Source organism: Pseudonaja textilis, chromosome Z, assembly GCF_049901715.1.
Source record: "Pseudonaja textilis isolate UNSWEBS1 chromosome Z, rPseTex1.2, whole genome shotgun sequence".
NCBI lineage: Eukaryota > Metazoa > Chordata > Lepidosauria > Squamata > Elapidae > Pseudonaja > Pseudonaja textilis.
The window spans coordinates 116,457,988-116,530,076 of NC_142008.1; the positions used below are offsets into that span (position 1 = coordinate 116,457,988).

Below are 72,089 nucleotides of genomic sequence, written 5' to 3' on the forward strand. Positions count from 1 at the left end.
CAGGAAAAAAACTAAGGCACCTAATTTAGAATAGGATGTACACTTACATATTTATTTAACAAAGTTCATATGTGTTTGTGTCACAGGCTGTTTTTTCTGCATTTGATGGAAGACATATCTTTAGCAAAAACAGTGTTATTTAGTCCCATTGTCCAGTTGAGAAAGTTTTTGATAGAACATCCATAACTGTGAGCTCCAACCACTACCACCATACATCATGATATATCATTGCAGAAAATGTGGATGTAGTCTTTCTCAAAACATTGACTTTTGCCCATTTCCTTGGAGTTACAAAATATTTGCTGGTTTTGCATTTGATATAGCAATAATGTGAGTAAATTGTTCATATAGCAAAGATATCTTCTACCTTTGAATGTGGTATTGGTATACTATATTGGTGGAAGAAGTACATTTAGTAAAAGCAGAATTATTTAGTCCCATTATCCAATGACAAACCGAGGAAGTTTTTGATAGAGCATTCATCATTGTAAGTTCCAGTTGTTATAGTACATTGTGATATATCTTTTGTACAACAACAGGGTGCAGTTCTGTTAAAACGTTGCCTTTTGTCTTTTTCACTGGAGTTATAAAGCATTCTTCAATTTCTGCAAAGATTGTGTATATTATATTGGTGGTAGAGGTGTATTTAGCTAAATAAGTATGTACAGTTGTCCATGGAAACTCTGTGGAAGTTTTTGATGGAAACTACATAGGAAGAAATATATTTAGCAAAAGCTAAATATTTAGTCCAATTTAGTCCAATTGTCCAGTGACAGACTAAGGAAGTTTATGATAGGGCTTTCATCATTGTGAGTACCAATTGTTATTGTACACCGTGATATATCATTGGACAAGAATGGAATGTAGTCCTGATCAAAATGTTAACTTTTGCCTGTTGTGGAAGCACAAGGTGTTTGCTAGTTCTGCCTTTAATGTGGTAATAATGTGAGCAACCTCTTCTTATAGCAAAGGTATCTTCTGCCTTTGAATGTGGTGATTGGGTACTATATTGTGGGAGAAGTATGTTTAGCAAAAATAGCATTATTTAGTCTGATTGTCCAGTGATCAACTGAGAAAGTTTTTGATAGACCATCCATCACTGTGAGATACCCCAGTTATAGTACACTGTGATACATTATTGGACAAAATCTGTATCTCTACTCAACACTTTGCCTATTGTGTTGGAGTCACAAAATATTTGCTGGTTTTGCATTTAATATAGCAATAATGTGAATATACTCTTCATACAGCAAAGGTATCTTCTGGCTTTTTAAAAAAGTTTTATTGATTTTAACAACAAACAAAACCACATAAAACATAAAAACATCATCCTCCTTCATAGATTTACACACAGTGAATTGGTTGGTTTACCACTTTCTTTTGTGCATCCGTTTCCTAGACGCCATTATAGTTATATTACATAACTCATATTATCAATCAACAATTGTATAACCTAGTATCATTGCTAAGAAATCATTTAACTATAATTTTGTTAATTTATACTTTAACGTGATAACTATAATTTACTTAATTTATTTTACAACTAATCATAAAATCATACCAAATCTATCTTAGTAAAGTTTTATAAAAATAATATCAAAGAAAAAAGAAAATATATATTCATTATATCCCAAGTCTAAATATTCTATTATTATGTTTTATTATCTAACCATTGATAGAAAAGATCCCAAATTTCATAAAATTGTTTATCCTCTTGTTCTCTAATTTCAAATGTCAATCTACTCATTTCAGCACAATCCAATACTTTCTGAATAGTTTCTTCCTCTGATGGAATTTTCTCACTCTTCCAATTTTTAGCAAATACAATCCTAGCCGCTGTTAGGGTTTCTTTTGGCTTTGAATGTGTACTATATTGGTGGAAGAAGTACTTATAGCAAAAGTAGCATTATTTTCTCCCATTGTCCAGGCACAGACTAATAAAGTTTTTGATAGAGCATCTGCCATTGTGAGCCCCAGTTCCAGTCATACATTTTGATATATTATTGGACAAGAATGTGGTACAGTCCTGCTCAAAATATTGATTTTTGTCCATTGTATTGGAGTCAGAAGATATTCTTCATTTTCTGCACAAATACTGTGTATTACATTGATGTAAGAAGTATATTTAGCTTACAACGTCTATTTGCCATATGTACAGTTGTCCATTGGGAATTTGTTGAAGTTTTTGATACAGCAACCAACACTGTGAGCCATAACTAGAGCTATAGTACACTATGATATACTGTTAGACAAAATCTGTATGTAGTTCTCTTTAAAACTTTGACTTTTCCACTTTGCTTTCACATCTCAAGGTATTTGCTGGTTTTGCATTTGGTGCCAAAATAATGTGAATAAATCCTTCATGTAGCAAACATCCCCTGGGACACTAAAGGTAGAACGTGCAGCCTCAATTTTCAGTTGGTTTATTTTCAGATATTGCTAAAATATAAGTGTTGCCCATAGTACACTATGATCTATCATTGAACAAGAATGAGACATAGTTCTGCTCAAAATGTTGACTTTTGCTCATTGCGTTGGAGTCAGAAGGAATTCTTCCATTTCCACAAAGACTGTATATATTACATTGATGGAAGAAGCATATTTAGCTAAAACAGCATCCTTTTGTTCAGTTGTTCATTGAGAGAATGTGGAAGTTTTTGATACATCACTGTGAGCTGTACGTACTGTAATACTGTAGCACTGTACTTTAGATATATCACAGTAATATATCACTGGACAAAATCTGATTGTGGTTGTACTCAAAACTTGACCTTTCCCCATTAGTTTAGAGTTATAAAATATTTACTGTTTTTGCATTTATGTTGTAATAATGTGATTAAACTCTTCATACAGCAAACTTTTCTGGGGCTAGTAGTGGAATGTGCATCCTGAAAATGTGGATGGCCTAACACAATCAGAGAGATCAGATTCTGCTCAAATATAAATATTGTCGAAAACAAATGGACCTTGACAGAGAGTTACCCTGGACAAGATTCTCAAAATGAACATAAATAATCTTATTCCACCATTGTGTTCTTTCATTCAAGGTTGTTTTTATTGACAGCGATTGTATAATAGAATTACAGCTGCTCTACTATTTAATCAGAAAATTAGGTGGCAACTCATACATCATACATCAATAAACTCATACATCAGCCTCATTTTTAGGAATGATCTTAAAAAAAACCCAATTATATTTTGGGATGGTACAAAATTAATCACTTGGCCTGCTGGGCTTTACTTGGTATGGAGACATTACTAAATAATAATGTTTGTTGCACTTCTTTGTACTCTCTTCAACATCTTTTTTTGTATATTGGGACCAGAACTGGATGCTGTATTCCAAGTGTTTTCTCATATCAAGGCAATATTTATCCATACTAATACTTCATGTAATCTTGATACGTACATGCTGTAGTCCCAAAGGAATTGTCATCAGGGGCAGAGGCCAATGATGAGGTGGCTGCATGTAGTTTTTGTTTTTGTTTTGGTAACAAGAGAAAGCTTAACCCCATTTTACAGGTGGTATAAAAGCTTGGCCAGGCCCATCATTGTAGGAGAGGGCCCAATGGGATTTTGACACTTCCTTCTCTTTCAATAGACTGTGGATAAATTCCTAAGCCCTCAAAATAATAACTTGGAATCACTTAGGTGAGATGGCGAGTGTAGAAATTTAATCAATCAATCATCTTACTCCAAGGTAAACTCACTTTAAGGTAACAATTCCAACTCAAAAATGTATCACATTATGTTTATTTGGCTGGGTGTACAGACTGGTCCAGTTGAGAATGATTCTGGGCTCTGTAAATGCATTTTAAAAAAATCATACAGAAAAAAAAGTCAGTAATTTACGTACTGTAGAGTCATGGAATATTCATCAATATGACTCTAATTTCAGAACTTCAATCATTAGAGAGAATGCAGATTGATTCAATAACCAAGATGTGAAAGGGCATCAATTTATTAGCAGGTTATTGGATATCCTACATCTTCTCCCCTCCCCTCCCCAATTTTCTTTCTAGAATCTCTTGATATCATCTTATTAGAATTTTAGGAAACAACCAAGGACTTTGGTTTCCTCTCCAATCCCTAGAACTTTTGTTTGTTATTTTCCTTCCCAAAACAATCTTTCTGAGATACTTTCTTTAACAGGATGAAGAAACTTAATTAAGTTGGTTATCCTGGTCAGGAAACCTGTAACACTCCCCACCCCTCAACTTTAGTACTTTTAAGATCTGGCTGGCTGTTGAAGTCTGGGATTTGAAGTCCATGCATCTTAAAGTGGGGTGAATAGGTACACTGATCTAGATTAATCAGTAGCATCTGATCTGAATGCCTCTTGGTTGAAGTAGTTGAGTGGAACAGGAAACTTAAGGACACCAATGCATTTAAGGAGACACAGATCAATTCAGTAGCCATTTCTTTCTTTTAAAAAAGGGCATATCTGTGGATTTGCATCCATGATTTTTCAAGGCATAATCACAATCAAAACCTCCTTCATTATTATATTTTATGGATATTTTGACCTTCCTCTAAAGAACCATGTGAGCAGCAAATATGGTTGTCTCCTGCCAACTTTTTTTCTCAACAGCCCTGCCAGGGAGTCAGATTGACCCATACAAATTTCAATTTAGCATGCCACTCAATGCTCCTTTGATGCTCTGAATGATCAAATGAATTTGAAGTACTATCTGTCTGTCTGCTTGTTCCCCTCTCTAATGTCTGTCTGTCTACCTGACTGTTTATAATTCGGGGATGTCAAACTGGTGGCCCGTGCACGTGTAATGCACAGGCCATGCCCACCCCATCTCTCTCTCTCTCTCTCTCTCTCTCTCTCTCACACACACACACACACAATCATCATTTCTACCTCTCTCTCTCTATCTATCTCTATCTGTCTCTATCTCTATCTATCTCTCATCTATCTAATCTATCTAATCTATCTCTGTCAATCACCTATCTTCATCATTACTGAAAGTATTTGCATCAAGACACATTTCTTGTGTGTCCAATCGCACTTGGCCAATAAAGAATTCTATTCTATTCTTACCCTCTTCCCCATCTCATTTATGTCTGTCTGTCTGTCTATCTATCTATCTATCTATCTATCTATCTATCTATCTATCTATCTATCTATCTATCACCTACCTATCTATCTACCTACCTATCATCCATCCCTCCATCCCTCCATCTATCTACCAGTATCTATCTATCTATCTATCTATCTATCTATCTATCTATCTATCTATCTATCTATCTATCTATCATCTACCTATCTATCTACCTACCTATCATCCATCCCTCCATCCCTCCATCTATCTACCTACCAGTATCTATCTATCTATCTATCTATCTATCTATCTATCTATCTATCTATCTACCTACCTATCTATCCCCCTTCTCTCTCCTATTATTTTCTATCTAATAGCTAACTCACAAAAGATAAGCCAATGGCAACTATAGGTTTTAGGAGGCTATGAGAAAGTTAAGCAGAATTTTTAAAATTCTACACAAAACATGAAGTTGTGCAATCAAAGGTTAATTGTGTGTATTTGTGTATTCCTGACTTTACAATTGTCTTTTCTGTAGCCCTGTGCAGAAGTCTAATATGTATCCAATGACTGTCAATCCCTTGCCTACCACTGTGATATATTCCTTCACAAAAACCCTTATATAATGCAGTAGTTCTGGGACAACAAAACTTCTCCAAGGGGAATAAAATGGTTCCTAAAGATTGAAAATATCTGAAAATATTGAAAATATTTTGGTTCCCTGAAAGTGTGTGAGTAGAAGAACCTGCTAGTAAAATTTTGTAAAGATAGACTGCGCTTCTCAGAAAAGAATCAGTGTTCCTCAAATCAATGTTCAATACTCCAATATTTTCACCTAAACTTTTTATGGGATTTCCAAATTCAAAGACAGTGACATTTTAAACCCCAAATACTGGACATTGGAATAATTGAAAAAAATAAAAAATAAAAAGAGAGGAAATGTTTCTTACCAGATAAGGCAGTACCAAACAACAGTAGAACAACTCAAGTTGAACTGGCAAAAAAAAAAAAAAAGACAAAATATTGGAACTCAACAAACAAAACGCAGAGATTATGGAATAAACTGTCAAAGTCTCTCCCATATTTACTGGAATATTAAAGGGTTGTTATAATGGAACAGCCAAAACAGCTGTCAAAATTACAATAATTTGATCACGCACTATTTACAAAATCAGCCTTCCTTGAAAGCACATTTATATTTTGATAGTTTTTAGGTTTTGGAAAAAGAAAAGCTTGAATTGAATGTACTTTACCACCATCTGTTAACTGTTCTTCAGAATAGATATAACAACAATAATAATATGTCGTATTAAGAAGGTTAGCAATCTTCTGCAGCTAAATTCCAGGGAATATTCTGGATGTAGGGACTCCTGCTTGAGCAGGGGGTAAGGCTAGAAGATATCCAAGGTTCTTTCCAACTCTGTTATTCTATTAATCTGAATGTAAGTGCAAAATGTAGCTATATTTTGAGTGTTCTTTCAACTCTCTGTGGCTTTGCAACTTAGGGTATATTTAGAAGGGATAAATGAAGTCAGTCAGTGCCTATTTTAATTCCTCTTTCAGTTTCCCCTTTGTCATCCAGACAATCAACCTCAAAAGTGAAGTTCAGTTGCTCGAAGGATGGATCACATTGCAGATCTGTGGCTGACAAACAACAATCAAGCTGCTGCACTTGCACACACTCAAGACTGAAAGAGATAGTTGGCTGGCCTGGGCAATAGTGAAAAGAATTACTCTACCCATACAAGCTACCCTACTGCAAATCTTGATCATCTGACCAATTCTTCAATGCAGCAGCCACCGCTGTGGACATTCCAGCTGGTCCATCATAATGCACATCTCATCAAAACCTAACAGATAATAGTGTTCCAGTATCTCAGGGACTGCTACAAAGAAGAAGAAGTCAACTTATTCTCCAAAGCACCTGAAGGCAGGAGGAGAAGCAATGGATGGAAACTAATCAAGGAGAGAAGCAACTTGGAACTAAGGAGAAATTAGGACAACTTGCCTCCAGAAGTTGTGAATGCTCCAACTCTGGAAGTTTTAAAGAAGAGCCATTTGTCTGAAATGGTATAGCATTTCCTTCCTAAGCAAAGGTTGGACTAGAAGACCTCCTAGGTCCCTTCCAACTTTGTTATTCAGATGAAGAAGATTGGATGTGGATCCAGGTCAGTCCATTTTGGCTCCAATAATTGGAGCTATTGTTTCCCGACCTACTTTAAGCCCTTTTGGTTTCAGGAGATCTCATACCAATGTGGCTTTTGGAGGAAAGACCTGTTAACTGCGATATTAACTATGAATCAGGAATCCATGGAGTTTTTCCCAAAGGATCTGCCACTGTGGTTGCTATATGCCCTGTGATACATTCTTTGACAAAATCTACAGCATTCAAAATTACCTTTCCATAAAAAATGTGGAAAGGCAGCTCCTTGGGCTTTGAGACGTAGTAGCAAATATATAAATGTTTTCTCATTTTTCAGATGGGATTGTCCAAAAGAAAATGAAATAAAGATTTCCTCCAAAGGAACACTTGTACTCTCCATTAGTAACAGAACAATGTTCTTTAGAACATTTGTGCTGAATCTGACTGTGCTTCCAATGAATTTTCTCCTTAATTCTCACCAAAAAAAAAATGCTGTTTTTCCCCCCTCTTTTCTTACTGGTTGAATAAGCATGTGTGACAGAAATTTTAAAGTAGCAATAGGAGATACACATTAGTAGTTTTGCAACCATTATTTTCTCTTCAGAAAACTGAAACCTCTTTCCATCTGAGTTCAACAATTGATGTCTTTATGGATGTATAGGTGGACAACAGGAACTTTGGTGACTGAGGTAGGTATACATTTAATAAATAATTAAAATTTCCTGAGAAACAACATAGATTTGTTACTTCTGGATTTTTTTAAAAAAATCTTTAGCCTACAACTTTAGTATTTCCTGCCTTTTAATGTTTACTGTATCTGTTTTTATTTAAACTAGATAAAGTTGACCAGGTGCTACATCTATTGAGGCAGTATTTAACTCAGCCTTACTAATTCAATATATTTCCTTCCAAGGTCTGTATTTGGTTTAGTTTACTTTATAGTCGTTGCACTTCATACAATGAAATTAAATGACGTCTTCAATGCACATCATACATAAAAAATACAAAAAAAGTAAAATAAAAACACACATCATATTCTATACAATTGAATTGAAAACCCCTGATATTGCATTAATATTGCACTATACAGTAGAATTCAATGCAGTTACTATTCTGGGATAGAAGCTGTTTTTCAGCCTATTTGTCCTTGTTTTTTATTGTCCTATACCGTCTTCCAGATGGTAATAGTTCAAAAATAGGGTTCCCAGGATGAGATGGCTCTTTAAAGATGTTTTGAGCTTTCTTAAGGCAGTGCGAGCTATAAAAGGAGGGGAGAGGGTATTTAGGACTGAAATCCAGGAACTGCTCTGTATTTAGCAAGCCTGAGAAAATTTCTTGAAGACCACTTCCATGTTTTCAGAAGCAGATTTTGAATACTTTAAATGGGTTTAAAAGTGGACGTGGATGTAAATTAAATGCAGCAGGCAAACATTAATCTATTTGACATACTATTAAAAAGCAGTAAATTATGGCATTTAGAGTGTGATTCCTATTAATTTTGGCAATTTAGGTTGTGTGTTAATTGTATTATAGAAACCATCGGGGTGGCTTGATGTAATGGTATGTTAGAAGACAGAAGAAAAATCTGTAAATTAGACAACAATCATGCAAGAGATATCTGTCCAAAGCACCTGAAGGCAGGAAAAGAATCAATGGATGGAAATCAGTCAAGGAGGGGACCACGTTAGAAATAAGGAGAAATTTCCTGGCAGTTAGAACAATTCATCAGTGGAACAACTTGCCTCCAGAATTTGTGGGTGCTCCAACAGTGGAGGTTTTGAAGAGATTGGACAACATTCGTTTGGGATGGTAAAGTGGTTCCTGCTTGAGCTAACTTGGACTAGAAGATCTCCAAGGTCCCTTCCAACTTTTTATTCTGTTATTAAGTACTACAGTGGGAAAGGGGGTGTGAGAATCATCTTAGAAAGGGACCCTCCCCTGTTTTGTGTTAAGTATAAATAAAGGAGGACAGAAGTTGTAAATGCACCCCCTACAGACCTCTTAGGAAGCGGGTGACATCAATAGTAGACAATCTAAGGTTAAAGTTTTGGGGGTTTGGGGAAGAAACCACAGAGTCAGGTAGAGTATTCCAGACATTGACCACTCTGTTGCTGAAGTTGTATTTCCTGCAATCAAGTTTGGTGCGGTTAACCTTGAGTTTGTATCTATTGTGTGCTCTTGTATTGTTATGATTAAAGCTGAAGTATTCATTTGCAGGTAGGAAATTGCAATGTATGATTTTATATACTATATTTAGATCTAACCGGAGGTGGCGTAGTTCTAAGTTTTCTAGGTCTAGAGTTTCAAGTCTGGTGGCATAAGGTATTCTGCAATGAGTAGAGGAGTGGAGAACTCTTCCTGTGAAATATTTCTGGACTTTTTCAATTGTGTTAATATCAGACCTTACAATGAATTGGTAGTACTCATAGTTTCTGCTTTTTATCTGAATCAGAATCAAAATCGAGTTGGAAGGGACCGTGGAGGCCTTCTAGTCCAACCCCCTGCTCAAGCAGGAGATCTTACACCATTTCAGACAAGTGATCGTCCAGTCTCCTTCAAAACCTCCACTGATGGAATGCCCTCAATTTCTGCTGGCAAGCTGTTCCATTGGTTAATTGTCCTCGCTATTAGGAAGGCTCTCCTTAATAATTAAGATCAAGGGGGGTACTAATACCACTCTATAAAGCCTTGGTAAGAGCACATCTAGAGTACTGCATCCATTTTTGTTCATCACATTATAAAAAAGATGTTGAGACTCTAGAAAAAGTGCAGAGAAGAGCAACCAGGATGATTAGAGGACTGGAGACTAAAGCATATAATGAATGGTTGCAGAAACTGGGCTTGGTCAGTCTAGTAAAGAGAAGGACCAGGGGAAACATGATAGAGGTTTCCAATATTTGAGAAGCTGCCACAGAGAGGAAGAGGACAAGCTATTTTCTAAAGCGCCTGTAGGCCAGACAAGGAATAATGGATGGAAACTGAACAAGGAGAGATTTAACCTGGAAATAAGGAGAAAACTTTCTGACAGTGAGAACCATCAACCAATGGAACAGCTTGCCCTCGGAAATTGTGGGAGCGCCATCACTTGAGACTTTCAAGGAGAGATTGAACTGCTATTTGTCAGAAATGGTGTAGGGTCTCCCACTTGGGCGGGGGGGTTGGACTAGATGACCTACAAAGTCCCTTCCAACTCTGATTATCTGTTATCTTTCAAGGTTGAGTTGGTTCAGCAACTTGTTGCAGGAGGCCAGGGGGTTTTCCAGTTTGGTGTTTCATTGTGGCACAAATTGAGCAACTTTTTACATAGTCCTCGACATCAGATTTCATTTTTGGCCACCAGAATTGTCTTCTCAGTAAATGTAGGGTTTTTAGGAATCTGAAGTGGCCTCCCAGCCAGGAGTCTTGGCTATGCTTTAGTACCAGTAGTCTTAGGGTTGTAGGTACATAAAGCTTAGCCCCTTTCCAAGCTAGAACATCATTCATTGTCAACTCAGTTTGATGATTCAGGAACCAAGGATCGGTCAATAGGGCCATTTTCAATTCTGTAGTCAGCTTATCTTCCAGGTGTTTGGGGTTGCAGTTGGCTTGGGCTTGAGTGGTCACTCGGCCTGCCGATTGAGCTTCTGAAATTAAGGCTTGTACTATTTCCTCTCAGTGGCTGTCAAACTGAGGTTACAAAAGGTTGGTGAGCAATGGAAGGAGGCTAATATCTGTATTTTTTCACCCAGGTATAAAGCTAACAAAAATTTGTGATTATCAGAAACAGGATATCTCAGTGGAGATTCTCAGTCAACCAGGTCATGGTTGTACCAAAGGTGCTTTTCTTTTCTTTTTAAAAAGGCAGCTGGGCTTCCTTTGTTTTTTTCTCGAAGACCTTTCACTTTTCATCCAAAGAGCTTCTTCAGTTCTACAACCATGACCCAGATGATTGAGAATCTCCATAGATGCTGAATTACACGTAGTCCTCAATTTACAACAGTTTATTTATTGACCATTCAAAGTTACAACAGGACTGAAAAAAGTGACTTCATGACTATTTTTCATTGGCTTACGACCATTCCCTGTGATCATGTGATCAAAATTAGGCTGTTTGGTGCCACGTGATCCCCTTTTGCAACCTTTTGACAAGCAAAGTCAACAAGGAAGTCAGATTCACTTAATGATGGAGTTACTAACTGAATCAAAGCGATGATTCACTCAACGACCATGGCAAGAAAAAGTCACAACATGGGGCAAAACTTACCTAACAAATGCCTCCCTTAGCAACATAAATTTTGGGCTAAATTGTGTTCTTAAATTGAGGACTACCTCTAGTAAGTCTGAAATAGATACTGCCTCAACAGATGTAGCACCTCGTCAACCTCCCAAAACAGTCCAATTGCCTTTTGAGAAAAAATAGCATCTTTGGCACAATCAAAAAAGGACATTCATTGTTCTTTCAAACTTCAAAACTGAAAGAATTTTGCTTCATGTGAAGGCTTCAGCCCTGTGGATTAGACACAGTGAAAGCAACAAACTTGGTCATTTGATTCCTTAGATTTCTAATGGTTTTTGTATAGGGCAGTTTCACTGTGAAGACCCAGTTGCACAGTAAATAATGCCTTGACAAAAACCCTTCCTCTTTAAATACTGTAGTAATGTTGGGGTGAACATCCTGAATAGAATAGAGTAACAGAGTTGGAAGGGACCTTGAAGGTCTTCTAGTCCAACCCCCTGCACTCTTCTTGGTGTTATGCCAGGAGCAGTAGCAAGTAATAACCCCAAACCTTGCATATTTTTTTTGCAAGCTTCCTTGGGAGCTGGGATGTGGGATACCAATCACCATTTTCGTTCCAATATTTTCAAAAGATAATCAAAAAATGCAATGGTATTTATGTTCAACAGCCCCTTCACCTTTTCCTGCAGGCCTTCACTATACTGTAGAACTCCATAAAAGTCTTAGAAAATTTGCCAGATTCAGAAGAGAACAAGGTAGGAAATCACCTTGGTTTATCTTGTATCTTCAGAAAGAGCATGCTTAATATCTCCTTTTTCTTCCTTAATACTTATATGTTCTTTTTCTTTCTTGATCATCCCAAAGGTGTTTTTTTTTCCCCCAAAAGGCAACTGGGCTTTGTTTTTCCTTGAAGACATTTTGCTTCCTCTCCGAAAAAGCTTCTTCAGTTCTCACAGCCAGAACTGAAGAAGCTTCTTGGATGAGAAGTGAAATGTCTTCAAGGAAAAACGAAGAAAGTCCAACTGCCTTTTGAAAAAAATAAAAAACACTTTTGGGACAACCATGACTTGGATGACTGACAGTGTCCACAGACCTCTTTGATCTTCACAACATGAGAGATGAAAAAAGCTTTAGATTTAATCCTTTAGGTCAGCTGGTAGAAAATGAATGGGGAGATTTTGAAAAGGAAATCTTGATTTCAATCCCCACTTAGAAAGTGGTTGCATGGTTGTAAATACAGTGGCATGATCATTCCTTGATATCAAGGAAGAAATTTGGCTTGCTGCAGATTACATTCTGAAAAAAAGACTTATTTTTGAAGATAATGGTGCCTAGTACCTCTGCAGTATCTAGCCCTTGCTGTCTAGTGTTTCAGTTACTGGACAACTGACTTGACAGTTTCTTTTGTGTGCGAAGGACCTCCATAGTCTAGCCCTAAATTCCAGCTTTAATGTCACTGTGTTTGTTTGTTTTACAATGTTGGTTGATTTTACAATGTTGGTTGAGGAAGTCGTTGGATGAAGAAACCAGCAACCAGAATGGACATCACCTGGGTTTAAGATGAAAGCTTCCTTGCTTCCTTGCTTCCTTGCTTCCTTCCTTCCTTCCTTCCTTCCTTCCTTCCTTCCTTCCTTCCTTCCTTCCTTCCTTCCTTCCTTCCTTCCTTCCTTCTTTATTTTCTCTCTTCCCCTCTCCTCCTCCCATTTTCTCACTCTCCCATTCTCTCACCCTCTCTCTCTTCCTCCCACATCCTCTCCTCCCACCCCTCCACTCCCTCTCCCTCCCTCCCTCCCACCCTACGCCATCTCCCCCTCCCATCCTTTCATTTTCTCTCTCCCTCTCTCCCTCCCCCTCTCCTCTTCTTCCCCTCCCATTCTCTCCCCTCCCCCATTTTTCTCTCTCTCTCTTTCTTTCTCTCTCTGTCTTCCTCTCTCTTTCATTCCCCTCCTCTCTCTCCTAGTGAATTTCTAACATTTCCTTGGCACTGTTAATATATTCATGATATATAAATACAATTTAATCCGGGCTCCATCAAGAGAGAAAGAACCATGGCTTTGCACCTCTAGAACCTAAAAGTTTGTGGATTTTTTTTTAAAGCAGATAAAAATTGATTTGTATATGACAAGAAAATATGGAATACTGGCCTGCCCGAGGCCCCATTTAGACCCATATTTTTTTTAGCTGGGGGAGGGCTTAAGAAGCAAAATTAGTTTTGCAAGTGACTACATCATCTATTATTCCCTTAAAATGCTTGAAATCTCTTCACCAAATTGGTCACACCCCCTTTTAAAGTGTGACCCTCAGTATGTCACACAAAACACTTCGAACTTATAGGTATTGTTAGTTGGACAGTATTTCTTATTTTTACCACTGCATTGAAGTGTATTTTAACATCATGCTGAGAAGCTCCAAAAGAAAAATGTCAATCTTACTTTTCTATAGAGACTTTGTGCAGTGAAGGTAGAAGGGCTTCCTTTATCGAGTTAGGTTGAAAATGGTTGCTGTTTGCATTGTTATTTTTGTCTCTGATTCTAAGTGGTCTTGACTCTCGGGAATCTGGCAGCATCGCAGAGGGTAAGTTAATTGATTGATTGGTGAATTGATCAGACAGGAGCTTACTTTATGGATCATATCACTGTGCTATCCTGTCACACACTGATTTATGCCCTGACAAGAACTGACCCAGGTTTCTGTTTCTGGAATCAAGATCTGCAGTTAGGACTGGAAGATGTCACAATAGATTTGAAGGCAGTCTTTATCGCAATCAGAATAGAGCTGGGAGGGACCTTGGAGGTCTTCTAGTCCAACCCCTCCTCAAAGAAAAGATCCTATACCATTTCAGATAGCTGTCCAGTCTTTTCTTAAAAACTTCCAGCAATGAAGCGCCCACAACTTCTGAAGGCTTTGATTAATTGTCTTCACTGTACAGAGGTTTCTCCTTAATTCCAGGTTGCTTCTCTTCCTGATTAGTTTCCATCCATTGTTTCTTCTCTTGTTTTTTGGTGCTTTGGAAAATAAGTTGACCCCCTGTTCTTTGAGGCAGTCCCACAAATACTGGAATATTGCTATCATGTCACCCCAGTTCTTATTTTCTCTAGACTGGCCATACCTAATTCTTGCAACTGTTCTTCATATGTTTTTGTCATCAGGCCCTTAATCGTCTTAGTTGATCTTCTTTGCACTTTTTCAAAAGTCTCAACATCTTTTTTGTAATGTGGTGACCAAAATTAAATGCAGTATTCTAGGTGTAGAATTATAAGGATTTATAAAGCAGTCCTCAGTCTTCATGTGATTTGATTCTATGCCTCTGTTTATACAACAAAAGATTGTATTAGCTTTTTTGGCTGCTGCCATACATTGTTGGCTCATGTGATCTTCCACTAGGATGGTCAGGGAAATTGGATGGGGATTTCCAATTATTTATTGTCTTTCTTGTTCAATTTCTAAGAGGAGCCCAAAACAAAAATGCATTAAAAAATAATTACTGTTTTTTTTCAGCCACATGCACAAATACAAATGTTTTGGGACAATAACCTTAAGAGAGATTCTCAGTCATCCAGGCCATGGTTGTCCCAAAGGTGCATTTCAAAAGACAATTGGGCTTTCTTTATTTTTGCTAGAAGATGTTTCACTTTTCATCCAAGAAACTTTTTCATTTCTGCTTAGGAAGAACTGAAGAACTGGAAGAAGCTACTTGGATGAGAAGCGAAATGTCTCCAAGCCAAAACAAAATCCAGTTGTCTTTTGAAAAAGGACCTTTGGAATCACCTTGAAAATGCATGGGGGTCCTTTAACAGCTTCCTGATTCAGCTGAAGGAGTAAATGAACACGTGAGAATCCGACTGTATCCTTTTAAAACTTATTTTAATGGCTTCTTGTCCTTAGTCTGGGTTCCTTGTGAATCATACAATGGTAATGACATAGCTGATAATAATGTATATGCATTCACTGTCCCATTGTTAAGAGGAGACTACAATTCCCAGCGTTCAGGTTGATTCTGAAATGGACTCTTTCTCAAAAAGACAGGATGAATCTTAATGATTTCTTGTGTTGTGATTTATTGATAATTGTAGCTTTGTTGTAGTATATTGTTGTTTGATCTTTGTTGTACACCACCTCTGAATTGCTTTTCAGGTGACAGCATAAAATAGACAAATAAATCCATATAACTGAATAACAGAGCTGGAAAGGATCTTGGAGATCTTCTAGTCCAACCTCCTGCTCAAGAAGGAAACCCTACACCACTTCAGACAAATGGTTGTCCAATCTCTTCTTAAAAACTTCCAGTGTTGGAGTGTTTACAACTTCTAGAGGCAAGCTGTTCCACTGATTAATTGTTCTAATTGTCAGGAAATTTCTCCTTGGTTCTAGGTTGCTTCTCTCAATTAATTTCCACCCATTGCTTCTTGTCTTGCCCTCAAGTGCTTTGGAGAATAGCTTGACTCCCTCTTCTTTGGGACAGCCCCTGAGATATTTAAACACTACTAGACATACCCAAATTCAGCAACTGTTCTTTATATGCTTTGGCCTCCAGTCCCCTAGGTTCACCCTTAATCTCCAAAGCACCTGACATAAAACACTTCCAACCATCTCAACATTTATAATCATAATATTGGATTGTTAAAGTGTTTTGCATATTTTTAATGCCCATGTTTTTAAATATGTTATTTTTGGAACGGATTATTCCAAAAGACTTGCCAAAAATGCTGTGATGCTTCAGATATTGTATGAATGTTTTTTCTTTCAGCTAGTACTCTTTCTGACTCAACAAAGATTTTGTATGGATGTTAATCACCATGCTACTACCCCATCCACAGTGATACATCCTAGTACAAATTTCTTGAATTAATGCTGAATAACTCAGTAGAGTTAAAAGGGAGTAAAAAAAGAGAGAGAGAAAAAAGCAGGGCTTATACTACCTGAGACTTCTCAGGGAACAATTAAATGAAAAACTTCTGGTGACCTTCTACTGCTGCACCATAGAGAGTATCTTAACTTACTGCACCTCTGTATGGTTTGCCAATTGCACAGAGGCAGATAGGAAAGCACTCCAGAAGGTTAATGTCATTGCCCAGAGGATCATTGGCTGCCCTCTCCCCTCTTTGGAAGAGCTTTATAGCTCTGACTGCCTTAAGAAAGTTCAAAACATTCTCATAAAAAACATCTCATCCTGGGAACCCTTTTTTTTGAACTATTACTATCTGGCAGATGGTACAGGATAATAAAAACAAGGACAAATAGGCTGAAAAATAACTTCTATTCCAGGGCAGTAGCTATATTAAAATTCTTCTGTATAGTGCAATATTAATGCAGTATCAGAGGTTTTCAATTCAATTGTATAGAATGTGAAGGGTGTGTGTTTTTGTTTATTTTTTATAGTTTTCTTATGTAAGATGTACACTAAAGATGGCATTTAATTTCTTTATATGAGGTGCAATGATAATAATGTAATCTAACTAACTAGAGAGGGAAACATAATCCTGAGATTTCCAATTATTTTGAGCATAAACAAGCATTAGATTGAGATTATAGTAACTGGCTTTAGATCCTATTGATATTCAACGAAATGTAGGAATGTGTAGCATCCTGCAATTTTGTCTTTCAGTACCTAATCAATAGATACCACAATGAAAGCATATTAAAGTTATAAAGAGGAAGATGTCTTTGAGACAAGTTGGTTTAAAAGCAGAGCCAAAGATCTAAAGATTAGCTAGAAAGCAAGAAATCCAAGGATTTCCTGCTTTCTAGCTAATTTAAATCTCCTGGCACAGTAGAACAGCTGATGGTCGGAGCAAAAAGGAAAAATAGCAACCTAGCAGGCAAGTTTGCTAGGTAAGGAGTGAGTGGGTGGGGAGGGTTCCTGCAGGCCATGTCGGCGGCGCAGCCTTGTGTTCCTGTGCAGCCTGGATTAATTGCTTTGGGAGGGGGTGTTCTGGGGGTGACATTTTTCTGCGGACCACCAAAATTTTCTCACAGAGCACCAGTGGGCCGCAGCCTACTGGTTGGCAACCATTGCTCTAATAGATATAGAATATATATTTTATCTATCGATTATTACAGATAATAATAATTATGATGGTGTTTTCTACATACAGTTGCCCTTCAAATCTACCTATGATCTGTGCAATATAAAACACAACTACAAACCTAGTTTGGGATTGCCTGCATTATCAGTTTGATGTTTATTGGTTTGCACTGATGGTTCCAGACCTACTTAAGGTATTGCTGATCCTAAATCTGTATTTCACAACTTTGGGAAGAAGTATTATATAATTGAAATGGTGGAAAGTCTTTTTGTAACTCTGATTTTAGACTGAATCCCAACATCTTTTCATAAAAATTAGTTTTTTCCCAACTTTGGCAAGTTTAAGATTTTAAAATGCTGATTAGGGATTTCTGGGAGTTGTCCACACTCCTTGAAGTCATCAAGGTTGATTAACACTGTACTAAATGGTTTGGGAATTCTCTAAATATCTTTTCTTCTGCCTTCTTTTTCTGTTTCTGATATATATTCTCTTTCTTACTCTAGTTTGGAGGGACTCTCTAATGACCCATTTAGTTGTGGCAATAACTTTTCTGTAATAATGTAATTATAGGGATGTGATGGCTCAGTGGCTAATATGCTGAACTTGTCATTTAGAAAGGTCAGCAGTTCGGTGATTTGAAACCCTAGTGCCACATAATGGAGCAAGCTCCTGTTCCTTGTCCCAGCTTCTGTCAACATAGCAGTTCGAAAATGTAAAAATGCAAGGAGAGAAATAGGGACCACTTCGGTGGGAAGGTTCCATGCACCTTCACCATTTAGTCATGCTGGCCACATGACCAAGGAGATATCTTCGGACAGCGCTGGCTCTTCAGCTTTGTAACAGAGACAAGCACTGCCCCCTAGAGCCAGAAATGACTAGCATGTATGTGCAAGAGGAATCTTTACCTTTAATGATGTAATGTGCACATGTGCCCCTGTTTATGCATGTTTTATACAGTACATTCTTTCCCTTAAGATGCTTTATCATACAATTTTGGGAAAAAAGAAAGGGCCTTGGATATGCTATGGACATGGGAAGGAGTATAGTTCTTGACCTACAATCACACAATTGAGCCCAAATTTTCTGTTGTTGACTGAGACTTTTCTTGGCACAGTTATTAAGTGAATAACCGTGGTTAAGTTAGTAACCTGGTTGTTAAGTGACTCTGGTTTCCCCAGTGACTTTGCTTATATGAAAGTCACAAAAGGTGATCACATTATTCAGGACATTCATTTCATTTAATGATCCCATAATTCCTTGCAGGGTGGAGTCTGGGCAACTGAATGGAGCTAGCAGAGTGTTTACTGGCTGGATGTCCTTCCTGTCACCAATGCAGAGTTTTGTTCAGCAGATATATTTTCAGTTTGCCCAAAGAGAGAAATATCTGTGTAGGATTAAACTCACAGCCTTCTGATTGTGAGGCGAGAGCTCTACCTCTAGGCCACTGCACCACTCCACATTATGTCCCTGTTTATTCATCATTTATTTATACTTTCTTGTTACAGATTTCAAGATGCTTTATCCAATGATACAACTTTGTTAAAAAAAGAAAACTTGGACATGCTGCGGACATAGGAAAGAGTATATAAATAGATTAAATAAGCAAAGGGATAAAGCAAGTAAGAGGATGCAATTGATGAGTCTAGGACAACTCTCCACAATCAACTCTATGCAGCCAATTCTTAGTGGCCAAACTGCCATAGTCAACTCATTGCACTCAACTCCCAGTGGCCAACTGTCTGTGGCCAACTCTCCATGGCCAACTCACCATGGCCAGCTTGCCACAGCCAACTCATTGCTGTCAACAGCCTGCAGCCACCTCACTGTGGCCAACTCACCACAGCTAACTCTCCATGACCAACTCATGGTGGGACAACTCACCACAGGACAAAAGCTATACTAATATCAAAGAAATGGTGGATAAGAATCATTAAAGAAAAGATGCAAAAGGAAGGACAACATGAAATGTGAATGAGAATTTTTTTAAAAAATAAATCATATTAAATAATTAAATTGAATTGTTGAATTGTTCTATGGCAACCTGTCCCATGGTGAGTTGGCCACAGTAAGTTCTCCCATTCTGGCATTTGATAGTCCTTGGGCATAGAAGAAAGTTGGTGTTAATTGATTTTCCCTCCAACTCAATTTTCTGGCATCTGATAGAATCTTTTTGCATGGAAGAAAGTTGGTGTTCATTGATTCCCTCTCTCCACCCCCAACTCAATTTTCTGGTCAGTTTTTGCTGCAGGTTTTTTTTTTGGGGGGGGGGGACTTGTTACTTGGGTCGTCATTTCTTTGTTGTAATTACCCTCTCATTTACTATCCTTTGGAAACTAATTTGAAAACTGTTTGAGGGAAGTGGAGTAGAAATATTTAATAACGAATGAGAACTCAGTGGAGACAGAATTTTGTAGATGGCTGATTCTGTGTGGTTTCAGTATAGATGCTCCATAGCTTTCTTTCACAGTGATCTGTGCCTGACACAGAAATATACTGCACTATCTGCGATTGTCAAAGTTCTCAACTCGAGATAGAATTCATTTTTGGCAGTGTCTCTGCTGATAACAATTTGATTGTTGAAACATGAATTGTAGTAGGCTTCCCCTCCTCCATTAATGCTCTTAATGCCTCCCAGCCATTCAAGACCTTTTCCTTGACATTTTCGGCACCAGCCCCAGTACCAACCGCCGACTTCCACTCCAGAAACAGCACAGTCAAGTTTGACAGATTGTCCCAGACTCTGAGTTTTAAAAAGGGACTGGGACAGCTGCACATTGGGAAAAACACCTGGTAAAATAAAAGAAAGGTTAGACACAAATTGTTTGATTTGACTCCTGGGATAAGAAACATTTAGCAAATTCCTACAGATCTTCCTAGGTTCTAAGTAATTGGGGGAAGCAGAAATGGCTAGATCTGGTCCAGTTGCAAGTTCTTCTAACAATTTCCAATGCTCAACAATTTACAATTTTAGGATAAATCTTCTAATGGTGAGAGCAACCAACCAACAGAACAACTTTTCTTCAGAAGTTGTGGGTGCTCCATCACTGGAGGCTTTCAAAAACAGGCTGGACAATCATTTATCTGGACTCATATAGGGACTCTCACTCAATCAAGGGGTTGACCCAGAAGACCTCCAAGGTCCCTTCCAATTCTATTATTCTATGTTCTGTGTGCTACTTCCTATACCACCTCTAAGTTGTGGGACATAGTTTCCATCTTCAGAAATTGTGTGTCTAAGTAAGCCTTTTGAATCAGAATCTTCATGAATGTAACTTTGGTTCTGACTGTTATTCTATCTATATTGCTAATTGACCATCCTGGACCCCTCTCACTCAAATCAAAGGTTCAAATCAAAGTAATAAATATATAAGATAGTTGGTCTTTGCTTCCATGCCATAATTAGCTTCACTCATTCTGACCTGGAAAGATGATCAATAAAAGCAGGAATTCTGCTAAGATGTTCAACTCTGTTCTTACTGGTACATTCATCTTTCTCTCCCTTTTTTCTTTTGCTTTTTTGCAGAATTGATGGGGCGCCCATGAAGGTTGTTCCTTAAGAGGAAATGCTTCTTCTTGGTGATTTACATAAAGAACACGCTATTTAAGGGAGAAAAGAAGTCAAGAAGAATCTCCACAAAATGTGTTTTTTCTTTGAAGACTTTCTGAGCTGAAGAAAGTTCTTGGATGAGAAGAAAAATATCTTCACAGAAAAACCAGAAAGTCCACTTGCTTCCTGAAAAAAGCACCATTGGGATATACTTTACATACTTGTATTTGCTGTGCTATATTTTGTACTGCATCCATAGGAATCATTCTTGCTTAACATTGGGTATATTTCTGTTCTGAAAACATGCTGTTAATTTTATTATTATTTCATATTCTCTAAGTTTTCAATTCCTGGCCCAATAGCTTTGTTAATATTTCACTTTTCCAATGTTGTTCTAAAATTATCCTTGCTTTTTTTTTTGTTAATATGTTAATTTTGCCATGTAGCAAGAGTTTTGCTTTCATTTCTAATCTGATTTCTAAAATTGAAGCATTCTAAATAAAAAAATAATATTTCACTTTTCCAACATTACGCTAAAATTATCCTTGCCTGTATAAACATTCATCTTAGTAAATTGTGGAATTTTTTTTTTGTTAATATGTTTTGGAATTTTGCCTAATAGCAAGTGTTTTGCTTCCATTTCTAATCTGATTTCTAAAATTCAAACATTCTAAATTAAAAATAAATAAATTTAAATTTCACTTTTTCAACATTACACTAAAATTATCCTTGCCTCTGTAAATATTCATCTTAGTAAATTGTTTGTGTGTGAGAGAGAGTTCATTAATGTTTTGGAATTTTGACTAGTAAGAAGAATTTTGTTTTCATTTCTAATCTGATTTCTAAATTTCTGAATTCTAAAAAATAGAGTAGTGCTATACATTTCTTTCCAATGATTTTGAACACTTTTTTTCACATCTACTACATACAAGAAATCCTTGACTTATGATTACAATTGAGCCCAACATTTCCATTGTTAAGCAAGTCAGTTGTTAAATGAATTTTGCCCCAGGTTACACACCCTTCTTGCCTTGGTTGTTCAGTGAATCCCTGCAGTTGTTAAGTGAATAATACAGTTGTGAAGTGAATCTGGCTTCCCCAATGACTTTGCTTGTCAAAAGGCCGCAAAAGGGTATCACTTGACCTCAGGACACACTACAACTGTCATAAGTACATGCCAGTTTCTAAGCATCTGAATTTGGGTCACATGACCATGGGGATGCTGCAATGGTTGTAAGTATGAAAAATAGTCATGAGTCAGTTTTTTTAGTGCCTTTGTAACTTAAAATGGTCATTAAAATGAATGGTTGTAAATTGAGGATTATCTGTGTAGTAAAGCATTCTTTCTGCTTCAAGGCCTTTCCAACATTTATTACTGCTAAAAGATGTTTGCAATGAGAAAAGAAAGACATATATCTTATGCATAAAAAATTAATGCTGCTACTTATCAGTAGCTGGTTTCAGATTACACATGTATCTTATATATCAAAGGAATACTTACAATTTATGTATAGAAACAGTTGATGAGAACTACAGAATAGCAGGAGGGAAGGGACCTTGGAGGTCTTCTAGTCCACCCCGCTGCTCAAGCAGAAAAACCTACATACTTTGTACTGTTTTCTACCATAATAAATTTGTAATTTTGAGGCATTGGTAAGACAAGGGTAAAACGAGAATCAAGGAGTGAAAGTTTTATAAAGATTATCCAAAACTAAACATAAGGAAGAATTCCCTGACTGTAAGAACTATCAAGCTGCTTAACAGCTTGTCTCCTGGAGTTATGGATGGTCCATTCCTAGAGATTTCCAAATAAAAGTTAGATCATCCTGTATCTATGATGGTGTGAAGATTCCTATCCTGAAGCAGAAGATTCTCCAAAGCATCTAAAAGCAGGAGAAAAAGCAGTGGATGGAAACTAATCAAGGCGAAAATGAAGCTAGAATGAAGGAAAAATTCCCTGATAGACAAAACAATTAATCCCTTGATCTACTTGACTCCAGAAGTTGTGAGTGCTCTTATAGTGGAGGTTTTTAAGAAGAGATTTGTCTGAAATGATATAGTGTTTCGTATATCATGCAGGGGGTGGGGGTGGGTGGGTGGGTGGGTGGATTAGAAGATCTCCAAAATTCCTTCCAACTGTTATTCTTTCCAACTCTGTTAGAATCTGGATTCCAGTTCCATTTTGGAATCCCCATCCTTTGAAGATAAGGCAGAATTCTGTTTTACAAAGTGATCTTTAACACCAGACCTTTGCCTTCAACATGTGAAAAGCTGAAGAGGAGTATGTGGGATTGGGACAGCAGGGTTATTGGGCTTCCCAATTCCTCCACAGTTTGAGTTCCTATATATTAATCTAACACACTGGGATATTCACTAGAAAACAACTCAGATGTCTGTTAGCATGAAACAAACCTAACAACTTGGTCAATCTGATTCTGTGCCCTATGACTTAGAAAGTTCATCCATCCATCCATCCATCCATCCATCCATCCATCCATCCATCCATCCATCCATCCATCTCAACCCACCAACCAATCAACCAACCAAACAATCACAGAGACTCCAGTAAGTCCAAATTCCTGCTGTTTAGTAAAAAGGAAAATAACCAAGAAGAGGTCTAAGGTGGAAGGAAATAAGGCCTATCCAGAATCTGAGTATGATAGGCCTGGATGAGACAAGAATATGAGAAGGTAAGATAGACTTTAGTTAGCTATCTGGACACTTCTCCTTCTGATAAAATTTGCCTGACAATACAACAACTTGCTTTGGGTGATGGTGGCCTCTTTTCTACTGGAGAGTTTTTAAAGAAAGAGTGGATGGCTTTCTTTTGAGAAGGTTATAGCCAAATCCCACACTAGTCAGGGAGTTGCACTAGACCAGACCTGTCAAATTTGCATCCCATGGACTGGATGCATCACACACTTAGTGAAGGGGGGGGAGGGAAGTCATGCTATATCACATGATGACACTGTGACAACACGAATTTAACACCTCTGTACTAGAGGCTGTTTAAAAATATTTATTTTTATCAATATATTTCTGGCTTCTGTAAAAATCATTATTTTAGAAATTAACATATGAGTGTGATAGGACTACAGGGTAGTCTATCAACTTTTGGCCCAATGGCTTGGCCCCAGTTCTTGAAGCTGGATAGGGACATATTCTCCTAGAGATTTGCACAGTTCCTTTCCTTTGTCCAAGAATTATTGATTTCTCATAGTTTCTTCCTGTTCCTTTTGTCAAGGAATATAGTATGACCATCATAATTCCTTTTGTGGCAACTCCTTTCTTTTCACCTCAGCCTTTGATCTTCTCTTTCTACTTCTTCCTCTACTTCTTGCCTTGCCACTTGAGCTACTGCTTCTTGTAGTGTTCTCTGGACTATGTGACTGATCTCTCCTTGTGCTATCCTTGCTTCTGGTTCTACTTCGTACCCTGAAACTTTGCCTAAAGCTCTCTATCTTGTGTTTTATTCTGGAAACCACCTTTGGCTTCCCATGGCTGTACTTCCAAAGATTCAATCCATGCCGCAGGTGCAATTTCCTCTCCAAGATTCTACCAAGGATGGACATTTTTTCATCAGGTTCCGTGCTGATGAGGAAGTGAGGGTGGCGAACTTGTTCCTTGGGCCTTGTGGACTGACCTCTTTCTGACATGGGCTGTCTTCTCTTTTGAATTAATCCAGGCATTTTGGTGCTCTTGTGTTCTATTAATGGTCTGCTATCAGTAAAAGGTTCCTTTCTAAATAAATCTGTTCCCCTGTCCTGAGTCTTCTCTTCTACGTTCTCAGTGGTTGAGTGCTTTCCACTATCAGGTTCCTCCATGCCTAGTTCTGTGACAGTTTGTTCACCTTCTCTTCTGTAGTCCAGCACTGATGTCTGCTCAACAGCGAGTGAAGGTTGCACTGCTTCTTGGAAGAATATACCTTTGGGGGATGAAGGAAATTGTTCAGAAGGTCCTGAGGGCCATTCACTTCCTGCTGTAGTCAGCTTCTGCAGGCTTGTATTGCTAGCAAACACTCTTTCCTCCTGAAATAGGGCTCCTTGATCTCCTGTACTGGAAGGAGTGGTTTCTTGTTCTGGAAGAGAAGCATTCCTCAAGGATGATCCAGAGATAGCATCTTCTGATGTAAGGGAAGAGAACCGTACTTCTGACTTCTTTGCTGAAGTTGATTGAAGGGATGACCTGTCCTCTGTGAGCAGAGAAGAGGAATCTGTTTCTGTCTCCTTAACCATATCCCAAATTAAATCTGGCCTCTGTTCCTGCTTTCTAACTGATGGTAATGAGAACATAGAACTCTCTCTGGATGAAGGCAAATGGCATAGACAAGGACAATTGCCTATCCTACAAAATCTGTTGGGTACCCAGTTAGAACTAGAGTCTTTGGATAACTGAGATTGCTTCAGTCCAACAGGATAGTATCTGTCATCTTCCTTTCTCTGGGAAGTGCTTTGAAGTTGTTTCAGAAGGTCCTTCTTTAGGGACAAGTTGGAAGAGCAAGGAAGAGCTTCTCTCTCTCTGTCTAACCAATTATTTCTTTGACTTGGATATTTCTCCATAGATAAACTCTCTGATGAGCTACTAACATTATATTTGCATTTCCGATAGCCGGAAACTGGAGTAGAGAAAAATGGACCTCTAGGATCTCGTGTTCTACCAAGAAGGTCTGAAGCCCATCTTTGTTCATCCTTCAGATATAAATCTGATTCAGTTCTCTCCAGTGGTGACTTCTGTAGTTTGCTCACTTCAGGTGCTTCTCTCCTAGCCATTTTCCTGTGAATGGTTCTGTCATGCTGGATTTTTCTATCAAAACAAAATGATGGCTCTTCAGTATCAAGCCAAGAAGCTCGAATCTCCATTGGTGTTTGGTGGAGTTCATAAAATGGCTCTGAGTCATACATGTCAGGTACCCCTAAGCTAGAGCTGGATTTCAATAGGTCTTCATCATATGTTGAGAACAGTTCCTTCATCTCCTCTCCTGTTTCTTCAGTTTGAGGAATAAATGCCACCAGTGTGTCTTGCACCAGTTTTGGAAGTCTCCATCTGTGCTTCACTGTGAGATCTCTGATGTGGCTTTCCAGCTGCTTTTTTATGTCTGGGTGAAGAAAGTGTAGCTGCTGAGGGTCAACTCTGACTTCCTTCACTATCCATGATTTTTTGGCAGCAACACTCAGTGCTGTTTTCAAGGTCAGGTCTCCTGCAGACTGTGGCCTCTTCTGTGACTCTGAGGGAGCAAACGACCATAGTGATTTCTGAATAATGGCTGGCAAGCCCCATGCATGTTGAATTTTCTTGTGCAGAATGTGGAATTCCAGAAGATTCTGAGCACCATCATCTAGAAAGTCCACCTTTCTACTCTTGAAATAGACCATGGATGAGGTGACGGGTACCTGTGACTTTGTCTTTTTCTTTCTGAGCTGATCTTTCTTCATGGGACTTCTGTCTGTAATCCAGGTTTGGGGCAATGAAATCTGGCGAGATTTGTAGACATGAGACTGAGCTGGCAAACTGAGTGTGCCAGGATGCAGAAATGCTCTCAATGTTGTTTGAGCATGTTTTTGAAGCCCCCATCTATGTACTGCAATTAAATTCCTCAGATGAGCTTCTAAGTATTGTTTTGTTTCTGAGCTAAGGAATGACAGATTCTGGCCAATCATATGAAATTCTCTGTCCCAGGGAAGCTTACGGGCTGTCATTGTCCCTGGTATGGCTAATGGATGCTTTATGGAGTCATGTAGATACGGAGCAAAAATATCTAGGGATTTCAACACCATGGAGGGCAGACCCCATGCATGTTGAATTTTTTTATGCTGGATATGGAATTCCAGGTAATTCCTGGCCCCATCAGAGAGAAAAGAAAGCCTACCCTCCATAGGTGCTAAGAAACGCCTTCCACCAGGACCAACATTAGATTCCCTCTGCTTTCTTGGCTGGAAATCTTTACTCTTCCATCCTTTCCTTCTCTTATCTTTTTTGATTTCTTGCCACAAGTCATCACCTTCTTCTTCAGTTTGGGAAACATCTGTATACCCCAAGCGAGATTTGCACTTCCAGCAGAGTGATGGTTGTTCATGAATGCTTCCATGTTGGGAAGGAGGTCTGGAAGGCACAAGCGATCCCAGGAGCTGCTGAATGGTTTTTGGCATGCCCCACCTGTGCTCTGCAATCCTCCTCTTCAGGTGAACTTCCAGAATGTCTTTGGTCCTTTTGCTGAGGAAGGAGAGGTCTGGGACAATCACCTCCACTTCTTTCCTATCCCATCCATGAGTCTTGATTATGCGCTTCCTAATGCTCTGGGGAATTTCAGGGGAAAATGGGGCAAAAGCATGCAAGGACCTCAACACCATGGAGGGCAAGCTCCATGCCCGTTGAATCTTCTTCTGCTGGATGTGGAATTCCAGATAATTCCTGGCCTCCTCTGAAAGAAAAGGAAGCCTTAGTTCTGAGATCAACGAGAATTGCCTGCTAGCTCTCCCAGAAGATGTAGATCTTTTCTGGTTTCTTGCCTGGGAATATTGCTCTGTCCTTCTCTTCCTTCTCCTGACTTTCTTTGACTCTTCCAGAAAGCCTTCATCTTCTTCTTCAGTTTGGGAGACATCTGTAGACTCAAGGAGGGATTTGCACTCCCAGCAGAGTAATGGTTGCTCATGAATGCTTTCATGTTTGGAAGGAGGTCTGGAAGGTACAAGCGATCCCAGGAGTTTCTGAATGGTTTTCGGCATGCCCCACCTATGCTCTGCAATCCTCCTCTTCAGGTGATCTTCCAGAATGTCTTTAGTCCTTTTGCTGAGGAAGGAGAGGCCTGGAACAATCACCTCCACTTCTTTCCTATCCCATTCATGAGTCTTGACTATGCGCTTCCTAATGCTCTGGGGAATTTCAGGGGAAAATGGGGCAAAAGCATGCAAGGACCTCAACACCATGGAGGGCAAGCTCCACGCCCGTTGAATCTTCTTCTGCTGGATATGGAATTCCAGATAATTCCTGGCCTCCTCTGAAAGAAAAGGAAGCCTTAGTTCTGAGATCAACGAGAATTGCCTGCTAGCTCTCCCAGAAGATGTAGATCTTTTCTGGTTTCTTGCCTGGGAATATTGCTCTGTCCTTCTCTTCCTTCTCCTGACTTTCTTTGACTCTTCCAGAAAGCCTTCATCTTCTTCTTCAGTTTGGGAGACATCTGTAGACTCAAGGAGGGATTTGCACTCCCAGCAGAGTAATGGTTGCTCATGAATGCTTTCATGTTTGGAAGGAGGTCTGGAAGGCACAAGCGAGCCCAGGAGTTTCTGAATGGTTTTCGGCATGCCCCACCTATGCTCTGCAATCCTCCTCTTCAGGTGGTCTTCCAGAATGTCTTTAGTCCTTTTGCTGAGGAAGGAGAGGCCTGGAACAATCACCTCCACTTCTTTCCTACCCCATTCATGAGTCTTGACTATGCGCTTCCTAATGCTCTGGGGAATTTCAGGGGGAAATGGGGCAAAAGCATGCAAGGACCTCAACACCATGGAGGGCAAGCTCCACGCCCGTTGAATCTTCTTCTGCTGGATATGGAATTCCAGATAATTCCTGGCCTCCTCTGAAAGAAAGGGAAGCTTTAGCTCTGAGAACAATAATTGTTGGTTGTTAGCTCTCCCAGAAGTTGTAGATCTTCTCTGGTTCTTTGGTTGCAAATATTCCTTTTTCCTCTTCTTCCTTCTCCTAGCTTTCTCTGAACCTTCCAGCCAGTCTTCATCTTCCTCTTCCTTCTCAGTTTGGGAATCATCAGTAGTCTGAAGGAGCAAATTGCATTGGTGACAGAATGGAGCTTCTTGATAAAAGTCCTTGGATTGGAAATGGGGTTGGGGAGCTGACAATGTCCCCAGGGCCTGTTGAAGTAGTTTGGGAACAGACCATTTATGCTCTGCAATCTTCTTCTTCATATGAGCTTCCAGAACCTGTTTGGTCTCCCTACTAAGGAAGAATGTAGTGGGAATAAGCACCTTTATTTCTCCAGTAACCCACTGGTTAGCCCTGAACTTCCTCTTTCCTGGACTTTGGATCTTGATTGGAAATGCAAAGAAAGCATTCAAGGATCGGAGCACCACAGAAGGCACACCCCAATCATGCTGGATTTTCTTCTGCTGAATGTGGAATTCCAAGATATTCCAACTGTCCTCTGTAAGAAACAGCAACTTTGACCAAGCTGCAATTTGCCCTTGAGGGCTAATAGTGTTGGATATTTTTGAGTCTCCTTTCTTAGAGGTGGCTTGCCATTGTGATCTCTCTCTCTCATGGTGGGAAAAGATTTTATGTGGTTGGACAGATCTGCTATGCTGCTTGGGAGGCTGGTGCATTCCATCTTGAGGTTCAAGTCGAGGAGTAGCGATAACTCTTAGTGAACCCCAAATTTGTTTGGGGAGTCCCCATTTGTGCTGCACAGTCCAATTCTTCAAGTGGTTTTCCAGGCGATCATTGATTTCTGTACTCAAAAAATGTAGATCCGAATGAGGGATTGTTGCCTGTACCATAGCAAGTGACCTATGAGTTGCTGCTTTCCCTTGGCTCTTAATGGAGAGGCGCCCTCCTGATTGTGTAGTTGTGCTATGCAGCTCTGGTGGATGGGGAGCAAAAGCATTGAGAGATTTCTTGACCATTAAAGGCAGGCCCCAATCATGTTGGATCCTCTTGTGTTTGATATGGAATTCTAGAACATCCAAAACTTCCTTTGTATAGAATGTTGCAACCCAGTTCTCTTGGTGAAACTTAAGAGTAACTTTTCCACTTGGAGTTGAAGTTTGGCTCATTTTTCGTGGAGAGGGAGACTTGGGATATCCTCTTTCTGTCAGTGGTAGTTGTCTGCCATCATACTCCTCTGTCTGGCTCCTCCGTTTTTGGGCTTTTTTAATTGTAGGCAGAGGCCGATGTCTAGTATCTGAAATGTCCTTAATTCTTGCTGGGTAGACTTGATCATGGGTACCCAATGGGATTTGGTCTATAAGATCTTCAGGCTGGTGAAAATATGTAGGGGGCAATAAGGTCTTCATTGATTCCTGAACTTGCTTGGGAAGGCCCCATTTGTGTCTAGTGATTTGTCTTTTTGTATGTGCTTCTAAGTGTTCCTTTGTGACTGGATCCAGGAACAACAGCTTTGGAGTTATTGTGAGTCTCCCTTCAGTTTGTGGACTTGAAGAGGCTGGGATGGCCAATCTGGCTGAAGCCCTTTGTGGTTCTGGAGGCAAAGGAGCAAAAGCATGAAGGGACCTTTGAAGGATAGAGGGCAGCCCCCATTCATGCTGGAACTTTTTATGTTGGATGTGCCTCTCCAAAAGAGCTGTGCTTTCGTCTGCAAGAAAGGAGGTCTTCTTGGGTTGACCATCTACAAAACATGCCTCTGGCAATCTAGTGATATGTTGTGCTTTTTTGAACTTTGGTCCACTGACAAGAAAGTTTCTGAACTCCCTTAGTTCTCCTGGAGGGGTGGGATGAAAGCCATGCAGAAATTTCTGCAATCTTTTTGGTAGCCTCCATTGGCTGTGGATGACCATCTTTTTAATGCTAGATCCTAAGTTCTGCTGAACACGCTCAGAGACAAATGGCAGATCCTGCACCGAAATTCTAATATCCTGCCTTATTCTCTGAGGTGGGTGGAGATCGATGGATAAGTATGTTGTAAAGGTTTGTAGAGAGCTTTGGATGATGGAAGGCAAACCCCAGAAATGATGAAGTCTCTTCTTCTGGATGTGATATTCCAACATTTCTCTTGCCTCTTTCTGAACAAAAGGAGTCTTCAGCTCTTGGGTTGCAATGCTTGCCTTTCGAGTTCGTGCTGGGAAAGGTCTAACTGGGACCACTACAGATAAGGATTCCATATATTCTTTGCTGATGCCCCTCAAGAATGTCAAATGTTTATGTCTTAAATTCTGTTCCAACGTATTTATATCACTTGGTGGCAGAAAAAGTAAGGACAGAACTCTATCGGTGGGGGATTTCTGCCCAGCCTCAATCAGTTTAGGAAGGTGCATTTGTGGCATAGTACTGAATTCTTTCTGGGACTGTTTCACCAGTCTAGGGAGTGTTTCTAGCTCAATCTGAAGGTATTTTCTTCTGAAGTGTTCCTTGAGAAGATCCAATTTCTTTGGAGCACAATGCATAGACTCAATCAATTTGCAACAAGCCCTTTGACTTCCTCCAGCACTGAACCTTGCTTCTGTTAATTTAGCTTTCTTGTCACTTTGGAGAAGCTGAGCTTTTCCCAAAGGAGCGGAAGGGTGGAAATATTTCAGTGACTGAAGGATTCTCTTTGGTAAGCCCCAACGCTGCTGTAGTTTCAATTTCTGTAGGTGAAACTCTAAGTAGTTGCAAGTTGGCCAAGGGAGAAATGAAAGCTTTTGTGGCAAAGCATGGACATTTATTGTGGTCATGTGGGTAGTAGAACTTGGGGGAAAACCTTGCATGAAGACCCTGAGGGAGCTCTGGATGAGTGCTGGGAAGCCCCATACATGATGCAATCTTTTCTTCCTGATATGCAATTCAATAAACTCTTGTTGTTGTTGTTGGAGAAACACTATCTGTGTCTCCGAGAACATCTCATCAGGAATCTCCTTTCTCTGGGCGGGTGAAACATAGGATCTAGGAATCATTGCATCAACAGCTTCCACATATCTTTTGCCCAGACCCCAGAGGGAACTAAAATAGCAAAGCTGTATTATCATCTCCAATCTTTTTGCCTCCTGCTTTGGCATGAAGGGTAGGAAGCTCCGTCGGGGCTGCAAAGTCTTAGCACTATGGGAGATTAATTTGGGGAGTGGTTGCCTTGTTACCAATACATTCAGTTTCCAAGAACCCATAACAATGTCTGGGAAAACTTCCAACTGTATCTCCACATATTTCTTCAATAGGTGAAGGTCAATCTTCTCCAGATTGTTGGATCCTTTTAAGGAAAGCTTGTGAGGAACATGTGGTGGAATTGCTATCATCCTCTGTTTGCAGCACATAGTACATAGAATAGTCTTAGTTTGGAATAGAGGGATGGTCTTATAGGTGGATATTGTTCTTCTTGACTGGTGCACCAGCATTTTTGGCCTTGGGGCACAAATTTTTACTTCTGGTTGTAGCTTCTTCAGAGATCCAAGAACCCTTTGTGGCAAACCCCACTGATGATACAGTTTTGTCTTCTGCACATGAAGTTCAAGATTTTTGCAAATGTCATGGGGAAGGAACAATAGCTCCTGAGCCAGGTTATGAATACTGATTTTTGTCTTTGTTAAAGATGATAGTGAAGGTGGCTGATAGATGAAGCTCTTGAGTGATTTTTCGATAAGGACTGGAAAACCCCATTCATGTTGGATTCTCTTCCTTTTAATGTGGAGCTCTAAGGTTTCCATGCTGAATCCTGAAGGGAGCACCCATTGAATTTTAGTGAATTGGAACACAGACCTTTTCTGACTTCTTAAGGGGTGGGACAAAGGTTTGGACATCAATTGTTCAAGTGCCTTCACATAATGGGTGGACAGCTCCCACAAGGAAGCAAAATGATTACGTTGTACAGTCATTTCAATCCTATCCATGGCTTTTCTGCAAGCAAAAGGCAACAAGGTTCTGCGCGGAAGCAATGGCTGGGGACAAGAAATGATCTTAGGGAGAGGGGTCTTCAAAGAGAAAACCATGTGCCTACAGGAAGTTCTCACCATTACAGGAAGAGCCTCCAAATACAATTCCAAATGTTTCTTAGCCAAGTGGAGCTGCAGTTTGAGCTGAACCTCAAAATGGATTCTGGCATGACACTGTGGAGGTGCAGCAATCTCGATTTTGGAGAGTCTGCTGCCTTGTCCTTGCCAAGGGATGATGGGTTTCAGATAACTATAACTTGAGTAGAACAACTTCATAGACTCCAGAACTCTTTTAGGTAGCAACCATCGCTGACACAGTACCCTTTTCTGCACATTTCTTTCCAGTTCTCGTTTGATGGTATTGCTGAGAAAGGAGACCTCTGATGGGAAAATGATCACCTCTCTGTGTGATTTCTTCTGGGGTTGAGCAGAAGGAGTAGCTGGAAGAAGGTACTTGATAGATCTCCAAATAAGACCTGGAAGACCCCAAATGTGATGAAGAGTCTTCTTTCTCACGTGCCATTCCAATGCTTCTCGGGCTTTGGGGCCAACAAATGGAGTGTCCTTTTCAGTGAAACTAAATCCAGCAGATTTTCTGGGTGGGTGGTGAATGAAAGCTGATGGCCTGATATTCTGAATCAGAAGAGTGAGCGACTTACTGAATATAGTGGGCATTTTCCACTTGTAGGCCAGGTCTTTGTGTATAATGTTTAACTTGATATGACTAAGAGCTTCTTGGTCCACAAAAAGAAGCTGCTGAGATCTTGGCTGTAGAGAACATGTTTGAGGTGGAATGATTTGAGGGAGCTTATGCACTACCCTTTGGTTAGTCCCTCTCCAAGTTATGGGAACCACAGGACTCAGATGGCTCTCAAGGATTTTCTTGGCCAATTTTCTCTGCAGTACTTGGCTTTCTGATTGTTGAACTGATTGATGTTTTTCTAGAGAAAGAACTGGTTTCCTACAGTAACTGATTGTTGTGGAAGGTATCCTCATCTTAAACTCCCTTGCAAAGGACTTTCCATCTCCTTTGGGCTTCCTGGTCAGCATGGAAGCAGATGGAAAAAACATCTTCAGGGATTCAAATACTCGTTTGGGTAAGCCCCACTGCCTCTCTATGATTTTGCTCCTGAGATGAGTCTCTAGCTTCTGCTTTACCTCAGAGGTGGTGAAAAGGAGTTGGGTAAAGCCAATGAATATTTGAACTTCATATTGATCATAGGTTTTGGTCCTACAATGAACCTGTGATTGTGGAGCAGGTAGAAGGAACTCTCTCAGGGACCTCAACACCAGGCGAGGCAATCCCCACTGGTGCTGAAGTCTCTTTTTCAGAACGTGGGCCTCCAAATTCTTTCTATCATTGGATATCATGAAGGCAGGTGTTGTAAGGCCAAATTCAATCAAGGAATGTACCACAGTGAAGGAAATTGGTTGAGAAGGAGGATTAGGGACAAACTTGCTCAGGGATTTCATATAAAGTGTTGGAAGCCCCCACAGGAAGTAAATGCATTTACTCTTAACATTCATCTCTACAGTATCTGCTTTCTTCCGGAGGCTTAACCCCAGCTTGTTCCTCAGTTGATGCTGAGTCTGACCAACTGGAATTATTTTAGGCAAAAGCCAATTTCTTGCCCTTGCTTTACTTATTTTCTGAGAAAGTTGCACGATTGAATGGAAAGTCTCCAGCCTCATCTCCAGGGACTTCTTTGTAATGTGCACTTGTAGTTTTTCTTGGACAGCTGGTGTGGTTTTGGAGTCCAAGACCTCCAGTGTGGCTGATTGCTTTGTGATGGGTTTTCCTATCCTTCTTGCACTTTTAATTTGACCTATGTCCTTGCATTTATATTGCCAGCCTGCTGAAGAAAACTTCTCTGGCCTTGGCGGAGAGTAAGGTTTCATGCGCTGGAGGGCATCCTGTATCCTCTGGGTTAGCTGCCAACGTTTTTGTTGAACCATTTTTTTTAAGTGCCTCTCTAGCTCTTTCCTGATACCTGTGGCTACAAAGGAAAGGATCTGTGGCCTTGGGGCCACAGTAACTTTTCTCTTGTGCTTCTGAGTAGGAGAGTATGGCGCAGAAGGTATGAACTTTTTGAGGGACTTCAAAAGAGCTAAAGGCAATCCTATGAGATGTTGCATTCTTTTTGTCACCATGTGAGATTCTAAGCTTGCCAACTTGGTTTTATCTATAAAAGAAATGGACATGCCTCTGAATCCAGCTGAGTCTGTCTTGCTGGTCTCAGCCAGCCCTGGCATTGATGGGGTCTTTCTACCTGACTTTTTCTTGTGTTGTCTCTCTGTGATAGCCTTTCCTGGTGAAATCTGTGGTGAATCTTTATAGCTTTCATGATGTACTTTGGAATAGTACTTCTTCACTTTCTTAGTTGATACATGTACCTTCAAGCTGCTAGATGAGATCTCAGAGAGGCTGAAAGAGGAATTCGACCAAGTGCCAGAAGTGCTATGTGTGAATGAAGTTGACCTGAAGGTGTCTTCCTTCAGAATATCCTTGTCAATAGAAAGGTTGCTCTCTTCCTTCCAGGCATAAGGAACATGATGCGGAGTGGAAGTTGCTCTACCTTCATTATCCTTTGGCAACAATTGTGAGCTTAATAAAACAGGTGCCTTCTGTTCAGGAAGAGAATGATTAAATAAAGGTGCAGGTTCACTGGCACTCCGCAGAACAGAATCAGGGCCTCTAATGAGAAAGCCACAAGGTGGGGCAGGGTATTTTGTGCAAGACACAGGAGGCTCCTGGCTCCTTGAATCTTTCTGCCTCTCCTGCTTTGTCCCCCAGCTGTAGATCAACACCAGGGCTTCCTGAGCAGCATGCTCACATACTTTACAGTCTGCATCATCACACAACAGTTGACGGACAGAACTTCCACCAATGTCTGGATGAATGCCTTCTTGGGGTTGGGCAAATACTTGCTGTTTGATACCTGCAAGAAGAAAGAAGAACCGATAAACCAGAATTGATTCTCATGTCATTCGAACACATCAGTTGCTATTTCTTTACTGATTTTTAATGAAAACCTTACCGGCTAGAGAGATCTGTATGTGTTGTAGGATTCCCCAGCAAAACCAGACATCAATAGCCACCCAGAATTGATTGACAAAGAAAAAAACAACAAAGAGCAAAAACAACAACAAAGAGCAACAAAGATGATTAGAGGACTGGAGGCTAAAATGTTTGAAGAACGGTTACAAGAATTGGATATAAAGACTTCAGAGAGTAAGTAGAACTGCAGAAAAAACAATTACTGCCTTCCATTGAGGACCTGTATACTGTACGAGTCAAAAAGAGGGCTATGAAAATATTTACAGACCCTCACATCCCGGACATAAATTGTTTCAACTACTACCCTCAAAACAATGCTATAGGGCACTGCACACCAGAACACCTAGACACAAGAACAATTTCCCCCCCAAATGCCATCACTCTGCTAAACTAATTATTCCCTCAACACAGTCAAACTATTTACTAAGTCTGCATTACTACTATGTTTCTCCAACAATATGGCCTCCCCCAATAGGAAGTCCCAGCATGTTTTATATGCATGAAATGAAATTAAGCCCCTCCCCCAAATTAAGGCCTATATTAAAACATGTGAAAGGGGGGGATTGGCGGGGGGGGGGCTTGCCATTAGGAAGTACTTTTGTTGAACACCCAGATATGGTGCTGCCTGCATTGACCTCAGCGTTGGTGGGGCACTTTGTATCGGGAGACCTTCTGCCACCATTGCTTTCCCTTCTCCCCATGCTGCTGAGGCATTTAGAGCAATGCTGCAGCATTTGGCACAGCCACGCAGCATTCAGCGCAGCCACGTGGGGCCAGCCAGGGCTCCTCCCTGCAACTGAAGCCCGGTGAGACACTCAGCTTCAGGCGCTCCTGTCGCCACCTTCCTGGGCAGCATTCAAAGGCAAAGCCCATTCTTTTAAAAATGATGCCCTACTACCATTACGACAAAGCCTCCTTTGCCCGAGAGGGCAGCCCAACCCCACGTGGGGAGGCGAAACTCCTAGGGCTGCAACACAGGATTGGTCCACTCGGGGAGAAGTGCCCAGCTGCCATCCCTGCCTGGCACCGGGCAGAGCATGAAGAGCTTCGCCTGGGACACCCAGCACAGCTGACAGGCGGGCCTTCCTGCCCAGCAGTGGAGCTCTGGCCAAGGCAGCAAACACCTCCCCACCAGGCCATCTGCTCATCCCGCCAAGGCTGCGCCAGAGCTGGGCAGGCTGGGCAGAGCCAGGAAAGTGAGCCGCGGGTGCGCGCCCGCCTGCCAAGCAAAAGAGCCGGGCCGACCTGAGCTTGGCTTCCCCAAGTCCCTCCAGCCCAACCCCGAAGGGGCCACCAGGAGAGGCCGCCCGAGGCAGTGATAGCGCCCACCCATCTGTGGACAGGTAGGCAAGGCTACAGCCCGCACCATGTCTTCCTCTGTGCTGAGCCCCACCGAGTGAGCGCCTCTACCTGATGCCTGTGCCGCTGCAGCGTTTGGAGCTGCCGGTGCATTTGGAGGTGCATGTGGACAGGGACAGGCTGGGTGAGGGGTGAAAAGGACGGGCGGCTTCAGACTTTCTCCACTGGACTTGCCGGCCAGGGAAGCAGCACTATCGTCGCCTGGCTTCCCTGTCCGCAGATGGGTGGGTGCTTCACTGCTCAGGCAGCCTCTCCTGTTGGCCCCTTCGGGGTCAGGCCAGAGGGACTTGGGAAGCCAAGCTCGGGTCGGCCTGGCTCTTTTGCTTGGCAGGCGGGCGCGCACCTGTGGCTCACTTTCCCCGCTCTGCCCAGCCTGCCCGGCTCCGGTGCGGCCCTGGTGGGATGAGTGGAGGGCCTGGTGGGGAGGCACTCACTGCCTTGGCCAGAGCTCTGTCACCCAGCAAGAGGGCCTGCCTGCACTGGTTGCCCCAGGCGAAGCTCTTTGTGCTCTGCCTGGCGCCAGGCAGGGATGGCAGCTGGGCATTTCTCTCGGGGTGGGCTGATCCTGCACTGTGACCCCAGGAGATTCACCTCCCCACATGGGTTTAGGCTGCCCTCTCAGGCAGGGGAGGCTTTGTTGTACTGGTAGTAGGGCATCATTTTTAAAAGAATGGGCTTTGCCTTTGAACGATGCCTGGGAAGATGGCGACAGGAGCGCCTGAAGCCAAGTGTCTCCACTGGTTGCAGGGAGGAGCCCTGGCTGACCCCGTGTGGCTGCGCCAAATTCTGCATGGCTGCGCCAAATGCCGCAGTGTTACTCTAAACGCTTTGGCAGCACAGGGAGAAGGGAAAGCAATGATGGCGGAAGGTCTCCTGATAGGAAGTGCTCCACCAACGTCGAGGTCAACATCCAAGCCGTCACCACCCTCCCACGCACCTGAGGATGCAAGAGGGAGAATTAAGTCACCCCCGAAAAGACAGCCTAGTCATTTTTCGAGGCTCAAAAAAAATAAATAAGACCGGACTTAATATATGAGAAACACGGTATTACTATTAATCTCATCTTCTACCACTTATGACTGTATGACTAACTTTGTTGCTTGTATCCTTATTTGACTGCTTATTTGTATCCAATGACTATCATTAAGTGTTGTACCTTATGATTCTTAATGAATGTATCTTTTCTTTTATGTACACTGAGAGCATATACACCAAAGATAAATTCCTTGTGTGTCTAATCACCCTTGGCCAATGAAGAATTGATTGATTGATTGACTGCATGTCTAATGAAAAGAAGGGGCAAGGATGACATGATAGCAGTGTAAATCAAGCACGACTTGTACACATACACATACACACATACAGATATCTATGTGAGATGTATCTATCTTACCTGATATCTATCTCACTTTCACTAGCTCTGTGGGTATCAACCAAATGGTTTCTATGCCTGAATTCCAGCAACCGTTCTTTATATGTTTTAGCCTCCAGTCCTTTAAAACAAAGGTGATTGGGAGACCGGAGGCTAAAACATATAAAGAACAGTTGCTGAAATTGGGTATAACTAGTTTAGTGAAAAGAAGGACTTGGAGTGACAGAATAGCACTCTTCCAATATTTAAGGGGTTGCCACAAAGAAGTGGGGGTCAACCTATTCTCCAAAGCATCAGAAGGCAGGACAAGAAGTTAAGGATGGAAATTAATCAAGGAGAGAACCAACCTAGAACTAAGGAGAAATTTCCTGATACTAAGAACAATTAATCAGTAGAATTGCTTGCCTCTAAATGTTGTGGGTGCTCCAACACTGGAGGCTTTAAAGAAGAGATTTGTCTGAATTCTTGCTCAAGCAGGAAACATCATCAGTGTATTGATGATGTAACCTATTTGGATAATGAAATGTCTTCAAGAAAACAACCAAGATCAGAAAGAATCACTGATTCCTCGTTTGTTTCTTTGTTTTTTATTCAATCGGTGTAGCTGCTCTATTCATACAATTAAACAATCAACAAGAAAACCAATGAATACAAAGGTTAATAGCAACAATAAAAATAGCCACTTTAAAGCCTAATTAAAACCAAAACATAGTAAGCAGGAAATACAGCTCAGGCATCAATCAACATAAATTTAAAGTTAAAGGTTCCCCTTGCACATATGCGCTAGTCATTTCTGGCTCTAGGGGGTGGTGCTCATCTCCATTACAAAGCCAAAGAGCTGTCCAAAGACATCTTCATGGTCATGCGGCCAGCATGACTGAATGGCAAAGGCAAATGGAATGCTGTTATCTTCCCACCAAAGTGGTCTCTGTTTTTCTACTTGCATTTTTACATGCTTTCGAACTGCTAGGTCGGCGGAAGCTGAGACAAGTAACGGGAGCTCACTCCATTACATGGCGCTAGGGATTTGAACCAGCAAACTGTCGACCTTTCTGTTTGACAAGCTCAGCATCTTAGCCACTGAATCACCAAGTCAAACCCTTGCCAGATACCGAGTCACATTGAGAGAGATGTCTTAAAACCTTTCAGAAGGAAGTCTGAATTCTGTGGAGGTGATATTTTAAGGAACTGATACTGCAGGCAGAAAAAGCTTTTCTTCTAGAAATAGCAATAATATTTAAACTTATATATTGCCTCATAGTGCTTTGCAGTTCTCTCTGGGTGGTTTACAATTTCAATATATTGCCCCCAACAATCTGGGTCCTGATTTTATGGATCTTGGAAGGATGGAAGACTGAGTCAACGATAAAGATCAAACTTGAACAAGACCGAGAACCTCTTCTATCCATTCCTTAAGAGTGCCAATCTCTGAAAAGAGATATTAAAGGCCAAAGAGGGAAAGAAGGATCTGCTCAAATAATCAAGAAAAATTGCTACCTTTTCTCCATTGTGTATTCTTCTGCTGCCTCTCTGCCATTTTGTAGTACATCGGCTATGGAGGGCAAAGTAGACAGATGTGAAATTGTCAGTGACATAAAACTAATGAGCTACAAGGTGAGATGGCCTTCTATTATACATGGTGACAGTGTGAGGTGAGTCTTATCCTGATGTGTTTATATTCTGTTACCTGAGGCAAGCATGTAAGTCAATGTCTTTGCTCCATAACTTTGTGATGCCAATTTGGTCCCTCATCTCCACCTTACCATCCTGCAGCTCCTGATGCACCATCCAAGTACAGCCAAAACCAGCTCTACTGGACAAATGATTCTAACATCTTCAATCATGGTCTTTATCTCCTTTTGTTCCAAGCATTACTTTTAGCAGATGCACATTGTGGGATCTTCTTATCTTCATGCTAGACTTGTTTATCAAGAACTGTTCAGGTCCTTGCCTCATCCTTAGCATCACCAACTCATTCCTTCCATTTGTCCCAGGTTCCTAAGACTTGCACAATCATAGGAAAAGTGATCATACTATGATGACCCAGAAGAAACTACACACCCTTGGAAAGGTTGTGCTAATGCTTCTCTTATCACCATCCTCTTTTAACGATTCCATCATCCCTTGTGGGGTGGAGTCTGGGCAACTGAATGGAGCTGAGTGTTTACTGGCCAGATGCCCTTCCTGTTGACAATATGGAGTTTTATTCAGCAGATAATATTCTCAATGTGCCCAGAGAGAGAAATATCTGAATCGAACTCACAGCCTCCTGATTGTGAGGTGAGAGTTCCACCTCTAGGCCACCGCACCACCACTAATGCTTCTCTTATCTCTGATACAAATATGTAAGTCCTATTATTTGTGTTATAATGTCATCATACTTGGATTCCTATAATCACACATTTGAATAGGAATCCAGAATCATTACATAAAGTCAACAGTGTAAATCCCCCTCCTCCAAGTCTGCTTTCTTGTGACAATCTCAACAGTTACTCAAAATTACAGACAAACAGCTTTGTTTCCACCTCTATCTCTACTCTACTCCAGAACAGAGGTGGTATTCAGCAGGTTCTGACCGTTCTGGAAAACCGGTAGCGGAAATTTTGAGTAGTTTGGAAAACCAGCAAATACCACCTCTGGCTGGATATTTTACAGTATCCTTCCCCTGCCATGCCCACCAAGCCACACTCATGGAACTGGTAGTAAAAAAAAAATTGAATCCCAAAACTGCTCCAGAAGTTATGGGTCCTCCAACACTGGAGGTTTTAAAGAAGAGATTGGACAACTATTTGAAATGGAATAAGGTTTCCCGCTTGAGCAGGAGGTTGGACTAGAAGACCTCCAAGGTCCCTTCCAACTTCTGTTATTCTGTTATTTTTTATCAGTTTACATTGAATTATTTGGAATTCAGAACGAATAACAATCTGACCCAGAGGGGGGGAAACAGCAAAAAGAGTGTGATTGGGTCTTACTTAGTAGTGGCTCTTGATTTCAAATAAATTTACTTATTTATTTTATTTATTTGTCAAGTGATTATTAAGATAACAGGTATAAGTATAAACATAGTTATGAATACATGAAATGGATACATATAAGAAAAATAAAAAGAAACAGTAGGACAGGGACGGTAGGCACATTGGTGCGCTTATGCATGCCCACTATCATGATTTCCAAAGATTCCAGTGAGTTTACTCTAAATGCTAGTAAGCTTTGATCCAACCGAATGCACTTTATGTTTCTAGTAATATGTTGATTACCTGTAAAGATTCTCGGTCATCCAGGTCATTGATGTCCCAAAGGTGCTTTTTCAGGAGGCAAGTGGACTTTCTTGATTTTTGTTCTGAAGACATTTCGCTTCTCATCCAAGAAGCTTCTTCATCTCTGACAGGATAGTGGGGAATGGAAGGATTTATATTCCTTGCAGACAGCTGGTTATTTGTATTCCCTACCATCCTGTCAGAGATGAAGAAGCTTCTTGGATGAGAAGCAAAACTTCTCAAAAAAACCAAGAAAGTCCAGTTGCCTCCTGAAAAAGCACCTTTGGGACACCCTGATGTGTGTTCTTAGGAAAAACAAGAAACTTCTGCATTCACCACTAAAAATTAATAGTGAATATACCATTAATTTATTCTCAATTTCATCTTAAATTGTTTCATTTAGGATGTCATGTAGTCAAAGTGTTTTTGCCTGGAGCATCAACTAAGGAGCTTCCATAATTTCACCAAACTGGAAGGAACAAAGCACTCTGAATTCACAAGTTACACGAATTCTTCTCTCCTGTTTTCAGTTCAGCCAATTTATTTTTCCACTACTTTATGGGCCCATTAGAAACTCTATACAGGGATAGCCAACCTTTTGGACCTCAGGGACCACCAAACTCATAATTTTAAATCCTGGGGACCACTAATATGAATTTCGACTGATGGTGGCTTGCTGATGTTGGTGGGAGAGAGAGAGAGAGACAGAGACAGAGAGAGAGACAGGGAAAGAGAGAGAGACAGCGACAAAGACAGAGACAGAGACAGATATCTGATCTGACCTCTCCCCACCCTCCTCAACACACACAAGCACACAGAAGCAGTGGAGGGATTCAAATTTCTTAACAACCAGTTCTTGGGCATGGCCTAATTTGTGGGCATGGCTTGATGGTCATATGACTGGCTGGGCATGGCTTGTATGTAAATATTATAAATATTTATATAAATATTGAACTTTTTATAAAGAGCAACTTCTACCCAAAATCAGGCAAACCAGGTAGGCAGATTGAGTTTCTCACAGAATCACAGATTCAGAGATCTGAGCTATCTGAGTCTGTCACATAAAATTAGCTTGTATATAAAATGGAAGATGGCTTTATGTTTTTATGTTTTGTTTTTGTATGTTTGTCTTAAAAAAATAAAAATCTTTATAAAAAAATTGCTTGCAAGCAAACTCACAAAATTAACTCACAGGCAGGCAGATTGAGTTGCTCACAGAATGACAGATTCACTTCTGTGTTTCTGTGTTTCTGCCCTCGGGTATCTGAGTCTGCACTGCTTCAGTCCAAAGGGAGGTTTGACTCTGCTTAAAAGCAGAGCTGAAGATCTAAAGATTAGCTAGAAACCAAGAAATCCAACAATTTCCTGCTTTCTAACTAATCTAAATCTCCTGGCAGAGCAGAACAGCTGATGGTGGGGGGAAGGAAAAAAGAGCAACTTATCAGGCAAGTTTGCCAGGTAAGGAGTAAGTGGGTCGGGAGGGTTCCCACGCTCCATGTGGGTGGCACAGCCTTGTGTTCCTGAACAGCCTGGATTAATTGCTTTGGGGGGAATTCTGGGGTGACATTTCTGTGCGGACCACCACAATTTTCTTGTGGACCACCAGTGGGCTGCCCACCAGTTGGCAACCATTGCTCTAGTATAATACCATATAATATAATAGTTACCTTTTTGACTGCAGGTGTAAATTGGGGGGGCATTTCAAAAAAGCCAGAGGAGCAGAGACAAGGACTCCAGAGCCTGTTGCAAATCTCATCCAATACAAAAAAGGTGAAGTAGAGAATCCAGGTAAACAAAACACCAAACAAGCAACTATAAAAAGTCAACTCCATTATTACTGAAGAAGTTTGAGGATGCTCTGCAAACAGGGTGACGTTCTCTAAACAAATGGCTGCTTGTGCTTCCAAGCAGGATCCTAAGAATTTCCTAGATTACATCATAAAGGGACAGAATTATGGCCTCTACCTCATGTGTATAACCAGAAGTAAAAAAAGAATCCTCATGAATCTCTGTTCTCATGGCTTTCATGAGTTAATACTCTCTGGAAAAGACTATGGAGATTCTCAGTCATCCAAGTCATGGTTGTCCCAAAGGTGCTTTTTCAAGAGGCAACTGGACTTTTTGGTTTTTTTCTTTGAAGACGTTTTACTTCTCATCCAAGAAGCTTCTTCCACTCTGACTGGATGGTGGAGAATGGAAGGATCCAGTCAGAACTGAAGAAGCTTCTTGGATGAGAAGTTAAATGTCTTCAAAGAAAAACCCAGAAAATCCAGTTGCCTCTTGAAACCTTTACCTTTGAGTCTCTGAAAGAGAGTTGCAAATCTCTAAAAATACAACAACTGGGCAATGTTGAAAACCATGATCACTAACAAATCAGACTTGAATGAACAAGAAAAATAAAACTAGATTGATGGGAAGGAAGATTCTAGCAAAATATTTAGACAACTGACATCTATAAAGGAAGTCTTTGAGAAAAGATAGACCCCTTTTTGTTGGAGCTGGTGACCAATAGGTTTTAACTTAAGATCTTGGTATATTGTACTATATAAGAAATGTAAGATGAGAGATGTTAAGACCACCCAATTTGTTATATGAGATATTTTATATTTAGAAAGAAAGTTTATTGCAAAGTATTTGTAAGAGGTTATCAGACAAAATAAAGTTAACCTTCAAGTAATGTTGAAAAGTCACCACCAAATTGGGCAACAGAGGAACTGGGTAGAGGATTGCTTTGATTTTATAGAGCATGCTGAAACTATAGGATTTATAATTTACAATGATTTACAATCAGCTGAAAATAAGGTCTCCTGTTTGGGGCAGAGGGCTGGATCAGAAGACCTCAAAGGTCCCCTCCAGGCCAGATTATACATGCGTTTCTAACTCTTTTTAAGTAGAAATATAGATTCAAGACCACCTTAAAGCATATTGGGTAACTGAACAGAATTTAAATGTAGGGAGAACATCATGAAAGCTCCTTCAAGACCTTATAGAAAATTGGGATAGGACTTCAAAAGAAAAAAAAACTAAGTGAAGGGTAAACCAAAATAAGCAATGTAACATTAATTTTGCACCCCTGGTTTTTCCTTTGAGATTTGTTGTGTATTTAGTTTGGAAAGAATCCCAGGGGTAATGATTAATTTTACAGAAATGATAATATATAATTATTTTCTGTGGTATTGCCTTAAAACACTTAAGAGATGGTTGTCCCAAAGATACTTTTTCAAGAAGAAACTGGACTTCCTGGGTTTTTTTTGAAGAGGTTTTGCTTCTCATCCAAGAAGCTTCTTCAACTTCAGCATGAAGAGCTGAAGAAGCTTCTTGGATGAGAAGAGAAATGTCTTCAAAAAACCCCCCAAAAAACAGAAAATCCAGTTTCTTCTTGAGAAAGTATCTTTGGGACAACCATAACTTGGATGAGGAATAGCTAATAGGCTCAAGATCCAGATGGATCTTGACAGACTTGAACACTGGATCCTATCTAACAAAATGAAATTTAATGTAGAGAAAAGTAAAGTCTTACACTTAGACAAGAAAAACCAAAAGTGCACATATAGACTGGATGAAACCAGGCTTAATGGCAGTAACTGTGAGAAGGATCTTGGAGTCTTAGTGGACAACCAATTAAACATGAGCCAACAGTGTGTGGTGACAGCCAAAAAAGCCAATACAATCCTAAATTACATTAACAGAGGGATGCAATCTATGTCAGGGAAGGTACTAATGTCACTCTATAAAGACTTAGTAAGACAATACCTAGAGTACTGCATCCAGTTTTGGTCACCATATTATAAAAAAGTGTTGAGACTCTAGAACAAGTGCAGAGAAGAGCAACCAAAGAGATTAAGGGATTGGAGACTAAAACATACAATGAATGGTTGCAGGAACTGGGCATGGTTAGTCTTGTGAAGAGAAGGACCAGAGACACATGATAGCAGTGATCCAATATTTGAGGGGCTACTAGAGAGGGGGGGGGGTCAAGCTATTTTTTTCCATAGTGCCTGAAGGCCAGACAAGGAATAATGAATGGAAATAGATCAAGGAGAGATTCAACCTGGAAATAAAGGGAATTTTTCTGACAGTGAGAACAATCAACCCATGGAATGGCTTGCCTTTGTTAAGTTGTGGGAGCTTTGTTGCTGGAAGCTTTCAAGAAGAAGCTTGACTGCTGGAGGGCGGAGCTGACATCGTGATGGTATGGCTTGCAATCTCGGAGCTCTGAGATTGCAGCCGATATCTTCGCCCCTGGTCGGTCCAAATGGACCTAAACCATCCTGTAGAGATGGTGACAGTGAAGGGCACATCTCAGGATCCCAGGGACATCACAAAGTCCCTGGTTGATTCAGGAGAAGTCCCTTTGCCGGCGCGGAGAGGCAGCCCCAAAGCTGCTGAAGTTGGGACAGCTCCGGAAAGGAAGATCGAAAGAGAAAGTGTGTTGGCTGGGTGAGATCTTTTTTTTTTAACTAATATTTTGAGATTTGAAAGGACACCCTAAGAACAAGAAGAAATCTGTAAGATTCTTGACAAAATTGGATAAGCAATGCACATTTTTAAAGAGAGATGTCAAAGTGAGGCTTGGCTTTTATTCTTTTACTTTTTTTTTTACTGGACTTTTATTGCGACTTAGCAGTTGTTAACTGGACTGATTTTTCCTTTATATATATTCTTTTTTTCTCTTCTCCTTTTTGATTTTTCAACTTTCTAGATTAGAGGCTCCCTTTAGTTATTTTTCTTGTTACATATATACATGTATATCTCTTTTTTTCTTTTTTTTTTAACTTCTATTATGTTTTCCTTGGGAAAGGGGGGGGAAGTGAGAACAAAGAAACTTTGTAACACTGCCAACTAGAGGCTTGAAAATATTTTATTTGAAGTTGAGAGAACTCTGAAAGACTCCTTTTCAAGGACATTGCAACTTGATAAGATAGAGGGAAGAGCACGGGTGAGTGTTATTATAGGTGTTCTTCTGGACTTCTGTCAATAACTAAATACTTGAAGCTTGGCTTTGAAGCTTGTGGAGAAGAGAGTCATCACAAGAGCCTTGGATAATTAAATAAAGTGCAGTGTTTTTCTTTTTTCTTTTCTTTTAGTTGTGCTACCCTTCCCCCCCTTACCAGCTCTATTGTAAACTTTTATTTTTGTAATATTTTTATGTTCTCTTTTATTTTAAAGGGAAAGCCTCAGAATTTTTCCTTTCTCTTTTTTTATTGGGACTTTTGCTTCTTTCATCCATGTTTTTGGTTTATTCTTATGGTTGTTTTTTTATTATAATTGAGATTTTTCAATTGGATTAAGGTTTAGAAGAAACTGAAGAACTTTTTCTTTTCTTTTTTTTTCTTACTACTATTGGGCTTTTTACTTTTTACTATTTTAATCTTCCATTTTGGATTATAATTGAATACCTCACTAATTGGATTAAGACTTAAAAGAATTTGAAGATTTTGAATTGTTGAAAATGAGTAGGAAACTCATACCTTCTGGTGCCTCAACTTCTACTTCTGCTTCCCCAGCATCTGGAGGACAACGTTTAATTCAAACAATGTTAAAGCAAGATAAAGAGCAAGAAAAAGTGACTCTACAGATGATTATGCAAGGAATCCAAGATCTTAAGACAAAATCAGACACCATTGAAAAGAGAACAGAGAATATTGAACAAAGAATAGAGAACATTGAGCAAAGAACAGGGAAGACTGATGAAAAATTGAAAGGATGCCCACTATCACCTTTGCTATTTGTATTAACTTTGGAAGTGTTGAATAGAAATATTAGAGATGATAACGTATAAAAGGAATGAAAATCAAAAAGGAAGAATTTAAATTGCAAGCCTTTGCGGATGATTTGACCTTTGCAGATGATTTGGAAGACCCTTTAGAAACAGCTCCAAAATTATTGGAAAAGATAGAGACATATGGTGAGGTGGCAGGTTTGAAAATAAACAAAGATAAAACAAAGATTTTGACAAAGAATATGCTGTTAAAACAAAGAGAAGAACTGGCAGACCTATTGAAAATTCAAGTTACGAATAAGGTCAAGTATTTGGGGATATATTTGACACCAAGATGTAGTACATTAAAAGAGAACAATTACATTAAACTTAAGCAACAGATAGCCTCAGACTTGATTAAATGGGAAAATCTACAATTGTCATTAATAGGGAGAATCTCAACAATTAAGATGAATATCCTACCCAGAATCTTATACTTGTTTCAAACAATACCAATTAAGCTTGGAAAAGACTATTTTGAAGATTTAAATAAAATTGTGTTGAAGTATATATGGCAAGGTAAAAAAGCAAGAATAAAGTTAAAACTTTTACAAGATGCCAGAGTTAGAGGAGGTTTTGGTTTGCCTAATTGGGAATTGTACTACCAAGCCACAAACTTGATGTGGGCCAAGGAATGGATAACACTAAGAAAGACTAGATTGTTGACATTAGGAGGATATGATTTGTTGTTGGGTTGGTATGCTTTTTTATGGCATAAGGGAACTAAAACACAGGGTTATTTTAGAAGACATCATATAAGGGAGTCTCTGTGGCTAAATTGGGAGAAGACTAAAAGACAATGTTATTTGAAAATTCCAGTTTGGTTATTGACCATTGAAGCATTTTCCTATCCTATAATTTATAAGAAGAAACAAACAGTTAGATATGGGGAAATACTGGATGAAAAGGGTAACCTTAAATCAATGCAAAACTTAGAGGAACAGGGTATAAAGATGACCTGGTTTTCATATGTGCAATTACATTCAAGGTATGATGAAGATTTTAAGACAGAGGGATTTTATGACAAATTGACTGATTTAGATAAGATTTTGACAGGTACTGATGAAAAGGTGATTAAAAAACTATATGGTTATTTATTATTTATTAGAGGAAGAACAAGTTAAAGAAACTATGATTGCTTGGGGGAGGAATTTTGGATATGGGATTGATTTAGAGAAATGGCAAAAATTATGGTCTCAAAATTATAAAATGACAATGTCAACAGCTTATAAAGAAAATTTGTATAAGATGTTTTACAGGTGGCACCTTCCCCTGACAAGAATAGCAAGAATGTTCAAGAATAAATCTGAAAAATGCTGGAAATGTAATCAGATACCTGGCTCATATTACCATATGTGGTGGACTTGTGAGGATGCTAGAAAATATTGGACTAAAATTCGCATGTGGTTGGAAAAAATGACAAAGAAACATATAGACTTGAAACCAGAGATTTTTTTCTTGGGAATTTTACCTGATACATACAGTAAAGATTTGAAATACCTGATTGTAAATGTATTAACAGTGGCTAGGATTGTATTTGCTAAAAACTGGAAAAATGAGAAAATACCATTGCAAGAAGAAATTATTAAGAAAATATTGGAATGTGCTGAGATGAGTAGATTGACATTTGAAATTAGAGAACAAGAGGATAAACAATTTTATGAAATTTGGGATCTTTTCTATCGATGGTCAGATGATAAAACATAATAAATAGAATATTTAGAATTTTAGATAATAATGAATATATAAAGAGACATTTTTTCTTTTTTATTTGATATTATATTTATAAAATGTTTTTTAGGATAGATTTGGTATGATTATATGATGTTATTAAATAAACTAAGTAAATTATAGCAATGTCGTAAAGCATGAATGGATAAAATCATAGTCAAATGATTGTTTAATAGTGATACTAGGGTATATAATTTTTGATTGATAATATGAGTCATTTTGTAATGTAACTGTAATTGAGACTATGAAATGGATGTACAAAAATATTGGTAAACCGACACACTGTTTGTATACTTATGGAAAAGTTGGATGTTTTTACGTTTTGTTTGTTTTGTTTGTTTTGTTTGTCTTTAAAAACTAATAAAACTGTTTTTTTAAAAAAAGAAGCTTGACTGCCATCTGTCAGAAATGGTGTAGGGTCTCCTGCTTGAGCAGGGGGTTGGACTAGATGATCTACAAGGTCCCTTCCAACTCTGTTAATCTGTAATCATTTGGGGTTTTTTTTATAACTTTTTTATGACTGAAGATCTCCAGAGACATTTAAAGAGATGGTTGTCTCCATCCATGTGTAATAAGGAAGTGAAATAATAACTCTGCAAACCCAGGAGGTTCCATTTGGAAGAGGTGACTATTTATGGGCAATTAAGCTAAATGACTATCATTGATGCTTCATGACACGGCTCCAGCAGCTTTCCACAAAATACTGAGAAACAATTCAAAAGTCAGTCTGGAAGAGGTTATAAAATCTTTCACTTCTGTCATGGAAGAAAATGAGACAGGCAAGATCTTGTCCCTTAGGAGTCTGGTGGTGAGTTCCATTCCCTGGAATATGCTTTGTCCATATGGGCTTGCTTTGAAAACCATGTTGATTTCAACCAAGGAAATGGCAGAACTGATATAATGATGTGTGTTCACTGGATCTGTTCCTAGATTTTGTAGTAGATAGGACATAGTCTCGTCATATGGAATGGTGAGATTCGAGACAGTAAGAAATAAGGCTCCTCTAGAAAAAAAAATGTTGAATGTAGTGATCATGTGGTTACTGGTTGACATGAAGTGCCAGACAGATTCCACACCTTGCCAAAGGAGTGATCCTTCTCTTCTCCTTCATGAATGGTATAAGCCAGGAAACCTCCTCATTGGTGGGATCACAACTCAAATTATATAGATACTTGAGGAACATTCCTTTGAAGAACATCTTTCACAAAAGCCATTTATGCCCCCTCTGTAAGTAATTCTCTTCCCATTTTTCTGAATTCAGCAGAGTATGTTGCAAAGTTTCACACCAACTTTTTCCTGGAATTAATCAAAGTTTCCAAACCATAGCCAATGTTTCAGCCAGACCCTCGATAGTGGCAAACTGGGAAAACCATTGTTATTATGAGGAACTACTGACATATTTTTATTTCTCCTTCATATTAAAAAAAAGCCTAGAAATTCAGCTAGCTTCCTTCCTATTCTTATTCTTATTAAAGAGTCAGGGGTCCCATAATTTCCAAGCTTCTTTTGCTGTGAAAGTCTCAGACTTTTGATGAGCCACAGTGGCACAGTGGTTAGAGTGCAGTACTACAGGCTACTGCTGAATGCTGGCTGGCTGCAGTTTAGCAGTTCAAATCTCACCAGGCTCAAGGTTGACTCAGACTTCCATCCTTCCAAGATGGGTAAAATGTGGATCAAAATTGTTGGGCAATATGCTGGCTCGCTTAGAGGGGGTTGTAAAGCACTGTAAAGTGGAATATAAGTCTAAGTGCTATTGCTATTCTCATCCTGCAGTAGTCCGGGCAGGGAGAGAGAGTCCTTAGTGGTCTCTGAGCTTGGTTGTTTTCCAGTGATTTTTTTGAATAATAAAATGCCTGCAAGAAAACAACCAAACTCAGAGAGCACCAGAAACCTCACATTTCAAGCCTGAGCTACAAATATGTATTGGTAGACAGTCAGGTCTTGCAGTCTCTTGCTATAGCAGGGCCAATATGCCTGGTTTTGATAGAAATCTTGGGGTTGTGTTGTTTAAGGGAAGCTTCTGCATGTAATGTAGCAGATCTAAAAAAACTTCCTACACATTTATTTGAAATGACTGGCCACAGCTACAGTATCTACAATGCAATCTATGTTGTAGCACATGCTGTTCATGGCATGAACTTACTGAGGTTTTAATACAAAAGAGTAACGAAGAGTAGAAGAGGTGAACTTCAAGATCAAGACATTTGTAAGGTAATAAATCACTTGTGAATAAAAAAAACCCCTTTACTTCCAATAGCATATTAGTTTGTAATGGTAATAGTTTGTAATTAGTTTCCTACTCAATTTATTGAGGAAATGATGGTGTATACAAGACCTCTGGAAACTTATTCACTTCTGTAAAGAAATTGAAGCTAAGGGAGACATGGTGACATTCTACTAGGAGTTGAAGGGCTGTCATTCAAAAATGATTGTGGGTTTGCTCCCAATAACACCACAAGTAGTTTTCTATTTCAATAAGTCCACATTTCTTTCTCTGACTTTGAAGAAACTATAGTTTCCACTGCCAAAAGATATGTATCATAGATTGGTTGAAATAGAATGACAGAATAACAGAGTTGGAAGGTACCTTGGAGGTTTTCTAGTCCAAACTCCTGCTTAAGCAAAAGAGGCTACACCATTTCAAACAAATGGTTATCAAATCTCTTCTTAAAAACCTCCAGTGATGGAACAACTACAACTAGAACCTCTGGAGACAAGCTGTTCCATTGATTAATTGTTCTCTCTGTTAGAAAACTTCTCCTTAGTTCTAGTATGGTTGTCTCCATGAATAGTTTCCATCCATTGCTTCTTATTCTGCCTTAAAGTGCAGGTTGGAGAATACGTTGACCCTCTCTTTCTAGTGGCAGCCCCTTAGATATTGGAACACTGCTACCATGTCACTCCTAGTCCTCCTTTTCTAGACATACCAATTAGTGCAATGTTCTTCATATGTTTTATCCTCCAGCCCACTAATCATTTTTGTTGGGCTTCTCTGCATTCTTTCTAGAGTGATAAAATGACAAAAGGTACTGCCTTCCAAATCTCCATATAAAGTCTTCATTTATTGGCCTTTGATAGAATCCAGCTCTGGAAGACATATTAAGCCATGACTTAGCTAATTTTTGCTTTTGAGTCTAGGTTTTTGGATTGCAGATGTCCACTACCAGCCACAATGATGTCAGTATGATGACAGATGCCCCAGTTTTGTCTCTTCTGTGGAAGCCCATAATTAAGAGTTGTGCAGTTTGTCATGGTTAAGTGATAGTCATATGAAAAACTGACAAAAATCAGTGGGAGTTAAGTAATGCTACTTTCATTTTTATAGATATAAATTTCAGGGAATCTTGATGTAATACAGTTTGTGCTTCTCCTTGTTTTTCCCCCTCTTCTTTATTTGCTTAGTTTCACTAGTTTCTACAAGGCCTTTCATTTAATAATTCACTTGGAGAAACCGTGTCCATCAATGACCATGGAGAAGTGCTTTCTGGATTTGATATTACAAATGTAGCCATGTATCCAAATAATTCCTACAGCAAAGTGAAAATTGGATCTCACAGCACTTGAAGGAAGCAGATTTGTAATTCATGAAGATTTAATTGTGTGGCACAAATATTTTAAACAGGTATGGATTTTAAGGTGTTTTTATTATTTCAGATAAAAGATGTGGTGATCAGAGATAAGTTTAATGGTACAGCCTGCTTTTCAATCCTTTAATCAAGTAGAATTTTGCACTCTGTATTCAAGGTATCACTGCATTCTTAGGGAAATTATAATTGGCCAATAATTATATATATATATATATATATATATATATATATATATATATATATATATATATATAGTAACTTATTCTCTACTTCTTCTCTCTTCCCCACCCTCCTCTCCCCTGTCCTCCCCTCCTCTCTTCTGCCCTCCCTCCCTTCTCCTCTCCTCCTCCCCTCCCCTTTCCTGTCTGACATACATTATTTGTGGTCAATAATTTTTATTTAAATACACAGCTGATTTACTTCCATTTTTTCTAGTACCAATTCTCATACTGGAAGATTTCACAAGGTGTTGTTCTTGATAACAAGTAATACTAGACTGAAAACCTTTGAAATAATTCCTATAACAAATAAAAAAGTATGATAGAGGCCAGAATTAATAGATAGAAACATACATCCCTACATATCTTGCTGCCAATAGAACAAAAGCCAAGTTTGATCATGTAATTGAAGCCCAATGCCTTGTTTTTATTTAAATACACAGCTGATTTACTTCCATTTTTTCTAGTACCAATTCTCATACTGGAAGATTTCACAAGGTGTTGTTCTTGATAACAAGTAATACTAGACTGAAAACCTTTGAAATAATTCCTATAACAAATAAAAAAGTATGATAGAGGCCAGAATTAATAGATAGAAACATACATCCCTACATATCTTGCTGCCAATAGAACAAAAGCCAAGTTTGATCATGTAATTGAAGCCCAATGCCTTGTTTTCTTGTTATAACATTGAGCATTGTCCTCCAGATGGTGAAGGGGAAGAAGTAGAAGTTGAAGGACCAGATGCTATTAGTTCCCTACTCATTTCGAGCAATTCAAAATCTTCAGGTTCTTCTAGACCTTAATCCACACGTGAAATAACCAATTGTAATTCCAGTAAAAATAGTAGGAAAAAAGAAGCCAAATAATAATGATAATAATAATAAAAATATTCTTCAGGGTCTTGTATACCTTAATCCAGTCAATTAGTTAAGTAGCAGTAAAAACTCAAAAAAGGAAGAAAAAAACATAAACTGAAAAATGAAAAAATGGTTAAATCTTGCAGGAGGCAGAAAAATAGAAAGTAAAAAACTAAAGAAGAATAAAAAGGAGTTCTTCAGGTTCTTCAACACCTTAATCCAATTAAAAAGTCTCAGGTATGAAAAAATATACAAAAAAAGGAAGCCACCCCCCAAAAAAAACCCAATATGGAAAGTAAATTAAAAAAAAAAAGATAGGGAGAAAGAAAAAAGACTACTCCCTTAAAAAAGAAGGAAAACATTAATACTAAGACTTTTCCTTTAAAATAAAATGCAAACGTAAAAATTAAGCTTCAAAAAGAAAAAGAAAGACAAAAACAAGTTCCAAAAAGCCAAAGATCCAAATAGCTATTACAAAAATTAAGCTAATAAGGAGGGGGTTTGTTAAAGTAAGAAATAACCCAGCTTAAAAATAAAATAAAAAGAAGCACACTGCCCTTATTTAGTTATCCAAGACTTTTGTTAAATTTTATAACTCTCTTCTCTAGAGTTTTATTGTCTTTTTTCTCTGTAAGCTTCAACACCAGACTACAGCTACTGATAGAAACCCAGAAGAGCACCTGCAATAATACTCTCCCATGCTCTTCCCTCTATCTTATCAAACAGGCTCAAAGTCCTTGAAAAGAAGTCTTAGCTTTGTCTGGTCAAGAGAAAAAAATAGAGATAGAATATTTTCAAGCCTCTAGTTGGCAGTGTTACAAAGTTTCCTCTGCTTTCACTTTCTCCCTCCTTTTCCAAACAAGATATAATAAAAATTAATTAAAAAGGAAAAAGGATATTTAAAAAGAAAGACTAAAAGGGAGCCTCTAGCCTAAAATATTATAGAGTCAAAAAGGAGAAAAGACTAAAGAGAAAAAATAGGTAGAAAAAAAAACAGTCCAGTTTCAAAATATAAGATCACATATAAAAAGTCCAGCAAAGAGAAAAAAAAAAATTAATTTGACTTCCTGTTTAAAATCACCGCTTAATCACTTCTGTCTAAGATTTTACAGATTCTTTCTTTTCCTTAGGGTGTCCTTTCAAATCTTAAAGTAAAGAAAAAATTCTCACAAAACCAGCACACTTTCTCTTTCTGTTCTCTTCTGTTTCGGAGCTGTCCCAACTTCAGCAGCTTTAATGGCTGCCTCTTTGCTGCTGGCAAAAAGAGCTTCTCCTGGATCTACCAGGGACTTTGCAATATCCCTGGGATCGACAGGATGCGCTCTTTGCATTCACCATCTCTTCGGGACGGTTTAGATCCATTCGGACTGTCCAGGAGCAAAGATATCAGTAGCGATCACAGACCTCCAAGATCACAGGCTGTATCGTCGCAATGCCAGCTCTGCCCTCCTATACTTTAGATCTTATTATCATGAAACAGAGAAGGAAAAAAGAAAGGGAAGGAAACAAGACAACTTTATAAAGAATGTGCTTCCAATCTTCTTAATATCAGTTACAAGTAAATTTCTAGTGTAAATCTACAGTACTATATACATTTCTCTCTCTTTGGTTATAAGAACCAGGTATAGTTTTCAACTTCTGACCATTCATTCAGCAACTGTTCAAAGTTATGATGATGTTGAACAAAGGGACTTATGACCCATGTTTGAAGCTATGGTCATTGCGGTTAGAATGTGGTTAGAATTCAACGTGGTCATGTGGTTAGAATTCAGGAGTATCAAGCCTGCCTTTATTTAATGACCATGAACCAGAGGTGCTATTCAGCTGGTTTGCACCTACTTGAGTGAACCAGTGGAAAGAATTTGGCGTGGGTTGCCGAACCGGTAGCAACATCTAGCTGGCCATGCCCCCAACCCGGTCGCCCAGTTTCTGCTCACTCGCTTGCCCCACCCACCCAATGCTCACTGCCCCAGTTTAAAGGAGGACTGCTCCCCTGCCCTAGCCATGCATTTTCAAGCAGCCACTTGAAAACACATGACTGTGGGCGGAGCAGAGGTCCGTTAATCTGCAAAACTGTTCCAAGGCTGGATTCTTCATGGACACTAGAAGTATTGCTTCCCCTTGTGAGTAAAGTGCCTGGAGCAAGAGGTAAAGAATGCTGGGGAAGGGGGAGGAAATCCAGCCATGGGGAAGTTTGCAGGAGCTTCAAATGAAAGTCCATTTACCTGCAGAACTTCTCCAATGCTGGATTCACTTCCCCTTGTGAGTAAAGTGCCTGGAAGAGAGGGAAAGAATGCTGGGGGATGTGGGGGCGGGAATCCAGCCATGGGGAAGTTTGCAGGAGCTTCAAATGCAAGTCTGTTTACCTGCAGAATTTCTCTAATGCTGGATTCACTTCCCCTTGTGAGTAAGGTGCCTTGAGTGAGAGGGAATGAAGGCTGACAGGGGTGTGTGTGTGAGGGAGAGAAAGAAGAAAGAAAGAAAGAAAGAAAGAAAGAAAGAAAGAAAGAAAGAAAGAAAGAGGAAGGGAGAGAAAGACAGAGGAAGAAAGAGAAAGAAAGAAAGAAAAAGAAATAGGGAGACAGAAAGTGGTGAGAGAGAGAGAGAGAGAAAGAAAGAAACGAAGGGAGAGAAAGACAGAAAGAGACAAAGACAGAGAAAGAAAGAAAAAGAAATAGGAAGGGAGAGAGAGAGACAGAGAAAATTTAATTTTTCCATTATTTATCATGTGTTAATATTTTACACTGTCCCTACACCTAGAGTGATTCTACTGCCTTTCTTTTGCCCAGGACTACCACATATTTTTCAGGGTTTACATGCATTCAATGTCTATAGTCCAGAGCATAAATACATGTGTGTTTAACAGAGTTGAAAGGGAGTTTGGAGGTCTTCTAGTCCAAGCCCCTGCTCAGGCAGGAAAACTGAGGATGCCAAACTCTGAATAGAGGTCCTGGGAAAGGTGTCAGAATAACATTTAGAAGGGACTTTTGGGGGAACCCTATACCATTTCAGAGAAATGGCTGTCCAGTCTTTTAAAAATTTCCAGTGATTGATCACCCAGAACTTCTGGGGACCAGCAGGTCCCAGTGGTTAATTGGTTAATCCCACTGGTTAATTGTTCTCACTGTCAGAAAGTTTCTCCTTAATTTTAGGTTGCTTCCCTCTTTGTTCAGTTTCCATCCATTGCTTCTTGTTTGCCTCCTGGTGATTTGGAAAATACACCCTCCCTTTTCTTTGTGGCAGCCCCTTAAAAGCCTGTTGCCTATATCACACTCTTGAATAAAGCATGTGAGCCATTTTCTCCTTTTAGTGGTCCATGAAAGTACATCTATAGTATGCAGATAATAAAGTCAAAAAAGGTGAATAACATTTTTACAGAACTATAGATAAGTTTAGGCTGGGTGACAAGGAATGGCTAGGAGGGGCCAGGTGAGGCACCCCTTGATGTGAGTGACATTGAGTTGACCACGCCCAACCAGTCACATGACCACCAAGCCACACCCACTCAATCACATGACCACCAAGCCACGCCCATAGAACCAGTATTAAAAAATTTGAATTCCACCACTGCCATGAACACCTACTAGGAGTTAGGTGACATGATGAAAACTCCTTAAGAGGGGTCATAAATAATCATAGTTTCCACTGGGAAACTCTATTATCCTAGACCAAGCCTGGTTCAAAAATATTAGAGAATGCCTAGAAACCTGGCAATCTGACAAACCAATAAAATAACAGATCTTCTTTCAAGTTCACTAACTTTAAACAATGATCTAATATCTGGGTAAAATACTTTGGGTGTCAGCTGGTGTTCCATTCAAAATCCAAGAAAGAAACACTTAGACTCCATTAATTAGAGAAAAGGTATCTTTTGCTGGAAATCAAGTGGTAGCATCAAAGGAATTCTGAATCTGAGGAACTGACCGCGAATATCACATATACAAAGTGATGGCAACGTTCCCACCCACACTAGTTCAAACTGTTGATCCAATTAAAATTTGTATGTAACATCATGTGGGCATCTTCAGGTGGTGATGAGGCTTCTGTCCATTGACCTTGGCCTATTTTGATGAAGGTGTGCTTGCGCATAGCATAGGAAAGAAGCATAAACAAGAAACTCCCCCCCACAACTTATACAGTTTATTCTCTCAAACCTCCATCTCGCTTCCCATAACTATTTCACCCCTCCTCCCCCTGTTACTTATGACAGCTGAAAGATATAAAGTAAAGGAAAGAAATCTTGAAGGTTGACATTGGATCTTATCATCATGAAGTGGAAAAGAAGAAAAAAAAACAGGAGGAAAAAAACCCGAAAACTTTATAACGAATGTGCTTCCAATCTTCCTAACCAGAAGTAGAATATAAATTTATAATGTAAATATACATTGTTCTCTATTCATAAAGGATTTATAAACCATACCCCATTTGTACAATCAGAAGTCAAAAAAGAATCTTCAAAAGCCTTTGTTCTCATGGCTTTCACTATTTAATGTAGTCTGGAAGAGAAAAGAATTGCAAATCTCCAAAGTAAGGACTTCAAAGCAAATCCGTATTATGAAGAAGAGTAGACTGATTAAAGGGAAGATTTCATATAGTTTGATAATTGTTTGATTCAATAGTTGATCATTGAGATTTATAAAGAAAGTGTTTGAGAATGGACACACTGCTTGATGTTGTGACAAATATGTTTTTTCTTAAGAACTTAGTGTATTATATGGGGATTTTGAGATGAAAGATATTAAAATAGCAATAGCACTTAGCCTTACAGATTATATTGTTTCATAGAGCTTTACAGTGCTCTCTAAGTCAGGGGTGCCAAACTTACATTGTTACAGCAGCATCACGTGAGATATTGGGACTTTCCCCCCCTTTGCTAAATCAAGTGTGGGCATGGCCAGTGCATGACACATCCAACACGTGGGCCCCAAATTTAATAACCCTGGTCTAAGTGGTTTAAAACATCAGCATATTGCCCCCAACAATCTGGTTCTTTATTTCACTGACCTCAGATATATTAAATGAAATATTTTATCTTTAGAAAGAAAGTTCACTGGAAAATATTTGCAACAGGTTATTTTGAGGTTAAAAGAAAGTTAAAAAATCACCACCTCATTGGGGAACAAAGGAACTGGGTGGATGAATGCTCTGTATTTTTGTAGTGTATGCTGAACTTACAGGATTATTCAAGCTTATGGAGAAAGCAAATGAGCACTGAAAAACCTGCTTCTTTAAGGTAAAAATAAGCTCTTTGTTATAAGTGGGAAGGCAAGGATTAAAAAAATCTTTAAAAATTTGTTGGAGGAGACACCTTGAAGATTATAAGACCAGCAACTAACTGTAATACGGCTTTAAAATATATTTTGGGATTTTGCCCCAGGAGGAAAAACTGCAAAGAGAAGAAGAGGAAATATTTTGTGTCTGTTTGGATTGTTTGATAACTTTGACACTTGGAAATTACTTTAAGATTAAAAACATCTGGGTTGTTCTTAAAAATTTATAATGGCACTATCTGTGGATGAATTAAAAATGGAATATGAAAAATTAAAAGAAAGAGAACAAGAAGGCAAGGATTCTTTGGGAGCCGTCTTCCACTTTTTAGAAATGGCAGTTTCTACATACCAGCAAATACATGAGGAAGAAGGAGAAGAAGAAGAAGAAGAAGAAAAGGAAGAAGCATTTTTAATGGACAAAAAAGTTCAATTAAGAAAGAAAATAGGAAGAGAGGAAGGAAAAATGAGAATTTAAGATTTAATAAAACAACCAAGAAAAAGAAAAATAAGATGAAAAAAAAGGTACAATGTTAGAAAGCAACAGAAAAGAGAAATACAACAGAGAGGGGAAGTTAAAAAGGTGGAGGTTAAAAAGGTGAAAGTTAAAAAGGTGGAGAGCAGGGGGCAAAAAGACCAGACTGGAGAAGAAAGGGAGGGAAAAAGGGAAAAAACACCACAAAGGTCTGAAACAAGATGCAAAAAAGCAGATTTTTTTCAGAGATAAAGGATAGAGTATAATTAAAGAAAGATTCTGCAAGAGTACATAAGATAGTATTGTAATATTTGCATTTGAAATAGTCCATTGGAATATAACAAAATATTAAAATATTAAAATTTTTAATAATGATAGATCTCAATATTCAATAAAATATTAAAGAGAATGTGTAAAATGATTAATGTTTAGTTATAGTTTAATTCGTTATTGCCTTAATGTTATTATAAATTTACTATTTCATTTTCTTATTTTAAAATAATGTATTAAGTAGAATTAGAATTAGAATGGAAATTATATATTTAACTATATTATAAATTTATTATTCTTTTATTTTAAAATGCAACATGTAGAAGGTACTAAGCAGAATCAGAATGGAAATTATGTATTATTTTAAGTGTTAATTTAGGGGAAAGATAGAAAGGCGTCACACTTTAAAAGTGATTACAGGGGAAATTTTCTGTTAAAGAGAAGAGATAAATAGATAATTGGAAAAGAACAGACAAAAGATACAACCATAATGATTTTAAAATAAGATGAAATAAACAAAATATAATTAAGAGAGTGAAATGAAGGGAGAAGTTATATAGAAAATATAGAATGGTAAATAAGTTAAGAATGGTATATAAGGTGAGCATGAATTTGATTTAGGTCTGTAAAAAAAGATGTAACCCGGGGCTAAGCCACTTTTCAAAAGAAGTTTTATGTTCTATGTTTTGTGTTTTGGTTAGCTATGTTTGATTGAGAATTAATAAAACCTTGGAGGAATAAAACTAAAGGGAGAAATAATGAGAAATTTGGAAAAGATATGTACAAATGATAACTAAGGAGGTTTTGTGTTTTTATGCCTTGTTTTATGTTTTGTATTTTGTGTGTTTATGTTTGATTGAGAATTAATAAAATCTTGATAGAAAGAAATATAATTGAATAAAAGTGAAGGGAGAAATAATGAGAAATTTGGAAAAGATATATATGTGCTTAAATGGAAATATGATAATTTGGAACTATGCCTTAAAAAATAATGTTTTATTTGCCTTGTTAAAACTTATAAGTAATTTTTAGAAAGGAGGTTTTATGCCTTTATGTCCTATGTTTTGTCTGTCTTTAAAAAATCAATAAAATTTGTTTAAAAAAAAGACATTATCTTTTCCTTGATCTCTGCATGTGTTTTTAAGACTGCAAAACTCAAAAGAGTTTCAAGGGTGTTTCGTAAATTAAGCAGAGAATATTACAAGGATCCACACTATGTTTTTACCAGCCTTATTCTTAATCACAGTTTCCAAAGCATAGATTTTTTTTTTAGTGAAACCCTAAAAGATTCTTTTGGAATCTTAAGGACCACCATTTTTATTATTGCATATTTTTCTATGGCAAGATTGACTAAACTATAAAATCTTATACAATAGTACAATAGTTTGTTAACAGGGGAATCTTTTCATGAATATCGTAATAGATCTGGTTTTGGGCATGATAGTGACTGATTGGTTGTTGAATCAGCCCTTGCATAACCAAACACCTTCTTGACAATATTGCAAGTACAGAGCAGTGCCATTTGGGTAGTGCTTAACCACATTTCCCCCCTGGAACCTCCAGTTCCTTTCTTGTACTCAAATTCTGCTGTGCCACCAGGTTCTCATTTTCCACATCAAAGATTGCCAATATAACATTTATGAATCACCTTTGCTCTCTCCTGCTGCAGAGGTCATCTCGCATCTTGGAAAAATCTATGCATGTCTACAAAGTCAGAGATTTCATTCCTATGCATAGGAATTATCTCAGAGAATCCAATCAGGCTTCAACTGGACCTTGTATTATTAACAATAAGAAATTTAATAATCTGTCTGTGTTTTAGTCTAAAGTTTATTTCCACATCATATTATTTTTTTTCTGCAAGCTAGTCCCATTGTAGACATGTTTCATGATGTATCAAATGTTCCTCACTTGTCTTTGCCTATCACAATGCAATGCCTATCACAATGTGCAAAATTCATATTGTTACTCTTAACTTCACCAAATGTATTCTACTTGCATCGATCCATCTCTGATTCACTTATCCCCAATTACATTTTCAGAGCCGTTTTAAAGTTGTATCAGCACTCCCTGAGTTTGGCATTTGCTGTGAAACAGATCAACTCAAACCCCAAACTCTTGTCTAATGTTACTCTGGGATTTTTCATCTCTGACAACTATTTTGATGCCCGGCTTACTTACCTTTCCACTTTGGAGCTGCTCTTCCAATCAGATCAGTTGGTTGCCAACTACAAATGTGATATCAAGGAGAATCTCATTGTGGCCATTATTGGAGGATTTGGTGCTGATATCTCATTCTTCATGTCAGATATCATAAGTCCTTATAAAATCCCACAGGTAAGATATAGGTATTGAAATTTATAACAACCCATCTATATATGGTAAAATTGAAGGAAATGGGAAAAAAATCTTTTTCAGTAGATTAGGTTTTAATGATGCATTAAGAGAGTCCAATGACATTTCAGAGTTGGATTTAAGCCATATTTGATGCATTGCACTGGAAAATAGTGTGTTAAAAGTTGACATCAGAAAATGGGGGCAGAAGCTGAGAGCTAAGTTCACCCTCAACCATGGATGTATCTATCAGTATCTCCCAGTCAAGCCTATGTGGTTGTTCAGAGTGTTTTGTACATCCTCTTATGCACCTGAAGAAAAGGCAGAGTATATATTTAACAAAATTAATTGAGGCAGCATTCCATTTGTTTTGCATTTAGTTCATAGCAATCATAATGGTTAAGGTTGTGTATAGAATTAAAAATGGAAGCCTACCTAAGAAAATAGCTTGGAAAAATCTGAATGTTCTTTAAAAATGTATTTCTCAAGTTAGTTGAGACATCCCAACTATTAGAACCAACTGCACAATTTATTGTCCCAAAGGTGCTTTTTCAAGAGGCAACCGTTGAGAGAGTGCTGTTCAATTTTGATATAGATGGCCATTTTGATCCCCCTTTCAAATCAGCTATCTTCTCTGTCTGAAATTGAATTGTCTTCAAATGAGTGGTATTTTCTTTAAATGCAGATGAAATGCTGAATCTTGTCCTGATGGGTTTATTTTCATATAGCATATAACCTGAAAAATGTGACATATACAGTAAAATGAAGTGAGCTGTGCAGATTTATACACTGGGGAAACAAAACAACCACTTCATAACCTCATGGTACAACATAGGAGAATAAACCCATCAGGGCAAGAGTCAGCAGTTCATCTACATTTAAAAGACAAAGGCCACTCTTTTGAAGATAGCAAAGTCCCATTTTGGACTGAGAGGATCTCTGGTTTGAAAGAGGGGTCAAACAGGCTATGTCAAAACTGAGCAGCCTTCTCTCAACACAGGGGGAGGAATATGGCATCATCTATCTCCAGTCTACAACCCAGACTTTCAGCAGTTCCAAGAAGACTCCACATCCATTTGCACTATTCAAGTGACCCTGAGGACACAGGTAAATCTCTAAGTGCCCTCAACAAGTCCCCAAAAGAATGCAATTGATCAGCTGTCTGCAAAGGATATAAATCCTTCCATTCCCCACCATCCAATCTGAGCTGAGGAAGCTTCTTGGATGAGAAGTGAAATGTCTTCAGCCAAAAACAAGAAAGTCCATTTGCCTCTTGAAAAATCACCTTTGGGATAATCATGACCTGGATGACTAAGAATCTCCCTAGACATTCTGCTCAATTTATTATAGCTCGCTTATGGTTCATTTGCTCCCAAGAAGCATGAATCAAAGATGGCTGCTTCCTTTTACCGCATGGCTCCGAATGAAAGCCTTCAGATTGTGGGGCTTATCCATTTGCTGAAGCATTTTGGATGGACCTGGGTTGGCCTTATAATTCTGGATGATGAAAGTGGAGACAATTTCCTCCAAGCCCTGGATCCACTTCTTTCTGAGAATAAGATCTGCTCTGCCTTTATGGAGAGATTTCCTAAACAAGCATTTTTTTCTATATTTCAAAACACAATAGTGGATAGGATATATGTATTTTTGATGGACACCAAAATCAATACATTCCTCTTCTATGGGGAAAGCACCACAGCAATGCTTCTGTTTATGTTCCTTAAATATGCCTATGCTCCGAAAATATATGAAAAAATGTGGATTCTAACAGCTCAAATGGATTAAACATTAACAAACCTTCACCAACCCTCAGATCTGCAATTGTTTGATGGAGCAATTTCCTTTGCTATTCACTCCAACGAACTGCCAGGTTCAATGAATTTCTCAGGGCCCTTAAACCATTCCAGACCCAACGAGATAGCTTATTGAAAAAGCTCTGGGAACAAGGCTTTGACTGCATCTTTTCAGAGAGCAAAAACCAAGTAAAAAATGATGAAGCATGTACTGGAAGAGAGGAACTGAACACCCTTCCCCAGCATTTATTTGAAATGACAGGCCATAGCTACAGTATCTACAATGCAGTCTATGCTGTATTTCATGCTGTTCATGGCATGAACTCATTTAAGTCTAAATACAAAAGAGTAAAAGAGAATAGAAGGGATGAGCTTCAAGGTCAAGACACCTGGAAGGTAATAACTTGTGAATCAAAGTCCTTCACTGGCAGGAGCAGATTAGTAACATGTAAAGTTATTCTCAGTTTCTTCCTCTTGCTCAAATTAGCAAAGAGGAGGGGTGGGATTCTGCTGGTTCGTACCAGTTCAGGCAAACCTCTAGCTCCAAAGATCAGCTGGGAACGATTCAGTGTGCTGTGGTGATTGTGTGGGCCTGCCCAGGTACCTGCCTCTGCGCTGTACTGACTTTTATCATCCCAGTTGATCAGCACAGAACAAGGGATCACCACTCTCAGCTTTCTTATTCCCCCCAAATAACATAGCAGGTAAAGATTTTTGCATTGCTGTTCACACATGCACAGTGCACCATCACTGAACCGGTTGTAATACCAGCAGCATCCCATCCCTAGCAAAGAGGTAGTGTTGTGGTTCACTGGCAGCCTGCTCAGATGGCAGTAGAATCAGACAGGGGGAAGAATGGGGACCAGTTTGGGAATTTGAAGAGGACTTGGACAAGGGTCCTGCATCTGATGCACAGACTGAGCCAGGACCATCTGGGAGTGGGGTGCTGCCCACTGGCAGCATCAAGGCAGAGGACTCAGGGGAACCTGTTAGAGATAACAGATAATCAGAGTCGGAAGGGACTTTATAGGTCATCTAATCAAATCCCACACCCAAGTGGGAGACCCTACACCATTTCTGACAAATGGCAGTTCAATCTCTTCTTGAAAACCTCCAGTGATGAAGCTCCCACAACTTCTAAATGCAACTTCTGTTCCGTTGGTTGATTGTTCTCACTGTCAGAAAGTTTCTCCTTATTTCCAGGTTAAATCTTTTCTTGTTCAGTTTCCATCCATTATTCCTTGTCTGACCTACAGGTGCCTTGGAAAATAGCTTGACCCTTTCCTCTCTGGGGCAGCCCCTCAAATATTAGAAGACTACTATCCTGTCTCCCCTGGTCCTTCTCTTCACTAGACTAGCCATGCCCAGTTCCTGCAACCGTTCATTGTATGTTTTAGCCTCCACTCCCCTAATCATTCTGGTTGCTCTTCCAGGTTCTTCCCAGTGTGTGTGTGTGTGTGTGCACAGAGATGCTAGAAGGGCAGAGGAGCTGAAAAAAAGGAGCAACTCGGGAGTAAGGCTGGGAGGTGATTGCCCCTCTTATAAGGTATAAAAGACAGGCAAAGGTGACAAAACCTTTGCTGGAAGTAAAGTCATTTGTTCTCTTCAGATTAATCCTTGAATCTCTGTACTTTGTACTTAGGTTGGTTTTTAATAATTCATTTGGCACTCTAGCTTTTGGCAGCAATTCAAAGGACAGAAAGGTGGGTGCTTATCTCGAAGGGACTGTTTGGGACTCATTACCAGCTGGGAATGAAAATAATTCCCAGCGCTGAAATAAAACAAGATTTTTTTTTAACTGAGTGCTTAATTACGATCTTGGGAAACCTTGGTCAGGTAGTGGCATGGTTTTGGCAGACTGGTAATGAAAATTTTGACTAGTTCAGGGAACTGTCAAATACCACCTCTGGCTGGTTCCCCCCCACCACTCTTACCTCTCCTACCCCTCCTATATTCTGTTGTTTATTAGCTCATCTGATTTGCGTGGCAGAACAGATTGCCATGTCTCAACTGAACTAAAAAAACCCAGCACATCTCACCAGTGTTAGATACAGAGGGCAGTCTCTGAGGCCTTTACCCTCATGCAAAGTGTTAGGTGTTCCTGCACAGCTCACCAGCATTGATACAAAGGGCAGTGTTTAAGCCATGTGCATGTGCATGCGAAGCGAGCTCTGCAAACTGGTAGGGATTTTTTTCGAAACCCACCTCTGGTGGCATCCATTACAAGCCAAAAGTATGTCAATATGGTACTATATACCAATGTTTGCTTCTCTCATAGAAGCCCATAACTGTGACATCTTCAACCTGTGATGGTTTAGTGATAATCCTACTTAAAATTAACTGATAGAATTCTAGATGTAATCCATTCTTTCCTCTTATTTCTTTCCTCTGCTTTTTATTTAGCTTCATGGTTTCCTTCAAGGCCTTTCGTTCAATAATTCACTTGGAGAAACTGTGTCCATCAACCACCATGGAGAAGTGCTTTCTGGATTTGATATTACAAATATGGTCATGTTTCCAAACAACTCCTACCATAAAGTGAAAATTGGAAAGATGGAACCCAAAACACTTGCAGGAAACACATTTGTGATTCATGAACATTTCATGGTTTGGCACAAAGATTTTGAGCAGGTACACATTTTGTGGTATTTTATTATTTTGGATGAAAGATTTGGAGATCAGAGAGGAGTTTGATTGTACAGTCTACTTTCATTTCCTTTGCAAAGTAAAACTTAACTACTCTGTACTTTAAGTATTTTTTTTTCTTCCAGTTTGGGGATAATTATAATGGCAAAAAAATTGAAGGGAAGTCCCTCTTTTTCAAGAGGCAACTGGGCTTTCTTTATTTTTCCTTGAAGACATTTTGCTTCTCATCTAAGAAGCTTTTCAGTTCTGATTCAGTTCAGTCCAGAAACTTCTTGGGACAACCATGACAAGGATGACTGAGAATCTTCATAAATAAATTTATAAGGGAGTTCATGGTAGGAGAAGATGGGGAATTTGTAGAGCTTCTCACTTAATTGTATGAACGCTAATACAAAAAACAAGTAATATTATGATTGAAACTCCATCAACTAGAGCACAACCTAACTAGTGATTTTTTTTATTTGTTCCTGCTTGTACTACTAACACACACACACACACACACACACATGGTATTTAGATTTCTTCAGGTATTTTCTCACATCTTAATAGTTGCGCTTTTAAAGTTATAGCTAGTTGCGCTTTTAAAGTTCGACAAACTTTAAAAGTCTGACTCACAGACGAACACTATACAGAAGCCTGATGATGGCAGATGGGATTCTGCCAAAACGTTGTGTTAGGAATAACATAGGTCACCTAACGTAGTTTTGGTAAAATAATATATATAAACTATGATTGTAAGTTTAAGTGTGTGTCACTTTAAACTGCAAAGCATGTAATTTTGGGTGCAGTGTTGAACCGCCATAAGAGGGAGCAAGTGAACCTGACGATTTGCTGACGATTCCTGACGATTGACTGGTTTGATGGATTGATGGTTTGTTAACTGCGTTTCCCTACTGCTGAGTTGCTGAAGGAAGAAAGGAGGTGTGACTTCTTCATATCTCTACTGCTAGGAAATACATTACTGGACTGATATTTGTACGTTTACTGACCTCTTTTTCGACACTGGAATTTGCAACTGAATAATCCCCGGACAGACTAAACTAGTGAATGATATATGGACTGTTTGACTATGCTATAACTCTTACTGGAATAAACTATTTAACTAGCACGGTGTATCTGTTTTACTGAGTGTAAGCTGCAAAAACGTCTATCTCACATATTTTGCCTGCCTGCCTGACAGCTGTGTAGATTCTGCTAGGGTGTATCCCTAACACTGGTTATGGGCCCAGCTGCACAGTCAGACTAACCAGGATATAACAGGCTTATATAAAGTGAGACTTAGTGTAGTTACACAATACTGTAAACAGACAGCTGTGTTTTATTAATTATAGTTTAATATCCAGAGAAAGATGGCAGAAGTCAATTTACCAAGTTTGTCTCTAATATCCAAACTGGATGGAACAAACTATGTTTCATGGTCTATGAAATGCAGCCTACTTCTACGTAGAGAAGGTTTGTGGAGTATAATTCAAAACCCACCAGAGGTAGATGCTTGGGATCCAGAGGATGAAGATAATGCCCAGAAAATACAAGAATATAAACTGAAGAATGAGCAAGCTCTCTATATAATAGGACTGACACTCTGTGACCAGCAGCTTGTCCATATTCATGGAGAAGAAACAGCTGCTAAATGTTGGGAGAATTTAAAGAAGATTTATGTTTGAGACAGTGTAGGAGCACATATAAATCTTACACGGAAGCTGTTCAGAACACATCTTCAAAAGAATGGAGACATGTTGACTCATATAAACACTATGAAGAGGATTTTTCAGGAACTGCATGAAAAAGAACTTATCTTCACTGAACTACATGAGGTTTATATAATTTTGTCTTCATTAGATGAGAGCTATGATGACTATGTAACTTCACTGGAAGTACTGCCAAAAGATAACCTCACATTAACTGATATTACTGGCAGATTAATTGAAGAAGCCAGGAGAAGGCTTGAAAGGGAACAACCACAAGAAGAGAAATTATCTTCGTCAGCCTACACAATTAGAAAATGTTTTAATTGTGGAAGAAAAGGACATTTGGCTAGATTCTGCAAGAAAGAAAAATGCCACAATGTCGGCCAGAATTCAAAAAGGCATCAAAAGGATAAAAAATGCTTAGAGTTAGCCATGTATAGCAACAAAACTGTGAACAATAATAATTTTGGGGTGGTAGATAGTGGAGCATCGCACTGCATAACGAAAGATAAGAAAAGATTTATTAAGATGTCCACGAGTTCACAACAGATATCATTAGCTAATGGCTGGAAAATTAAAGAAAAAGGTGAAGGTATTGCATATTGTTCTTGCATAAAAGAAAATGTAAAAATGTTATATGTACCACAACTTAAGTTTAATCTGCTTTCAGTTAGAGTTTTGATTAAACTAGGTTATGTAGTTACCTTTAGGGGAGAAAACTGCATAATAGAAAAGGAAGGTAAAAAGTGACTGCAACTTTAAAAGGTGAATTGTATGTGTTAAATGATAATCAGTTAGAGGTGGCTAACACAGTGTATAATAACATTAAACCTCATGATGAATGCATACATTTGTTACACAGACGTTTAGGGCATATAAATTTTAAAATGCTCAAGCAAACAGTTGAACTGTCTAAAGGTATAAAACTGAAGCCTTGCAGTAAGTATTTGCACTGCAATGCTTGCAGTCAAGAAAAAAGCAAGATAATACCAGCAAATAGAATTAATGGGTTTAAAACTAAAGAGCCTCTAGAGGTCGTATTTGCTGATATTATAGGTCCTAAAAAACCAAGTGTGGGAGGTGCTCGTTATATATTAAGTATAATGGATCATTATTCTAGATATGGTTTCTGTTATTTAATGAAGAGTAAAACGGAAACATATCAGAATTTCTTTAATTGGTTGAAGTTTGCAGAAAGAAAAACTAAAAGGAAACTAGTAACTCTTGTAACTGATAATGGTAAGAATTTATAAATAATAAATTCCAAAATAGACTGAAGATGGCAGGTGTGGAACATAAAAAGTCTGCACCATATAGGCCACAACATAATTCCTTTATAGAAAGATGAGGCCAAACACTATAGGCAATGGCTCGTACTATGTTGTCGGATTCAGGATTACCTGAAACTTTGTGGGGAGAAGCAATAATGTGTGGTAATCATATATTGAATAATGTTGTTAACTCAACAACAGGTGAATTACCATTCACACGGTGGCATGGTAGAAAACCTGACCTAAGCTACATGCACACATTTGGAGCACCAGCATGGGTGCATATTCCTACACAACTGAGACATAAGGGGCAGCATAGGGCTAAAAGATTATTTTTTGTAGGTTACGAATCTAACCATAAATCTTCCAGGTTCTGGGAAAAAGGTACATCTAGAGTTTACTGTAGTGCTAGTGCACAATTCCTTGAACATGTAGGATGGGAAAAACTGGAGCAAGATTCGAATAAGGATGTAATCATAGAAACCTACAAAAGACCAAACCAACATATCAGTAATAAGAAAAGTCCAATTAAAGAGGAAGTACAAGAAGAGCAAATAGGACCAGAACAAGAAGAAATAGGTGAACAAGAAGAAATAGATAGCCAGGAACAGGTAGTACATGAAAGTCCACCTGTTAGCCCTGTAATACCTAGACATTCAACACGTGAAACCAGACCACCTGACAGGTACCAAGCAAGTGTAGTTTGCCAAGTTAGTAAAGCTCCAACTACTGTGGAAGAACTTAAAATGTATCCTGCAAAGGATCAAGAGAATTGGCATACAGCAATGGAAAAGGAACTAAATTCATTGAAACAGATGGAAGTCTATGAGAATGTTAAATTACCTCCAGGTGAAAAGTCCATTGGCTGTAAATGGATATTTAAATTAAAAACAGGTAAAAATGGGACTGTTGCCCATAAGGCTAGGTTGGTAGCTCAAGGATTTAATCAAACTGCATGTGATTATGATGAAGTGTTTGCACCAAGTCTAAAAGCAACAACCTTGAGAGCAGCTTTAGTGTGGGCAGCTAAGAAAAACTATATCATAAATCATTTAGATGTAGAAACTGCCTATCTGCATGCACCATTGCAGCACACTATATACCTAAAGAAACCTGTAGGGATTAAGGATGATAAAACTAATAATGACTGTTAGAAGCTGAAAAAGAGTCTCTATGGATTGAAACAATCTGGTTACGAATGGAACCAATATATTGTTAAGGAGTTAAACAATATAGGGTTTAAAGCAGGTTTAGCTGATCCATGTTTATTTAAGAAAGAGACAAATGGAATAGTGTCATTATTATTGTTGTTTACAGATGATATTGCTTTAATTACAAAAACTAATAATGAAGCTACCGAAATAATATCATTATTAGGCAAAAGGATAAAATTAAAGCAATTAGGAGAGATAAAACAGTATTTAGGATTGACAATAAATAAAACCAATGGTGGCTATAAGATATCTCAAGAGGATAAGATTTATCAATTACTAAAAACATACAAGATGGAACTTTGTAAGCCGGCAAAAACTCCAATGAGTCAGGAATTTTGCCGCACTGATGCTCAAACTTCAAAATTCGATAAGACTATATATCAGTCACTAATTGGTAGTCTATCGTACATTAGTAATTGGTCAAGGCCAGATATTGCCTATAGCGTTAATCAATTGGCTCGATTCAACGTTGAATCCACTGAACAACACTGGCAAACGGCAAAATGTATCTTAAGATATCTTAAAAGGACAATGCACTATGCATTGTATTTGGAGCCAAAAGATGATTTGATTTTAAGTGCATATGCTGATGCAAGTTTTGCAATAGACATAAACACTAGGAAATCAACTTCAGGAATAGCTATACTATTAGAAAAAGCACTAATTGGTTGGAGGTCAATTAGACAGCAACACATAAGTATGTCCACAATGGAAGCAGAATTTTCCTGTCTGTCTTTATTATGTACTGATTTAATTCTGTATAAACAGTTGTTGTTAGATATGGGATTAACTGTTAAAGATTCCATTGTAGTGTATGAGGACAATCAAGCAGCCATACAGATGGTTATAAATATTGCTCTCAAAACGAGATCTAAGCATACAGATCTTAGATATCTGAATGTAAGGCAATCTGTAAAAGATGGTTTTATAAGACTGGAATATTGTATGACTGAACAAAACATTGCTGATCAATTTACAAAGGCCCAAGGTGCAGTGAAACACAAAGAAAATTGTGGTGACTATGGGTTAGGTTGTAAATATATATATATATATATATATATATATATATATATATATATATATATATATATATATATATATTATTATTATTATTATTATTATTATTATTATTATTACCCAAAAGGGAGAATGTTAGGAATAACATAGGTTACCTAACGTAGTTTGGGTAAAATAATATATATAAACTATGATTGTAAGTTTAAGTGTGTGTCACTTTAAACTGCAAAGCATGTAATTTTGGGTGCAGTGTTGAACCGCTATAAGAGGGAGCAAGAGAACCTGATGATTTGCTGATGATTCCTGACGATTGACTGGTTTGATGGATTGATGGTTTGTTAACTGC

At 38.8% G+C, this 72,089-nt stretch overlaps 1 long non-coding RNA gene and 1 pseudogene across 3 annotated transcripts; both read left to right on the forward strand.

Moving 5' to 3' along the window:
• Nucleotides 1-6,609: 6,609 nt before the first annotated feature.
• LOC148124312 (uncharacterized) lies at nt 6,610-21,525 on the forward strand. 3 transcript variants are annotated; one of them, XR_015739895.1, is made up of 7 exons: nt 6,610-7,219; nt 7,799-7,883; nt 12,100-12,165; nt 15,077-15,240; nt 15,545-15,723; nt 17,506-17,629; nt 20,960-21,525. It is a non-coding gene; the product is annotated as an uncharacterized LOC148124312 (long non-coding RNA). The 3 variants fall into 3 exon arrangements; XR_015739896.1 differs by having other exon boundaries at nt 12,079-12,165; nt 15,077-15,723; XR_015739894.1 differs by having other exon boundaries at nt 15,077-15,723.
• Nucleotides 21,526-61,661: 40,136 nt separating this feature from the next.
• LOC148124313 (vomeronasal type-2 receptor 26-like) overlaps nt 61,662-72,089 on the forward strand; it is a 20,947-nt pseudogene continuing 10,519 nt past the window's right edge.